General features: G+C 38.4%; 1 protein-coding gene across 9 annotated transcripts; it reads left to right on the forward strand.

Moving 5' to 3' along the window:
• Positions 1–7,388: 7,388 nt before the first annotated feature.
• ALKBH3 (alkB homolog 3, alpha-ketoglutarate dependent dioxygenase) lies at positions 7,389–46,289 on the forward strand. 9 transcript variants are annotated; one of them, XM_053720227.1, is made up of 10 exons: positions 7,389–7,469; positions 11,337–11,429; positions 13,795–13,877; positions 13,951–13,985; positions 14,090–14,137; positions 18,429–18,532; positions 20,931–21,019; positions 28,001–28,210; positions 35,910–36,008; positions 45,587–46,289. In XM_053720227.1, the coding sequence occupies exons 2-10, from the start codon at positions 11,357–11,359 to the stop codon at positions 45,677–45,679; spliced, it is 834 nt and encodes a 277-aa protein (XP_053576202.1). In that variant the 5' UTR covers positions 7,389–7,469; positions 11,337–11,356; the 3' UTR covers positions 45,680–46,289. The 9 variants fall into 9 exon arrangements, with proteins under 9 accessions (XP_053576202.1, XP_053576204.1, XP_053576198.1 ...); XM_053720229.1 differs by lacking the exon at positions 7,389–7,469 and adding an exon at positions 10,624–10,772 and having other exon boundaries at positions 13,798–13,877; XM_053720223.1 differs by lacking the exon at positions 7,389–7,469 and adding an exon at positions 10,625–10,772.
• Positions 46,290–72,089: the final 25,800 nt, after the last annotated feature.

Here is a 72,089-nt window from a genome sequence, read left to right on the forward strand (position 1 = left end):
GCCTAGAAAACGTAAATTGATTATTAAACATCTGTTGAAGTTTAATCCCGATATTGTGTTGTTACAGGAAACACATTTGAATCTGGCAGAAGCTATGAAATTAAAGTGTAAATGGGTAGGGGAATGTATTGCAGCTCCAGGAGTTAGAAGAAAATCAGGGGTAGCCATTTTGTTTCATAAAAATCTAGATTATAACATTGTGAGGAAGGAGACTGACCCAGAGGGAAGATACCTGATACTACATATTCAGATTAATAGATGTAATTTTATCATCTGTAATATATATGGTCCCAATTCCTTTTCGCCTATTTTCTGGGAAAATATTAGAAGTAAATTATTTCTGTTTTCAGCAGCTAATTTAGTTTTAGGGGGGGATTTTAATATGACATTATGCCCCATTTTAGATAGATTGTCCTCAAAAAACCTACGAGAAAATAACAAAGTAGCAAAATATTTTAAGTCTTTTTGTCACGAATTGAAATTAATTGATATATGGAGATTTAAAAATCCAGAAGTCCGTAGTTTTTCATGTGAGTCTAAAACCCACATGACATTCTCGAGGATTGATATGTTCCTAATTTCTAAACCGCTTGCCTTATGCAGATCAGAAGCAAATATCTATGATATTGTTATCTCTGATCATGCGGTAATCTCTTTCACTTTGGTGGCCATCTCCCCCCCTAAGACCCAGAATACGTCTTTTTTTTTTCCCCGATTTTTGACGGATAGTCCTAAGTTCAGCAACTGGTTAAAACAGAAGTGGAAGGATTATGTTACCTTCAATATAGGACAATTTAGTAAACCAGAGGTATTCTGGGAAGCAGCGAAAGCTGTATTAAGGGGGGAAATTAAGCTTTATTTATCCACTTGGAAGAAGAAAAAGCTGGAGCAAGAATTACAGTTAACAGCACAAGTTAGAAACGCGCTTAGAAAGTTCTATCTCGATCAGACAAGAGATAACTGGGATAGATATTGTAAATTGAAAAGGGAAAGAGATATCTTCCTCAAACAAAGGTCACAGGAAGATGAATTGAAAACAAATTATCAATTCAGAGGTCATTATGGGGCCTCAGCTAAATTTCTGGCTAAAGTAGCTATGGTGAGAAAAAGTAAGAATATTATCTCGACTATTAAAAGGGGGAATATAAAATATACTAATACAGAGGATATTAGTCAGACATTTTTCAACGTATTCCAACGGCTTTATGCAGAAACACAGGTTAATGCGGACAACGCATTAAATTTCTGGGCGAGTGTCAATCTCCCCAATATTTCGGAGGAGAGTTTATCAGAGCTTAACAGACCTATCTCAGAGGAGGAAGTTCTTGAGGCTATACAATCAGCCAATCTTAACAAATCACCAGGACCAGATGCTATCCCGATAGAATTTTATAAAATTCTGAAGGAGGAAGTAAAATTATCATTAGTGAATCTGTTTAATTATTATTTTTCTGCTGGTAATTCTATGTCTAATTATTTCTCGGCTGCTCGTATATCTCTGATTCTAAAGAAAGGTAAGGACCCGGAAGATCCAGGGTCATATAGGCCTATATCAGTACTCAATGCTGATTATAAACTGCTGACTGCTATTATTTCGATTAGGCTGGCCAAGGTATTAGATGAGATTATCCATCCAGATCAAACTGGATTTATGAGGGATAGGAATTCGCTTAAGAATATACGTCAAGTGACTACATTTCTAGATTATGCATGGAATTTAGATCCCAAGAACGAACAATTTAAAAAGATTTCTGAAGCAGCTATTCTAACAGTAGATGCTGAGAAGGCCTTTGATGCAGTGAACTGGAACTATTTATTTACGGCATTGGAACGATTTGGATTCAAGAAACAGTTCCTTGAATTCGTCAGGAATTTATACAAAAATCCGATTTCATTTCTCTGCATCAATGGCCATTCCTCCCCTTATATTTCACTTAAAAGAGGGACAAGACAAGGGTGTCCCCTCTCCCCTTTACTCTTCAATTTAGCTTTGGAGCCTTTTGCTATCTTATTGCGGGATAGGCTATTAGGGGTTCAACTTGGTTCCTTTAGTTTAAATACTCTCTTATATGCGGATGATTTGTTAATATTCTTGGACAAGGCGCAATATTCCATCCCCATATTGTTACAATTATTTAAAAAAATTTCCTCCTTCTCAGGTTATAAAATAAATTTCGATAAGAGTGAACTCCTCTGGGTAGATAAGAAAGGATCCAACTGGAAAGATCACCCCTTTAAAGTGGTTGAGTTCTTTCGATACCTAGGTATTACCTTTCATAGAAACCCAACAATTTGGTATAAGTTAAATTTCCCTCCGATATTACAAAAAATTAAAAATGATCTTGAAAATTGGGCCTCGCTTCCCATCTCATTGACTGCTAGAATTAATCTGATTAAATCTATTATCTTTCCTAGAGTTCTATATCTGTTCCAGAATCTCCCGTTATTTATGACCAATAAAGATATTGGTAATGTACAGTCTTGGGTATCTAAATTTATATGGGGTAATAAGAAGCCAAGGATTAGTCTTAGTAAACTGATGCAGAAACGTCCTAGGGCAGGCTTGGCCTTGCCAGACTTTAGGCTTTATAATTTGGCTAGCTTGGTCAAACTGGCCCTCGATTGGATCACAGGGGTAGATAAGTTCGTGACAACAGAGCTAGAATCGTTCCTCATCTCCCCCTTTTCATTGAAAGCGGTTCTTCATTGCCCGGTACCAAAGTTACCCTCAAATCTTAGTAAACTAATTTCCCTTAAAAATGTTATTATAGCTTGGCAAAAAATTTGTCGAATACTAAAAATCTCCCCATTCTTTTCTGAATATCTCCCTATAGTAGGTAACCCTGAATTTACTCCGGGCATAAATCAGAGAGTGTTTAGACTATGGGCCGAAGCTGGACTGATTTATGTTTATCAGTTATTTGATGATAATCAGTTATTACCCTCAGAATTATTATTTCAAAGGTTTAATCTACATTGTTCGAATTTATTTGCTTATTTTCAACTAAGGCACTACATATTTACACAAAAATGGAATTTGGAATTTCTAAGGGATTGGATAGACATTAAAAATATTATCCGGCAATTCTCTCTGGGTCAGTCTTCAATATCACTGATCTATGATATCCTTCTGGCTAGACAGGGTGAATTAGGTGTAGATAATCTATATAACTTCTGGAAGAAATATTTGCCAGAATTAGAGGAGAACAGGATTGAGCGAAGCTTCACAGAGTTAGAAAAATTACAAGTTTCCACATCATGGAAGGAAGCGCATCTAAAACTAGTCAATAATTATTATCTTTCCCCAGATAAAATGGCCAGATTCTATCCTTCTCAGAATTATGCTTGCCCAAGATGTTCCTTGGATAGGGCGGATATTTTTCATATGTTTTGGTCTTGTCCAAAGATTCAACAATATTGGCAAAAGATAAGATTCTGGTATAGTAAAATCTATAGAGATACGGCACCATTCACGGCTGATGAGGTAGTTTTTCTAACTAATACTGAGTTACGCCCTAAGAGGGCGATAAAGATATTTAACACAATTATTATAATTGCGAGACAGTTAATCACTAAAGGCTGGAAAGATCATACAGCTCCTAGAATCACAGGGTTCTTGAAAGAAATCCAGTTCCAAATTTCATTTGAATCCTTTCATACTAAATTCACAGCTGAACGTAAGGTCAGGGCCTTTCTTCTGGATTGGTCTCCATTAATTACTTCTTACCCATTACAGATTCAAAGACGTATTTTACAACCCTTCTTAAATTCTATAGCCTTTTTGGAATTGGTTATATTAGAAGTATTCCCGTCAACATGGATAGCGGGCCCCCGGGAGATAACACTATGAAATAGTAATTGTGAAATAATAAGTAAAGAAAGAGAAGAGGTGGGGTCAGTAGGGGAGGTGTGGAGTGGGTGGGCGGGCGAGAGAGAGAGAAGGTGTATAGAATAGAGAATTTTTTCTTCTTTTCCTCTTTTTTTTTTTTTTTTTTTTTTTTTTCCCCCTCCTCATTAGTGGTTTAAATTTTTATAAAATTTCCAGCGATATAATTGACTAGATGCTAAAAAGTCAGGTATTAGTATTCACTTGTTTCTTTTTATGTTTGCGTGATATTATTCACTATTGTCATTATTTGTATTTCTGTTTTTCTATATGTATGATGGCCTTGCATGGCATAATGAAATACAATTCGACATGTATTTACTTTTTATGTTCTTGCTGTTGCTGGAATCAATAAAGATATTTGGAAAATTTTGTTTCGTCTGAAAGATTTGTTTTGGATTTTTTTTAAATATTCGGTTCAGACGAATTTCTTCCATGCAGGCATTCGGTTCTGACAAAAATTGAATTTATTACCATTGTTTCCAATGTGAACAGCTAATATAGACAATTAATATTAACAAAATTCTTACATGAATGGGATTAGAACAATTAAAGGAACAGACACCTCCTGTATGACTGAAATCCCGCATTTAGTGCCTGAACAACTGTCCCTAACATCAGTCATTAATACTATAGCAGGTTTGGACAGAGGTTGATGGACAAATAAATGTTCATTACAAACAAAGGAGCTTATTAACCAAAAATATAACTCCTTCCCCCCCATTCCTATACGTTCTTTTGGTGCCAAATGCCATGAACAAATCTATTTACTCAAGCAATCATTTTCATCCGTTTTAGCCAATAATATATTTGTCTGTTCGCATTTTAACCCTTTGAGTGCTAATGGCGGCTCTGAGCCGTCACAGAGTTTCCCACTCTGGTGCTAATGCCGGCTCAGAGCCATCGCTAGCACTCTTCCACCTTGAGGGAGATATGGGGGCTCCCACCCGCTCCTACCCCGGAAATCGGGCCTGCATAGTGACAGGCATCGCCACAGCTTCACGTGATGCGCAGTGACATCACGCGCAATGACGTGATGACGTCACCGTGCAACTTTATTTATACTTAACAATGTTAAGTATAGAAGCAAGGGGGCATGCTGCTTAGAAGCCTGTATCTCAGGCATCTAAGCAGCTACAGACCCCCAAGACCCACTGTTGGAAATGTAATGGCCTAACCTTTACAACAGTGTAAGTCTTGGGGGTCTGAAGAAAAAGAAAAAAAAGTTAAAAAAATTTTTCAAAAAAATAAAAATAAAACATAAAAAAATCTTAGCACCCATGTGGGAAAGTGCTTAGCATCATCATCTCTGACTTGTTTTTATACACAGGTGACACCATGTATGTCACTCTAAGCCTTTGTGGAGAGGTTCAAGATGATATACTGAAGTTTTAACACACACCTCAAGAAGAGGACCTACACAATATAACTACACCTGTTTGGATATATACTTTGGATACATTTAAGTCTCAATAGACTTCTCAATACCATTTGCATTTGGAGTTATCAGTACCTTTTGGGAACATTTGTTACACCTTTTGGGATTATCTGTTACACTATTATATATATCACTATTTTTAAGGATATATTTGACTTTCACTAAGGCATATTTTTGACAACACTTCACTCATTTTATTTTTTATTTTTTCACAGTTGTGATATCACAAATTTTATATATTTTTTATATATTTTTTATATTTTTTTATATTTTGATATTTTTGATAATTTTCTGTTTTTTCTCATTTTTAAGAGGCAATTAATTTATTTTTTCACACATTTTTATGTTATTTTTTCATATTTTTCATTGGGACACTTTATAAAGTCGGTATACCATTGGATCTCATGACCATTCTTCAGTTTTAAGACTGTATTCTGGAAATCCCCCCCCCCCCCTTTTTTATGTGCACATATTGGTACCATAGATTTGTTTTTAATATCCTGTCATAGAACTGTGTTTTAAAGGACTTTTATGTATTTTATGCACACACACATTGTCAAGGATTTTTAACTATATATGTTAAATCAAATGTTATTAGTAAAATGTTATTAACAAAATAAATGGTTTTAGCATAACATATAGGAGCATCTGATCGATTATAAGTTATTATCTTTTGTATACATCATAATATTTATGCACTTAGACCTATAGGCTATTTGCAATACTATCAACCCTTATAGTCACTTATAGTTATACCAATCGTGGACACCATCTTTAGCCACAAATCCTTCTCTCTAGGATTTTGTAGCGCTGTACTCACTAAGCACTTTTAATTTATTGACATTTTGGGATCTGGTTGGGAGATTCCGCAACTAGAGCACAGCTTGTATGGTTGACATCTTGGCGCTGCAAGATATACATTTATAACATTGGAAAGTGCTTAGCACTCAATGGCCTCTATTTAACAAGGTCTGGCGGACCTGATCCAACAGTGCGGATCAGGTCCGCCAGAGCTCTCTGAATACGGAGAGCAATATGCTCTCTGTATTCAGCATTGTTCCAGCAGCTCACAAGAGCTGCTGGTGCAACGCCACCCCCTGCAGACTCGTGGCCGCCAGCAGGGGGATGTCAATCAACCCGATCGTACTCGATCGGGTTGATTTACGGCGATGTCTGTCCGCCTGCTCAGAGCAGGCGGAAAGGTTATGGAGCAGCGGTCTTTGTGACCGCTGCTTCATAACTGCTGTTTCTGGCGAGCCTGAAGACTCGCCAGAAACACGGTCCGTCAAGCTCCTTTCGGAGCTTGATAGGCCCCAAAAGGTTAAATGATTCGACAAATCAGCAAAACTTTGACAAATCTGCATTCGTAAAAAAGCCTGAATGCACATTTTTATACTTCTAAGTATGTGTAGATTTCTTTTGGGGACTCTCAATTTTCTCGTTTCATTTAACTTAGGTGGCTATTTCACCGGTAAGCCTGTGCCAACAAATAACTGAAAAAAAAGAAAAGAAAATTCAGTGGCATAAAATGACGACATTATACAAATAAATGATAATAATAAATGAACAACATAGGGACTTCCCTACAATAAGAACATCTGTACCTTTGATACCTACTCGTTAATAATACCTCTGCCTCTTGCAAGCATCCACTTCTCTCTGGGGTTGCCATCCGTCCCTTAAAATACAGAACACTTATGAGTTACACATGCTGCAGGGTGTGCAGGAAGGAATATGAATAGTGCTGTACAGGATCACAATACATGTTCCTCCCTGCAGCATGTGTAGGGTTGCCACCCGTCCCTTATGGTCACTTGTATCAGTGATATTATTAATACAATGTTATGTTCCTGAGATTGAGACAACTCTTCATTTCACTTGTCCCTGGTTCATTGGACTGGACTGACACCACTTGAACTTCGTAATTACAGAAAAATTGACTGACTTAACCACAACAAACATGGCGGAAACGCAGTCTCTCCTCTCCCCTTGCAGGTCACTCTGGTTACTGCATATCAAAATGTTGACTCTCTGTCCTTGGGTCCTCCAAAACTCTATGGTAAACTAACAAGACTGAGGGGCTGTGAGTCTGTGACAGAGGCCACTGTGTGATTGATTGCGTTAAGTTACCGGTGTGCACCTGAGGTAAGTGATAAAACCAGGTGTTCGGTTAGTGTAATGAGCCCTCACACTGACTTCACCAAGACATTAGCATGTGTCACTAACCATCAGTGTCACGCTGTATATCAGTAGTTATGTCAGAAAATGCATTTTATTACTTTTGTGTTGTGTTGCCATTTCTAGTAATATGGATTTGTTGGTACAATTATTGCTCTGGTTTGCTAATATTGATGTAATAGTATTTTAGTATGTTCAAGTACATCATTATTACTATAGATTTTAACTTGCAATGTGTTATTACTCTAGGATAATAGTAATGCAAGTGACATAGGTGTGTTGTTACTTTAGAACAGTGTTAATCATAGATATGTACTAATTGGTTAATAACGTGGCTGCAAAGTGAAGAATTGTATTATTACTCAAGTGCAGAATAGTAAATACTGTATTATTACTCTGGTATAATAGTAATAATGTCACTTGTTACTCAAATAGAAGTAACACAGGTAGCAGAGTGCTGAGCTATAATAGTAATAATGTCACCTGTTACTCACGTAGAAGAAGTGACACTGTTAGCAGAGTGCTGAGCTTTAATAGTAATAATGTCACCTGTTACTCAAATAGAACAAGTGACACAGGTAGGATTTTAAAGATGCTTCCTTTGTAAAATAATTACCATTTATTGATCGTAAACTTTGCGCCGTTCTTCCGACCGCATCTCACAATTTTTTTTTGTCTTATTTGACAAATTCGGCTTCATCCAATCATTGCAAGCCCCCTTTGGCGTCCAGCAGGTGGGCCATGCAACAATTGGGTGAATTCGGATTTACCACCAATGGCACGTCATCGGGCCTGTGGTCATCGTGCCCCCGAGGGGTGTGGTCACCGCTGCGTAGGGTTGCCACCCGTCCCTTAAAATACAGAACACTTATAAGTTACACATGCTGCAGGGTGTGCAGGGGGGTATATGAATAGTGCTGTCCAGAAACACAATACATGTTCCTCCCTAAACACCCTGCAGCATGTGTAACTCATAAGTGTCCAGGAAAACATGGCTGAGGTGGCAACCCTACCGCTGCGGCAGGCGTCCCTTATTTTTCTGAATTGAAGGTGGCAACCCTGAACATGTGTAACTCATAAGTGTCCAGGAAAACATGGCTGAGGTGGCACTGGGGCTGTAAGTGAACCTATAGAACCTCACACTGAGCCACTTACAGGCAAGAAGCTCACAGGATACCACAGGGACCTACTTACCTGCAACAAACATATGTACATCGCAGGGACCACATTTTGACAAAACTGATTTCACAGTGACCTCGAATGAAAGTGTATGTATGACATAGGAAGACAATTAGTTTCGCAAAACACGGAACAAACCTACACTACAAGTGGAACCCACATATCTCCCAGGATCAGACTAACTTAGGGTGACCAGACGTCCCCGATTTTAGGGGACAGTCCCCAGATTGAGGAGACTGTCCCCGGGAAAATTATGTCCCCTGCTCCTGTTGTACTGCAGTCAAGCGCTGGGAAGAAGTGATCGTCCTGATAATGTCACTTCATCCCAGCGTAGAGCAGGCAGCGTGCAAGTTAGAAGGGAAGAGCTTGTGTATGTGTGTATATGTATGCTTGTGTTTGTGCGTGTATGTGCATGTGTGTATATGCATGCTTGTGTTTGTGCGTGTGTGTGTATGTGTCTATATGTATGCTTGTGTGTGTGTGTATGTGCATGCATGTATATGTATGCTTGTGTGTGCATGCGTGTATTAGGGTGACCACATATCCAAACTGCCATTCAGGGACGCCCCCCCGGGACGCCCCCCCAGCGAGGCCCCGCCCCCAATAAAAAAAAGTGCTCCGGGTCCACGCTTGTTTCATCGCATTATATAGACAGTAGTAGAGGCTAGTAAAGGCTAGCTAGACTAGAGCTGTGGTGGCAACCACAATGAAATTAGTATCCGGATTCCAATCCGGAAGCGGCTCCCTCAATTTACTGGTCACTGGCATGCGGCGCCTCTGATCTGGAGTCTGGCCCCCTGGGATAGTGGGGATGTCGTCTAGGAGGGGCCTTAACACTCTCATGATCTGCACTGTGGGAAGCCGGCACCTAGCCCTACTAGAGACTTAGTGAGAGTGAGTCAATCTGCGCAGCTGTGAAGTCACTGCTGTCAGTTTCTCAGTTTCACTCCAGTCCGGGACAAATAATGAAGGTACCCGGGACCAGGGACAGACCATTGAAATGTGGGACTGTCCCGGGCAATACGGGACACGTGGTCACCCTAGCGTGTATATGTATGCTTGTGTATGTGTATATATGTATGCTTGTGTGTCTGTGTGCGCATGTGCATGTAGGCTTGTGACTGTGTATATGAATGCTAGTATGTGTGTAAATGTATGCTTGTTTGTGTATGTGTATATACGTATGCTTGTATGTATATTGCATGTGTGTATATGTATGCTTGTGTGTGTGCATGTGTGTATATGTATGATTGTTTGTGTATGTTTATATATGTATACTTGTGTATGTGTGTAAATGTTTGCTTGTGTGTATATGTATGCTTGGGTATGTGTGTATATGTATGCTTGTGTGTGTGTATAAATGTATGCTTGTGTGTGTGCATGCGTGTATATGTATGCTTGTGTGTATATGTGCATGTGTGTAAATGTGTATATGTATGCTTGTAACGTATGTGTGTATATGTATGCTTGTGTATGTGTATATATATATGCTTTTGTGTGTATGTGCATGTGTGTAAATGTATGCTTGAACTTGTGTGTGTGTGAAAATGTGAGAAATACTGTAACGTATATATATCATACAATCACTCCATAATAAACCCATACCAAATACACTGCATATATAATTTGAGGAAAATATGCTAATAAAATAGTTTTTTACCATTTCTTAATAAAAAAAAATGTCCCCGGATTTAATTTTAAAAATCTGGTCAACTTCTAACTGGGACCATATTTTTAAAGTAAATACTTTTTCTCATGTATCCCCTTCAGCTTTGTTGCACCTAGAAGTGTGAACTCACGCTAAAAAAAGTCGAACTAATAATTCTCAAATATTTTATTACAAAGTAAATTCTATATAGGAGAAAGTCTGTTAGGACTGCGCTGGAGACGGAATTCTTTTAGTGTAACACAGGAAGTGTATGTATAAAATGACAGTGAGAAGTATAGCGAAACCTAAACTAAACTTTTGGTTTCTATGACTATAATTATTATTTGCGCGTTTTAATCGATAGTGGCGGGTTATCAGTATATTATGGTTGGAAACTGAATTCAATCAACGGGAAATTAATACTGTCTAGTTGCTTTGTTACGGTAAATAGTACTTAGATAGAAAGTCATTACGCGGGAGAACAGGAAGTGAGCAAAGCATGGGCACAGGTGGGCAGGAAGTGAATGTGGAGTTGACCACGAGTGCAGTATGGGTAGTTGGTGATATGTGTGTACAGTGCTAACAGACTGGTAGTCTTATCTTGTTCATACTGTATGTAATGATTTTGGTGCTAAGTTCACGTCTCACATTCAGCTTGGTGCTTTTTGTTTCTTTATATTGAGTTGGAGTTACATTGGATGAAAATATATAGGCGAATTGGGTGAAAAACAAATCAAAATTTATGGAACAATACAACATAATAAGAGATGTGTAGAAGTCATTATTGATATAAATGTAAACAGTGACCTGGTTTATTAATTCATAATATTGGAAAACAAAATGCTCCATATTTCAAAGTGCAAATAGCATGATGGCCCTACAGACTGTGCATGAGACTTGTGCATTATGGTCCAAGTGCAATGGCAGTTAAGAAGCTCATTTGATTTAGTGTGCTTTTCTTATTCTGTACAGAAAGACTTGTAAGATTCAGCAAATGTTTTTTGTAGGGTGAGAAGTGACTGGGGCTATGGAGGACAAACGGAGGCGGGCACGTGTGCAGGGAGCTTGGGCTGGACCCACCAGACGTATTCCTCAAGCAGGTGAAGAACAGGACCTAGATATTCTTTTTTAATTCTTGTCCATAGCACTGGTTTTGTTTCCTAAACTTTTATGTTATTGTGATGCAAAACCACTGATGTATTGTTTTTATGCTGCTGGTACCCCATATTCCACTAGTATGCAATAAAAATAATGTGTACACCTTTTTTCTTTGTTGAAAGCTAAACCTAGGTAGGCTAATATGCAAATTTATAAGCCCTTGCAGGCCGCCTCTTATCTCAGTGCATTTTTAGTTTTTTTTTTTTTTTTTTACAGCTAGACAGCACTAGTTCATGTGTGTCATAAAGATAACTGTGCGTATTCCCATCTTTTTAAACAATAAATATTTTCAATTAGACTGTCCCTTTAATGATGAAAACGTCTCAGCTTGTTCATGTTATCTTTATGGGAGCATAATGTTTAATCCTGAATGATTTTAGTGATGTGTATTGTGCAGTATTAGTATATCTTTTTTTTATTTTGCACTACTTTTTTCTGCATTTTTTTTTGGAGTCCAATAGAAATGATAAAAATATGACATGCTCTAATTCTAAATCTGTTTGTTTGTTGCAAGTATGATGTCTCAGTACCATGGTTTATAATCACGGTTTTATATTTAGTATTTTTGGACAGCTGCACATATTTTGTTTAAAAAAAAAAGTATTAACTTAAAGGGACATTGCAGCACAAAATTTACATGTTCTAATTTTTATTTTAACACTACTGACCATGAATGTCTATGTGTTTAACCCCTACAAAGGTTAAAGTTTGCTTGGGAACAGCAGTTCACTGCAGCTCATGAGTTATACTTTAACTATGTGTTAAACTCCTATGGACGTGCACAGTTGGTAGTGATAAAATGACATGCTCTGATGAATTACGTGTGATAAATCACATGCACAGATCAAAACTTAAGGCCTTGCAGCTTCTTTAAGAGCCACATGCATACATCAAAGCCCCAGGCCCTGCAACTCATCTATAAACCACGTTCATAAATAATCGAGTCCCTTATTGCAGCTATGTGCATACATCGGAACACAACCCCCTGTGTCTCTTCTATAACCTACATGAAAAATCAAAACTCAAGGCCCTGCAGCTTCTCTATAAGCCATATGCAGAAATCAGAATGCAAGGCCCTGCAGCTTCTCTATAAGCTATATGCAGAAATCAGAACCCAAGGCCCTGCAGCTTCTCTATAAGCCATATGCAGAAATCAGAACCCAAGGCCCTGCTGCTTCTCTATAAGCTGCATGCAGAAATCAGAACCCAAGGCCCTGTAGCTTCTATATATGCCGCATGCAGAAATCAGAACCCAAGGCCCTGCAGCTTCTATATGCCACATGCAGAAATCAGAACCCAAGGCCCTGTAGCTTCTATATATGCCACATGCAGAAATCAGAACCCAAGGCCCTGTAGCTTCTATATATGCCACATGCAGAAATCAGAACCCAAGGCCCTGTAGCTTCTATATATGCCACATGCAGAAATCAGAACCCAAGGCCCTGTAGCTTCTATATATGCCACATGCAGAAATCAGAACCCAAGGCCCTGTAGCTTCTATATATGCCACATGCAGAAATCAGAACCCAAGGCCCTGTAGCTTCTATATATGCCACATGCAGAAATCAGAACCCAAGGCCCTGTAGCTTCTATATATGCCACATGCAGAAATCAGAACCCAAGGCCCTGTAGCTTCTATATATGCCACATGCAGAAATCAGAACCCAAGGCCCTGTAGCTTCTATATATGCCACATGCAGAAATCAGAACCCAAGGTCCTGGATAAAGTTTTCCCTACTCACCAGTTATGTACATCACTGTGCCTTTATACAAGGGCAGCTAAACATTTTCATATAGAGGGCTGGTTAGTGATGGTGAGAGTGACAGAGGGCCGCATCACTTTATACTTATGCTAAATATAATGACTCAAAAACAATTTAATTATTTTTACAGTTTGAATTAACTATTACATAGCAAAAATAATTGCTATTAATTTATATACCTGAACTATGTATACTACTTAAGTATTGTTTTCTTATAAGTAGTTAATGCATGCTCCAGCGAGAAATGAAACATCTGCGCGGGAGCACCCTACAGTAAAGTGAGCACAATATTGTAAAAAATAAATAAAAAAGTTTTTCTGTCCCCTAAATATATTTATTCTGGTAATTCTTGAATATTGGTTCTGCTGTGAAGCACTTCATACTCAGTAGGTCAGTAATAGGTAACTTGTCACAGACGTTTTACGTGTCCTTTTTGTATCACTCGTTACATTGGGCTGGGAACTCTATTGCACAAATTTGAATAAAGAAGTTGGGTTATCACCTAAGGCGGCTGTGTTTAACAACAGCTTATACTTCCTTCCAGCAGCCCCCCCAGCTAGGCCATATCAGTGGTGTAAGGAGCAGCCTTCCCAAGAGAAACAATTTGTTTACAAAGAACCAACAGAGGTATAGTTATCATTTACATTGCTTAGCACGGCCTCCTTTTCTTGCCACACGGCCTTACTGTGACTTCTTTCAGGTGGCTCGTCGGGTGCCAGAACCCCGGTTGATTGAGTAAGTAAAGCACACTGTCTTGAATATAGTATAAGCTAACTAATAGCAGATATTAATGAGTTCTTATTCTGTGGTTTCTCACTTTTATTCCCTTGTTCTGGCAGTGTGGCTGGTGTCCATGAGCTCAGTGTATCTCCTGCGGGAGTTTCCAGGTAAGAAAGAGATCCATGTTCTTCAAGGCTGGATTTCAAAGCAAACAAGGTCTACCTGCATTAATTCTTGACTTCATTAATGCTTTCTAAGTCTGTGAAGCTTTACTATGTATGTATGTATTGGGTACTTGTAAAGCGCGGCTAATCACCCGTAAGGGTCTCAAAGCGCTGCTCATTTTATCAACCTCAGAAGGATGAAAGGCTGAGTGGACCTCGCCGGGGATCGAGCCTGCAACCCTTGTGTTGCTACAGAGCTCAGCCACAGTGCACTTAGCATGCTGAGCTATCTGTCCGGCATGAAGCTTAATTGCAAGGGTCCCTATAACATTCAATAAACAAAACTGCAGATTGGCTTTGATATACATGGTTCTATCTGCATGTCTGGATGACCAGGAGCTCATTCCCATATAGTACTTCACATGCAGATAAAGTGAGATGCTTCCTTTAAAACCACTTTTTCAGTTCTAGTCCTTAGGGCACTGATAGGCCAGATTACTTTGAATAAGCGCAGTTTAATAACAATGGTTACTGATCAGCTGATTATTTCACCTGTGTTCTGCTTCAGATATCCTGGAACTCTGGTTTGTAAGTGTGCCCTAAAAACTTAACCCCTTCGCTACTGGGAATCCCCAAGGCAGAACATAGAGTGATCTGAGATGTCATCGCAGAAAATGCAGCATGTCTGCAGAAAGAACAGGAACTGTTAGCACTTTAATTTTTCAGTGCTGCTCCACATTAGGATGTTCTTTTTAAAACAGAGCTGTTCTCTGGCTGCATTGTATAAGTTTTCCTTAACACAGTGCATCCAGAGCAAAGTGCTGTTTGAAGACAACAGTCAAATATGCAGTAGTGCTGCAAAGGAGCAGTGCATTGATTGTTGTCTGGCTCTGAGATTTTTGCAAGCTCGTTCCCTAGCTTTTCACAGTCTGCAAAGCTGTTTTCCTCTGAATGTAAGATGTTCGTATGAGCAATGCACCTTTTTATTACTACTTTCTATGTTAGACTAAGAGAAAAAGAAAATAAATTAATTCAAGAGACATTTTACAATTACTTTTTTGTCTGCAGCTAATTTGTAATTCAATTTTCAACTACTGCACTAGATTATACAACTTTAAATATTGCTTTATTCTCCAGTTAACCAACACATTGCAATTGATCTGGTGCTTTAGTGTAACTGACAAATTTACAATTTTATTTTATTTAAAAATGACCTGCAGAAAAATGTTCACTAAAAAAATCTCATCGCAGAAAGTGAAAAAAAGTTCTGTCTCTGGGGGCAGGAGGTTGGCACAGTAGATATTTACTTACATGTACGTCACAGGCAGGGGGTTGGCATACTAGGTATATACTAGCATGTATGCCACAGGCAGGAGGTTGGCACAGTAGATATTTACTTACATGTATGCCACAGGCAGGAGGTTGGCACAGTAGATATTTACTAACATGTACGCCACAGGCAGGAGGTTGGCACATTAGGTATTTACTAAAATGTACGCAACAGGCAGGAGGTTGGCACAGTAGGTATTTACTAACATGTACGTCACAGGCAGGAGGTTGGCACACTAGGTATATACTAACATGTATGCCACAGGCAGGAGGTTGGCACAGTAGGTATTTACTAACATGTACGCCACAGGCAGGAGGTTAGCACAGTACGTATTTACTAACATGTACGTCACAGGCAGAAGGTTGGCATAGTAGATATTTACTAACATGTACGCCAGAGGCAGGAGGTTGGCACAGTAGGTATTTCTAACATGTACACCACATGCAGGATGTGGGCAAAGTAGGTATTTACTAACATGTACGTCACAGGCAGGAGGTTGGCACACTAGGTATATACTAACATGTATGCCACAGGCAGGAGGTTGGCACAGTAGGTATTTACTTACATTTATGCCACAGGCAGGAGGTTGGCACAGTAGATATTTACTTAAATGTATGCCACAGGCAGGAGGATGGCATAGTAGGTATTTACCAAAATGTACGCCACAGGCAGGAGGTTGGCACAGTAGGTATTTATTAACATGTACGCCACAGGCAGGAGGATGGCACAGTAGGTATTTACTAAAATGTACGCCACAGGCAGGAGGTTGGCACAATAGGTATTTACTAACATGTATGCCACAGGCAGGAGGTTGGCACAGTAGGTATTTACTAACATGTACGCCACAGGCAGGAGGTTAGCACAGTACGTATTTACTAACATGTATGCCACAGGCAGGAGGTTGGCACAGTAGGTATTTACTAACATGTACGCCACAGGCAGGAGGTTGGCACAGTAGGTATTTACTAGCATGTACGCCACAGGCAGGAGGTTGGCACAGTAGGTATTTACTAACATGTACGTCACAGGCAGAAGGTTAGCACAGTAGATATTTACTAACATGTACGCCACAGGCAGGAGGTTTGCACAGTAGGTATTTACTAACATGTACACCACAGACAGGATTTGGGCAACGTAGGTATTTACTAACATGTACGTCACAGACAGGAAGTTGGCACAGTAGATATTTACTAACATGTACGTCACAGGCAGGAGGTTAGCACAGTAGATATTTACTTACATGTATGCCACAGGCAGGAGGTTAGCACAATACGTATTTACTAACATGTATGTCACAGGCAGGAGGTTGGCACAGTAGATATTTACTAACATGTACGCCACATGCAGGAGGTTGGCACATTAGGTATTTACTAACATGTATGTCACAGACAGGAGGTTGGCACTGTAGGTATTTACTAAAATGTACGCCACAGGCAGGAGGTTGGCACAGTAGGTATTTACTAAAATGTACGCCACAGGCAGGAGGTTGGCACAGTAGATATTTACTAACATGTACGCCACAGGCAGGAGGTCGGCACAGTAGGTATTTGTTTTCCTCTGAATGTAAGATGTTCGTATGAGCAATGCACCTTTTTATTACTACTTTCTATGTTAGACTAAGAGAAAAAGAAAATAAATTAATTCAAGAGACATTTTACAATTACTTTTTTGTCTGCAGCTAATTTGTAATTCAATTTTCAACTACTGCACTAGATTATACAACTTTAAATATTGCTTTATTCTCCAGTTAACCAACACATTGCAATTGATCTGGTGCTTTAGTGTAACTGACAAATTTACAATTTTATTTTATTTAAAAATGACCTGCAGAAAAATGTTCACTAAAAAAATCTCATCGCAGAAAGTGAAAAAAAGTTCTGTCTCTGGGCTGGGAATTTCAGGGGAAAACAACAAAAATACCGGATCATTTTTAGCATATTTACAATCACTCCATTTAAACAGAAATAGAGCCTTGCTTTTTATTTATCTATCAAAAATATATATATATATATATATATATATATATATATATATATATATATATATATATTTTTTTTTTTTTTTTTTTTTTTTTAAGTAGACAACCCAAGGTATTGATCTATGCCAATTTTGGTTTACTTCATGCAACCTGCCAAATGCGATCATATAAAAAAAAAATAAAAAAAATTCACAAACTTTGGGTTTCTTGCTGAAATAAATTATTTACATACAGCTTGTGCAATCATGACACTAATGGATGTAAAAGCTTCACTGGGATCCCCTTTGTTCAGAAATAGCAGACATACATGGCTTTGCCATTGCTTTTGGTAATTAGAAAGTCGCCAATTGCAGCTGCGCACCACAGTTCTGAAATTCTTTATGACTCACTGACAAACAAAAAAAACATACACAACTATAATTTGATCTTGCTTTTCGATTTGCATTTACCTCTAATTTTTATTAGAACTAAGTTCTGCCTGTTTACACTTTGTTGTCCCTGTGAGATGCTGCTTTCTAGGGATCCACATTGCTTTCTATAGGAAGTAGTTTATATGAATCTTCAACATTACAAGTTCTGTGTGATATAAGACCCGCTAGTTAGTGAATCTAATCATAGATGCTATTGCAGTATTGTTAAGCCAGACATAAATTTTGGGGGTTTCCAGTGATTTTAGATGCAGAATGTTCCAAAGGTCAGGAACCAAAAGTACATTTTTAGGAGCTCTGGCTCTTGTCAAACACTCCTGTACTGTCTGTTGCTCTTTCTCCTTGAAGTTGTGCAAACTTTAGTTTCTTTTGCATGTATTATATATATATTGCTCAGAAATAGATATATAGGTATCATCTGTGGCCATACCATGTGATCATTGCCTGGACTATGTGTAGCTCATTGTTTAGATAAACTTTGGCTGTTTATGTCTCTACTTTTCTATGTTTGTGAAATTACTGCCAAATCTGAGTAATGAATATTCTGGTCTCTTCCAGGGTACATCTCTTCCCTTTGTTTATAGACTCCAGCGAAGCTGACTGGATGTTTGAGCAGTTGCTCCAGGAGGTCTCATGGGGCCAGAAGACAAACATGGGGCCTGGTAATGTCATTCTATAAAACTCTGCCTAATGTTCTAGACTTGATCCCCCACATTAGTATGTTTGTTCTAACATCATATTTCTTCGCTACCAATATATTGTATAAACCCCTGATCGCTTTCATCTCCTTCTTTTCCTGCCCTGACCAATCTTTTTGTCACTACAACTCCAGTCTTACATCAGTCTTTGACAACCTGGCACATCCTTCCATAGCTCACAAATCATGCATCCAGCTTTAGCATACTCCTCTGACATGCTACCTAAGCAGATGTTCTTGCACTGCTGAGCGATACTGGAGAAAGTTTTGCTGTCCAGTTGACATTCATCTTGAAATCCTGTTCTGCCCTTAACATATCTAAGCAGAATTACTTACCACTTTTAATACTCTTCTCTGTATACCCTCACCTCCTATTACCACTTCTCTTTCAGCTCAAGATGTTGCCAGCCACTTCAACAACAAAATAGATTCCATCAGAAATGAAATAATCTCTCAACACAGTCCCCTCAACCGTTTGCAAACATCCAAATCCCACATAGCCACAAAGTCTGCTCTTTTGTCCCTGTCACTGAGGATGAAGTTTCTCCTCTTATATTATCCTCCCACCTCACTACCTGTCTCCTTGATCCCATCTCCTCACAAGTACTGACCTCCCTCCCTCTCTCTTACTACAAGCCTCATACATAGCTTTTATCTCTCTCAGCATTGGTATTTTTTCCCTCATCTTTTAAACATGCTATAGTCACAACTATCCTTAGTAAAACCTTTTCTCGATCCAAGCCCCCTCCAACTCCTATTTCCCTACTCCCCCTTGCCTAAAAACGTCTGGAAAGGATAGTATATACACTTCTATCACATTTCCTCACATTAAACTCCATATTTGATTCATTGCAATCTAGATTTTGCCCCAACACTCGAAAGAGACTGCAATCATTAAGGTCACTAATGTCCAGCTTACAGGGAAAAAAAATTAAGGCCATTTCTCTCTGTTAATCCTTCTTGATTTGTCTGCAGCCTTGATACTGTTGACCACCCTCTCTTGCACCAAACCTTCCAATACTGCGACATTTGTGACACAGCCCTTTTTGGTTTCCTCCTACCTGTCTAACCACACCTTTTAGTGTAGCCTTCTCTGGCACATCCTCTGCCCCTTTACAATTTTCTGTTGTGGTACCACAAGGCTCTGTCCCCTATTCTTCTCAATGTATACTTCCTTAATAAAGCCTCACGGTTTTCAGTACCTTTTGGATGTTGAAGACACCCAAATCTACCTCTCTGCACTAGACATATCCTCTTATTTGCTAACTGTCGTCACTAACTGCCTTTCTAATATTTCATCCTCGATGTCCTCTCAGAACCTGATTTTCTTATATTTTCCCCACTTTTTCCAAAATATCAACCCCCCCCCCCCAGCTTTCTATAACTGTCAATAATGGCGTCATTACCCCAACTGTGCATGCTCAATGTCTTGGGGTCACATTTGACTCGGGTATTTCACTCCACACTTCCAGTCTTTAGGCATTTTTTGCTGTTTCCACCTTAAACACATCTCCAAAATTTGCCACTTCCACACACAAGATTTTAATCAATTCTCTCATTATTTCCTACCTTGACTATTGCAACTCCATCCTCTCTGGTTTCCCTAGCTGCCGTTTATCTCCTTTACAATCCATAATGATTGCCTCTGCCAGGCTGATCTTCCTTATACTTCACTCCTCATCTGCTGCACTTCTATGCCAATCCCTTCACTGGCTCTTTTTAGCCTCCAAAATTTAACATAAAGTCTTGACCCTAACATTTAAGGCCCTTAATAACGGTGACCTTATGCTCTCCCTCCCTCCCGTCCCCTTTACTCTGCTCTTGACCTCCTTTCATCCTCTTGTTACCTCCTCACATTCTTATTTACAGTGGAACTCTCTGCCATCACTCCATAAGACTCTTCACCTAGTTTTCAAAGTTTCAATTGCTCCTTAAAATCTCTTCTTTTCAGGGATGCATACAATGTACGCTAACCTTTTTATTACCTCCGTTCCTCGCCTCTTTTGTTATTCCCTTAAATCCTTTTAGCATGCAAGCCTATGAGCCCAGCTGTTTTGTAGATCACCTTCATGTAAGTTGATTTACAACAGTGCCACTTTTAGACGGACCCTACACCCGTTTGCTCGTATAAATGCTATCTTTGCATATTATGCCTATGTTATAGCACTGCAGAATTTTTGACGCTCTACAAATAACCCATAATAATAACAATAACAAAGAAGTTCCAATAATTGTAATATTCAAATTCACAACCCCCAGCAGCCACCAGAGGTCTCTGTTGGATCAATTTTGTTTGAGTGGTGTCTAATGAAGGAGAATGTCTGCTAATTAATTGTTCTTAATGTCTTTTTTTTTCTTGTCAGATGGACCTTACCAAGAACCACGCCTCACCTCTTGGTATGGGGAAGTTGCCTATACTTACTCTCGCTCTACAATACAGCCCAACCCTCACGTGAGCATTTTACTGGTGCACTTGTTAACCCTGAATACATACAGCCAGTTACTAATAACACTACACTGTTGTCTTGTTGACATTAACTATATATGACTATTATAGGGTAAGGTGCTGTGTGTGAAAAGACCTAGGAATACAGTGTAGACTAAATTATAGCATATATAAAATATGGGGGTTAGCTCATACTATTACTCAGGCTGATAGTAAATATGTAACAATGTGCTGATAGTCTCACACACACACACACACACACACACATATATATATATATATATATATATATATATATATATATATATATATATATATATATATATATATATATAAAAAGATAAGAGCAGTTAAGAATTTTGTTAACTGCTCCTTATCTTTTTAATTTTTGATATAAATTATAGCATACATATCTCAGCAGTCGTGTTGCCTGTGAGACATGAACTGTATTAATTGAAAAAAGTCAATGATCCATAACCTTTATTAAAATCAATTAAAAATGTAACCATCTTAGAAAAGTTGGAGTGATACCAAAAGTATTATTGGGGTCTGCAAGAAATAGAGTAGCATGTGCCCTTATTCCTGATGTATTTCAGTAACATAATACAATTATTTTGTTATATTTCTACAAATAGTAAAAAAGTGCAAAGCGCCTCAGCAGAATGTATAACAAATTAGTAATGGTAAATACTGCTACCCAGGTGAGTGCTGCCCCTTAGCCCATATTATGGTATATTAATCAAATAGGGAGACACTGTTCACACCACCTTTACTGTACCTTGCACCAAGTTTTGTGACCAGACTATCCAATATCAGCTCACCACAAGACACTAAGTTACCATGTATTTTGTTTCACACACAGCCCTCTATATACCCAGCACGTACCACAAAATACTCATAACCGCAACCCAATCTTATTCGTTGTCAGTTCTACTTACAGGAAGAAGCCAGCAGTAAGACTAGTGATGTCTGTCTAACTAAAGCTTCTGAAATTCTCAAATTGTCCAAATAGTATGTTTAAAAAAAAACAAAAAACTTTGAGCCTACAGATTGGTGTCCTTTCTATTTTTAAATACTTCTGACTTTGGCACCCAAGGATGATTAATTCTTCTGTAGGTTAATTAATTCTGTAGCAGCGTGGCTGCTGACATAGCAGGTGGATCACTTGAAAAGTAGAGAGAATGTATCCAGGAATGTGTCTCTGCTGATGTGTCCTGTGACACTTAGAACCAGAACACAGTAACCATTTGCACTATCACACCCAAAGCTTTCCGTATCGCCCATGCATCACTCAAGTGCAAAAATGGAAAATGGTGATAAAGTACACAGCCAAGGAAGTGAGTTGTGTTACACTGGAGCTTGTCTGTAGTGGACAGAAAGTGTTGTGGAGGAACACTTTTTTTAGTCCTGCACCACTCTTCTTCCAAGCAGCGGGGTGGGGCATTTTTTTGGGTGCTAGGGCTCATTCCTATGCACCAGTGGCACCCTGACGTTTATTAAGCTATTTTCCACAGGTTGAATGTATAACATTGCTATGCACACTACTGCAATATAGTTCTCAAGAAACATGCACACTCCTGAGATTTTCTTCTACATCAAGTAAAATCTAATTAAATCACCAGCTAATAGTTTTCATGGATGTTCATGTTCAGAGAGGGATTGCCTGGTATTTCGGGCTGGACTGTACTGTTAAGTCAGGATCAGACTGATATACTACAGGAGAGTTTTTCTCTGTAAAAGGCACATGTTAAGCAAAAAGAGGCTGCTTCTTGGGTGGTAACTAGCCATAGAACAAGCTATTGTGCTATTGTTCATTCCCAGGTTGAGCGCTTCTTTCTTTTAATTTATGTGCTGGTTCAGTAGATGATGCATGGGAGCTGAACTTCACCCAGAAAGACTTTGTGATAGATTTCTAACACTTTGTTCTGAATTCTCTGGTGCCACATAATCAGAAAACGGAAATAATTATTTACAGACAAAGGAAGAGGGAAGGGCTTTAGAGACTCAGGTCTAAACTGTTAATTATTATCTCATTGTCATGCATTGAAAGATGTAGTCACTTATTACAGTGATGAGTTATAACTGCAACTCATTGTTTCCAAAGAAATAAAGGTCTTCTTTCACTTAAAGTGATGGTAAATTTCAGACTTTAAGAATGTTGCAAAGGTAAAATATATTAGTGTGCAAGCAAAACTACATGATTATTTATTTAAAAAAGTGTATACATATTTTATAATAAAATATTTATGATCCTACTTGGTATCTTTTGTTCCTCTGTCCCCCTTCATTTCCTTTTTTGACTGGGCTGTGACGTAGAGAGCAGTTCCACCCACTATACATAGGCTTCCTAAGGGCTTGATGCCAAGAGTGTCATATGACACACACACTGATTGGATGTTCACTGGAATTGTCAAAAAAAAAAAAAAAAAAAAAAAGAGTTCATCCAAGTGGGCCGGCTTAACTTTGTAATAGAAGCATTACTACAGGCACAGATTTAACCCTTTTCATGGATAGATTAAAAAAAAAAGGTACAGATATTGGGCAAGATTACGAGTGGAGCACAAACGTTTGTTCCCGAGCAAAAAGGAATTTATTGTGAGGGTTTGCGCTCGTCGGGCTTATCGCTGGTATTAAAAGTTGAAAGTAAAGACGATCGATTGTCCGCAATCGAGATTTATGCTAGAATGATTACTGCAACTTCAGAGCTCTGGTTAAAGGGACTGCCTACACCAGAATTGTTATTGTCTTAAGATAGATAATCCCTTTTATTACCCATTCCCCACTTTTGCATAACCAACACGGTTATATTTATATACTTTTTACCTCTGTAATTACCTTGTATCTAAGCATCTTCTGACAGCCCCCTGATCACATCACTTTTTATTTATTATCTATTGACTTGCATTTTAGCCAATTAGTGCTGTGCTGACTCTTAAATAACTCAACGGGTGTGAGCACAATGTTATCTATATTGCCCACATGAACTAGCAGTCTCCGGTTTTGAAAAGCTAATAAAAAATGTGATAAGAGACTGTAGTGGCTTAGAAACAGGCAGAAATTTAGGTTTAAATGTTATAAAGTATATTAATCTAACAATGTTGGTTGTGCAAAGCTGGGGAATGGATAGTAAAGGCATTATCTATCTCTTTAAACTATAACAATTTTAGTGTTGATTGTCCCTTCAGAAGGTAGCTGCTCAGTTCTTTCAAGCCTTGGTTCATATCCAACAACAAAAAAATCTGATAATTTGCACTTTCAGGAGCTTTACCTTTGTTCTTAGTTGCTTTTACTACAGAACCATTTGAACCGTTAGGACATACATCATTTTACAATACTGGTAATGATCTCCACTGGAATGGATGCTAAAACTCAAGCTCTTTAAAGAAACATTATCTGGTGTTTGATAAAAATAAGGTGGTTTAGCAGAACGTTTTTGGATTTTTTTTTCATAATGTTGTTTCGGAGTTCCTAAATCTTTAGGTTATAGTTCTACTGACCTCTGTTCAGACAAAAGACCAATGGAGGTAAAATGTTATACACACTGGATATTGTTTACTATCTGCACATCTTGTAGATCCCACCAAAGGCTGGAAGAAGTTATCTGTCCTACCTCAAGGACATACAGTAGGAATAGTTCTGCTCCTACTATTTATAAATTAATTGTGCTATTATAGTCAAGGCATATCAATCCAAAAATGTTCTTTTTCCAGTAAAATTCAAGGCTCATTCCACAAAAACGCTTCTTTTAAACACCTCTGTCAATAAGCCGTTTTTAAATTGACACTTTCATTTCATACTCATTTAATTAGAGTGCAGTAGCAAGGTTTTGAAGAATTTTTTTTCATGTATGTCTCTCTCATAAATAAACTTTTTTGCAGCATGTTTTTTTTTGCTTTTTTTATTCCCCATTCTTGATTTCAGTGCTTTGTATACCAAGGTAATAAGCAATTTAAACCAAAATACAGATATTTCATATCTTGGGGTAGATTTAAAGGGACATGAAACCCAAATTTTTTCTTTCATGATTTAGAAAGAGCATACAATTATAAACAACTTTCTAATTTACTTCTATTATCTATTTTGCTTCATTCGCTTGATATTCTTTGCTGAAAAGCATATCTAAATATGCTTAGTAGCTGATGATTGGTAGCTGCACATAGATGCCTCCTGTGATTGGTTCACTGTGTGCATTGCTATTTCTTCATTAAAGTATATCTAAAGAATAAAGCAAATTAGGTAATAGAAGTAAATTGGAATGTTGTTTAAAATTATATTCTCTACCTTAATCATGAAAGAAAATGTTTGGGTGTAGTGTCCCTTTAATAAGCAGCAGATGCTGCTTAGACCCGCAAATACTGCTGCTCCTTTACTTGTCTGCCACCTTTTAGGTGGCGGACTGCAATCATCCCGATCCGATCGGGATGATTGACACCCCCTGCTAGTGGCTGATTGGCTGCGAATGTGCAGGGGGCGGCATTGCACAAGCATTTCACAAGAAATGCTTGTGCAATGTTAAATGCCGACAGCGTATGCTGTCGGCATTTAGCGATGCAGGGCGGACATGATTCACTGCAGCGTAATCATGTCCGCCCTGCATTTGGTAAATTTACCCCCAATGCTCAACTGTAAACTACACTCAACAAGCTCCCTCCCTTGGTGGTGTTCTGTCCATCTTCTGGGTCCAGGGGGAGTGGCTTCTTCGTTGATATATGTTGTCTAGAGCAGTGTTTCTCAACCGCGGTCTTCAAGTTCCCCCAACAGGCCATGTTTTCATTATAGCCGAACTAGAGCACAGGGGAAATAATCAGCTGATGGGTGAGAGTGGGTTAGTAACCATGGTTACTGATCAGCTGATTATTCCACCTGTGCACTGGTTCAGCTATAATGAAAATATGGCCTGCTGGGGGAACTTGAGGACCGCGGTTTAGAAACACTTATAGCGATATAGAATATCTTTATTTTGGTTTTAATTCATGATTTTTCTTGCTGGACCCATATAAATCTTTTTAGTATCACTCCAGTAATTTTTAGATGGTTCCCATTTGTAAGTGATTGTATTAAAGGGACAGTCTAGTCCAAAATAAACTTTCATGATTCAGATAGGGCATGTAATTTTAAACAATTTTCCAATTTACTTCTATCACCAATTTTGCTTTGTTCTCTTGGTATTCTTAGTTGAAAGCTAAATCTAGGAGGTTCATATGCTAATTTCTAAGCCCTTGAAGGCCGCCTCTTAGCTCAGGGCATTTTGACAATTTTTCACCACTAGAGGGTGTTAGTTCATGTGTTTCATATAGATAACATTGAGCTCACGCACGTGGAGTACCTAGGAGCCCGCACTGATTGGCTAAAATGCTAATCTGTCAGAACTGAAATAAGGGGGCAGTTTGCAGAGGCTTAGATTGAAGATAATCACAGAGGTAAAATGTGTATTAATATAACATTGTTGGTTATGCAAAACTAGGGAATGGGTAATAAAGGGATTATCTATCTTTTACAACAATAAATATTCTGGTGTAGACAGTCCCTTTAAAGGTTGGGTTTTATCAGGAGCCATCACTTATTAATGAATACAATCCATATCATAGGGGCAAAAATTATCTCTGTCTAGATCAGACATCCTGAAACTTGGCCTTCCAGTGGTTTTGGAACTACATTTGACTAAGCATCATGGGAAATGTAGTTCCAAAACTTCTGGAGGGCCAAGTTTGAGGATTTCTGGTCTAGATATGCACACAATAGTTGGTTGTAAGCTACTCTTAGGCACTTATTAACTCCGTGTGGATGTCTGCACTGGTATTTTATAACCCTGGGCATGTATTTACAATGGCACCTGTATGTTACTGCATGGCCCTTATTAACCCCATGTTTGTGTCTGCAATGGCAGCTGTTAACCTTATGTCATTTTTTGTGTTAACTCTGTGTTTGGTTGCCTGCTGTGGAGCCTGTTAAAGGGACGATACACACCTTGTAATTACAAGACCTTTATGTTGTGCTGCTGAAGAATAACACATCGGCCAAGTCTTAATGTTTTTTTAAAACAAATTAACAACCTTTTTACTGCATTTTCTTTCAAAAGCAAAACTCCACCCACTGTTTGCCTTATTTGGAGGAGCCAATCTGGGCATTAATCTACGGACAACAAGTCTAGCCACTGTCATAAAGTTAGTATACAGTGCATTGTTAACTGAGAAAACCAATTAGGGACATATATGTAGTAGAGTTAGCCTTAAGAAGCCAGCAGGGTGCTTTTCAAGTTCTGAGAATAAAAAATTGCCCAGATTTCAGAGATAAATTACATGAAAAGGGAGCAAAATAAATAATTAAATTATAATGCAATTATTTCACTATGCATGACTAAATATTTTATATGTGTTTACTGTCCCTTTTAACTCTCCATATACATCTGCAGTGACATCTTTTAACTCTGTTGTCTGCAATGGCACCTTATAACTGACTTTAGAATTTTTTTGTATATGAAATAGCTGATCCTTTTCCTTGAAACTACAGCCCATAAAAATAGGTTGAGCTTGCAGGTTAGATTTCCTTATTTTATTATGTTCTGTACACGCAAATACTTTTTTTTTATATTATCTCTGTCTATGCCAAAGCCCAATACTTAAAAAGAACAATTGAAAATAAACATTTTATTGCTTATCTCTGCTGCCTCCCACTGGGAGCGTAATTTCTTCTGCTGGCTATGTTAACACAGCTTTTCTATAGCTACCACTTAAGTATAGAAACTTTCAGTATAGGTGGGGATACCTCAGACACAATCATGTATTTAAAATGCAGATATAAAGGTAAAGGACGAATGTGTAAACAATTTAATACACTCCAGCAGGTAAGAAAAATGAAGGCTAAACTGTTCCTTTAACTGCGTATGTGTGTCTGCAGTGAAGCCTATTAACCGTGTATGTGCGTCTGCAGTGGTAATGCTACATGTGTACTCACTAACACCTGATAATTTGCTATTTGTGTCTGCAGTGGCATCCCTTGCTCACAATGCTGAAGGACCGCATTGAAGAAGTGACTGGTTACACATTTAATGCACTGTTTTGCAACCTGTACAGACATGATAAGGACAGTATAGATTGGCATAGTGATGATGAACCAGCCCTTGGTAGGAATCCCGTTATTGCATCTCTCAGCCTTGGGGATACTCGCATCTTTCAGATGAGAAGAAAGCCGTCTCCGGTGAGTGGACTGTTAGGATAAATCAGGACTATCCAATGCACAAATGAATTGCATATTTTTTATGAAATTTTTATTAAAGGGATACTAAACCCAAATTTTTTCATTCATGATTCGGGTAGAGCATGCAATTTTAAGCAGCTTTCTAATTTACTTCTATTATCAATTTTTCTTCGTTCTCTTGCTATCTTTATTTGAAAAAGCAGAAATAAAAGCTTTGGAGTGGCCCATTTTTGGTTGAGAACCTGGGTTGCGCTTGCTGATGGATGGCTAAATGCAGGCACCAATCATCAAGCCCTATCCAGGGTACTGAACAAAAAATGGGCCGACTCCTAAGCTTTGCATTCCTGCCTTTTCAAATAAAGATAGCAAGAAAACAAAGAAATATTGATAATAGGAGTACATTAGAAAGTTGCTTAAAATTGCATGCTCTATCCGAATCATGGAAGAAAAAATGTTGGGTTTACTATCCCTTTAAGGTAGTAATCAAACAGGACATATCAAGCATTGACATGACAAATATATCAAAAGGTGACTATACAAACACAAAAGTAGGATATAGTTTCTTAGTACAACCATAGTAAAAAATGGTTTTAATTTGTCGCAAAAATGAGCAGTACAAGTCATATATTGATACCTTTAGTTTTTTGTATATAGATAAGTTAAACCTCTTTATCAGGTTATGCTACCTAGTAGGGTGATACTTTATTCTTAGCTAACTGAGGCCATAATAGTCTATCATGATTGAGAGGTAAAGTTTCTTACCATGTATCAGTGTCTACATTTATGGTTATATCATCTGTGGAGAGGATATGATAGATGTAAATAAAGGATGGCGTGCACTTTGACTTCGTTCTCACGTGATTGCTTGTTCAAGAGTTAGTTGAGGGGAGGGGTAGGAGGGTTGCGGAGGGGGAAGAGAAAAAAAAAATTATACATATTGTGAGGAAGGAGAAAATAGCCTCACATTACTATTAAACTGAAAATAGTTCTGACCATTGCATCCAGATTTCATGGTATAGGTCAGTTTTATCTTGAAGTCGGGATACATATGCTTCCATTTTCCTTATGTCATTCACTATATCCAGGGCCATATGTAGTGTAGGGGACCGTGTCTGCTTCCATAGCTTGGCTATGGCCAGTTTGGCAGCTGTCAGGAAATATGTAAGAAACATCTTTCTTGCCAGTGACATTTTTGGGAGTGACTGGTTCAGGAGACCAACCTCCGGCACACGTGGCAGATTATAGTTCATTTTTCCCAGAAGAGTAAGGCAATTTTTCCAGAAAAGCCACAGTTTTGGGCATTCCCACCATACGTGGGTCCATGTGCCCAATTGGCCACAATCTCTCAGCAAAGGGTGATATGTTAAAATATAGCTTACGGAGATGAGTTGGGACTAAGTGCCATCTCATGACAATCTTATAATGTAGTTCCCAAAGTGTGGCACAGTAAAAGGTTCTCCTGGCAAACACAATCTCTCTGGTCCAAGAATTGGTGTCCACTGCCATACCCAAGTCTCTCTCTAATGCCAATTGCAGGTAAGTTTTAGAATAGAGCTGGGCATTGGTAAGGAGGGAGTAAGCAAAAGATAGAATTGCAGAATTTAACATACATTTATTTAATGATAATTTGAGCAATACACATTTAAACATTTTAATATTGTGTATTTTAAGCTTATTGTAGGCTAGAATTTTAGCTGGTGGTCAGTAAAATTAGTGGGGTGGTGCACCCATTAAAAAGGTACTGCAGGATAGAAATGCAACTACTCCATAAATCTTCAGGGTGACTCCCTTCTCCTATATATAATAATTTCCTTTCATATTCGGTTCTGTTTCTGCATATTTGGTTCAAGTTGGTCCATGTTGCAGCTCTGTTTGAACCCAAATGTTTTTTCCCACATTTGTGTACTTAAAGTAAAAAAAATAAATTTACATAATTCAGATAAAGCATGCAGATTCAAAAACTTCAGATTACTTCAATTATTAAATGTGCACATTCTTTATATATATATATATATATATATATATATATATATATATATATATATATATATATATATATATATATATATATATATACACACACTTTCTGAGGCACCAGCTCCTACCGAGCATGTGCAAGATTTCACAGTGCGTGTGTGTATATATATATATATATATATATATATATATATATATATATATATATATATATATATATATATATATATTTACTTGTGATTGGCAGATAACTGTCACATCATAAAAGGGGTTAGGGACATTTGTCAGAAAAACCTCACAGTAATGACAATAAGCTTTAGAAACTCTGTTATTGCATTGTCTTTCTTTCTAATGACATGGTGAGTCCATGGATCATGTTAATTACTGTTGGGAATATCACTCCTGACCAGCAGGAGGAGGCAAAGAGCACCACAGCAAAATCTGTTAAATACCACTCCCCCTACCCACAATCCCCAGTCATTCTCTTTGCTTGTATCAGTTGCAAGGAGGGGTAAAGTTAGGTGTCTGATTCTTTAATCAAGCGTTTGTTATTTTTTAAGCAGAGCAAGTTTGCTCTGGTTTTCTTTGGGGTTTAGCCGTAGTGCATGTCAGTCTCTTCAGTAGAGCAAGTGGTGGCTTTTAAGCATTTGGGAACTTGTGAGGTATAATCTCCACTGCGCCTCCCAAGTAGTTTCATGCTGCCCTTGGTTGAAAGTTTTAGTAAGTTTACTCAACCTTTTTCTTTTTTCCACAGGTCCATGTGAGGTAGGAAGCCCCTCTTATACCAAGTAAACTGTCCTGCTGCCGGACAGATTTTTGAGGCAAGTGCCTATTTCTTTCCCTGTTTTGATATAGGAGAATTTGGCACTTTGACGGTTAATTCTCACTAAATTACAATCAGCCTTTTAGGTTAATGGTTTATTGTATGGCAGTTTTGCAGGCACTGGGGATGTTTGGAGGCTTAGTTTATTATGTTTTCACTTTGGTGTACATGTTTTTTGTTTGTGTATTAATGGCTACAGGGAGGTTTGTTAGTCCACACCCACATTAGGCGGGCTTATCTGAGATAGCAAGGATGTGTTTTGGCGCCCTTTTAGCTGTTTCCTGTTGTTCCTGGATGTTGCAGCTCTGTTGCATAGCTCCTCAGAGGTGGTTCAGCGTTCTCTCTGGTGTGGCTGTGTGGGGGTCCGGATCATTTTATGACTTTGTTTCCGGCTGCAAGGAGGTCAGGTAGGCATCTCAGCAGAGCTTGCTGAGGTGTAGAGGTTGCCTGTTGTCTTTTTGTGGGGCTACTGCTCTGTTTGTATTTAAGTTTCTGTCTGAATTTCAGGGACTATAATGTTTGTGTCCCTTTTTGCATTCATTTTGTGTTTGTTTGATTGTTGCTGCAAGATTTATTGTGCAGTTTATTTAAGGATTTTTCAGTTTAAAATAAAAAAAAAATTAAGTTGTTTAAAATTTAAAGGGACAGTAACGCTTTTTTTTTTGTTTCATTCAAATTTTGTTTTGAACTTAGAATTTTTTTGATTAAGGATTTTTCCTTTGGAATAAGATGGACCAAGAGGCTCTGCAAGCTGTTGCTTGTTCTCTATGTTTAAATACTAATGTTGAGCCTCCTATCTCTTTTTGTTCCTCTTGTATTGAGAGAATATTACATTACAAGGATAGACTTTTTGAATCTGAGCCTTCGTTGTCAAGGGTGGATGTTGTTCAGGAGTCTCCTGTTCAGGCTAATCCGCAGCTTTCTCCTCAAACGTCCCAATCTTCTGCAGTGCCCTGTGTTTCGTCTCAGGTTGGTAATTCCTTGCAGGATATGGATTCCCATATATCCTCGGCAGTATCTGAGGCTTTGTCTGCTTTTCCTATGTTGCAGGGGAAACGCAAAAGGAAGTATAAGGTTTCTGATTCTGTTGCACTTGTGTCTAGTGTTTCTTCTCATAAGTCTGAGGAGGAAGATACTTCAGTAGCGTCTGAGGGTGAGATCTCGGATTTTGATAGTGTAAATCCTTCTTCTGAACCTGAGGTTATTTCCTTTTAGTTTTAAGCTAGAGCACCTCCGTTTGTTACTCAAGGAGGTTTTGGCTACCTTGGATGACGGAGGCGTCAATCATGGTTATTCCTAAGAAATCTAGTAAGCTTAATAAGTTTTTTGATGTCCCTTCCTCGGTGGAAGTTTTCCTATACCAAATCGTGTTTCAAATATTATTGCACGAGAATGGGAGAAGCCTGGGATTCCTTTTTCCCCTTCTCCAATTTTTAGGAAGATGTTTCCTATTGCTGATTCTATTAAAGGGACACTGAACCAATTTTTTTTCTTTTGTGATTCAGATAGAGCATGCAATTTTAAGCAACTTTCTAATTAACTCCTATTATCAAATTTTCTTTATTCTCTTGGTATGTTTATTTGAAAAGCAAGAATGTAAGTTTAGATGCCGGCCCATTTTGGTAAACAACCTGGGTTGTCTTTGCTGATTGGACAGCACCAATAAAAAAGTGCTGTCCATGGTACTGAATCAAAAATGTGCTGGCTCCTTAGCTTAGATGCCTTATTTTTCAAATAAAGATAGCAAGAGAACGAAGAAAAATTTATAATAGAAGTAAATTAGAAAGTTGCTTATAATTACATGCTCTATCTGGATCATTAAAGAAAAAAATTGGGTTCAGTGTCCCTTTAAGGAATCTTGGCAGATGGTTCCTAAGGTGGAGGGAGCAGTTTCCACTCTGACCAAGAGGACCACTATTCCTATTGAGGATAGCTGTTCCTTTAAAGATCCTATGCATAAGAAATTGGAAGCTTTGCTTAAAAAGTTTTATGTTCACCAAGGGTATCAATGGCAATCGGCTGCATGTGTTGCTACGGTTACTAGTGCGGCGGCATATTGGCTTCATGCATTGTCTGATTCTATTCAGCAAGATACTCTTGAAGAAATTCAAGATAGAATCAAGGCTTTGAAGTTGGCTAATTCCTTTATTGCAGATGCTTCTCTACAGGTCATCAAGTTGGGAGCTAACATTTCTGGTTTTGCCATTTTAGCTCACAGAGATTATTCAGTGGGTGGAGATTAACAACTGTTGTCTGTCTGCTATCCACATTCCAGGGGTGGACAATTGAGAAGCGGATTTTCTGAGCAGGCAGAATTTTCATCCAGGGGAGTGGGAACTTCATGGTTTGCAGATCTGGTGGAGATGTCTTCTCTTCCACCTTGGCGTCTTCCATTAAGGAAGGACCTTCTTCTGCAGGGCCCCTTCCTGCTATCCACATTCCACCCCTGGAATGTGGATAGCAGACAGACAACAGTTATTAATCTCCACCCACTGAATAATCTTGGCTACCTCTGTCATGGCCAAGGAACTCTGAGGTCCTCCCTAATGATTGATGTAAGCCACTGACGTTATGTTTTCCAACTGAAACCTGATAAACTGGGTAGAAGCTAGCTGAGGCCAGGCTAGAAGAGCATTAAAAATAGCTCTCAGTTCCAAAACATTTATTTGAAGAACCGACTCCTCCCGAGTCCATAAACCCTGAGCCTTTAATGAACCCCAGACAGCACCCCAGCCCAGCAGACTGGCATCCGTGGTCACAATCACCCAGGCAGGTCTGCGAAAGCAAGTTCCCTGAGAGAGAAGATCCTTAGACAACCATCAAGTAAGAGAATCTCTGGACATCTGATCTAGAACAATCTTTGGAGATAGTTCCACATAATCCCTGTTCCACTGCCTGAGCAAGCATAACCTGCTTGGAGATTGAATGCTTGATTCTTTCTATGCATGTCTTTTCTGAGTCAGTCATTGAGACTATGATTCAGGCTTGTAAGCCTGTGACTAGGAAGATTTATTATAAGATTTGGCGTAAATATTTGTATTGGTGTGAATCCAAAGGTTACTCGTGGAGTAGAGTTAGGATTCCTAGGATTTTGTCTTTTCTCCAGGAGGGTTTGGAGAAGGGTTTATCTGCTAGTACCCTGAAGGGTCAAATTTCTGCTTTATCTATTTTATTACACAAGCGCCTGGCGGATGTGCCAGATGTTCATTCTTTTTGTCAGGCTTTGGTTAGAATTTGGCCTGTGTTTAAGTCTGCTACTCCACTTTGGAGTCTTAATTTGGTTCTTAGAGTCCTTCAACAGGCTCCGTTTGAACCTATGCATTCTTTGGATAATTAAGATATCTTGGAAGGTTTTGTTTCTGGTGGCTATTTCTTCAGCTTGAAGAGTTTCTGAGCTTTCCGCCTTACAGTATGAGTTGCCTTTTTCTTATTTTTCACTCTGATAAGGTAGTTCTGTGTACTGCCTTGGGTTTTCTTCCCAAGGTTGTTTCTGATAAGAATATTAATCAAGAGATTGTTGTTCCTTCGTTGTGTCCTAATCCTTCTTCTCATTGCACAACCTGGATGTAATTTGTGCATTGAAATATTATTTGCAGGCGACTACGACTTTTCACCAGTCTTCTTCTTTATTTGTTCTTTTTTCTGGGAAGCGTAAGGGTCAGAAAGCTATGACTACTTCTCTTTCTTGTTGGTTGAGGAGTGTTATTCGCTTGGCTTTTGAGACTGCTGGTCGGCAGCCTTCTGAGAGAATCACGGCTCATTCCACAAGGGCTGTTTCATCTTCTTGGGCTTTCAAAAATGGAGCTTCTGTAGATCAGCTTTGCAAGGCTGCGACTTGGTCATCTTTGCATACTTTTTCTAAATTTTACAAATTTTATAATTTTGCTTCAGCAGAGGCTTCTTTTGGCAGAAAGGTTCTTCAAGCAGTGGTGCCTTCTATTTAGGTTAACTGTCTTTTCCCTCCCTTATCATCCGTGTCCTCTAGCTTGGGTATTTGTTCCCAACAGTAATTAAGATGATCCGTGGACTCACCGTGTCATTAGAAAGAAAAAAAAATTTCTTACCTGATAAATTTATTTATTTATTGACACTGTGAGTCCACGGCCCGCCCTGTTTTTAGACAGTTTGCTTTTCTATAAACTTCAGGCACCTCTGCACCTTTATATTACTTCCTTTTTCCTTTCCCTTTGGTCGAATGACTGGGGATTGTGGGTAGGGGGAGTGGTATTTAACAACTTTTGCTGTGGTGCTCTTTGCCTCCTCCTGCTGGTCAGGAGTGATATTCCCAACAGTAATTAAGATGATCTGTGGACTCACTGTGTCAAGAAATAAAAGCATTTATCAGGTAAGAATAAATTATGTTTTTTTGCACTTCTACAGTGTTTTAATTGTCCTGTAAGCTTCTTTCCACCATAGTTGATCTACAAAGTGAGTTTGAATATACTGATCTGTCTTTAAGTATAAACCTTGTAAGTAGGTGGGTGCATTGTTTGAGTTTGATTGTGAATATATCATGTCTAAAAGAAAAAAAAAATGAATAAGAATATTGATTTGATTGATCAATCATTAAAACAGTTCTAGTATGAAGTTTCCTATTTCCATACAAGAGATTTCATTGCATTTTATAAAATTGTGAAGTCCCCTCCCTACCTGTCCAAAAAATCTTAAATTCCTGTTGTGTTTGAGGACTGGAGTTTGATACCCTAGAAATAGCTTGTGAGCTTCATGAACTGTAGGACACTATTAATGGTGCCCCTTGCATAACTAGCACTGTATATGCATAAGGCAAGTAAAAACCTGTACATACAAGTCTAGTTAAATAGTATATGTTGTCACTTATACTTCTTCAGTATAATCCTACACCCTGATCATGTACCCTGGTCTACCACTGTCTTACAGGAGGATGGTGGAGACTACACATATGTGGAACGTGTACATGTTCCATTGGCCCACGGTACGCTGCTGCTTATGGAAGGAGCAACACAGGAAGACTGGCAGGTGAGACAAAGTACATTATTAGCTTCAACTTGGCAACAAAACCATCTGAACATCATGTGACTTATGTCCCTGTCCCTGTATTTATATTAGCTTCACTGCCCCTTATTAGAATGCACTATGTGAATCCTTGCAGGTAAACAGCACTTACAGTTTGACTCTAATATATTTGCTTATTTCTCACAGCAGGCACATAGCAGGGAGGGACATAATACTCATATGCTAAGTCACTTGAAAGAGATGCAGCAAAACTGCAAAAAGCTGGCAAGAAAATATCACCTGAGCATCTCTATGTAAAAAGGGAAGATATTTTACCTCAACATTTCTTCAGCTCACCAGAGTAAGTGCTGTGTAAACAGTTATACTTCAGCTGCTGTAAAGCTGCAAGTTGAAAAAAACAATCACCATCAGCAGTGCTGATGTAATGCTTTGCCTTTGCTGTGATCTCATAAGATTTCATAGAACTTACTTAAACTGAATAGGAAAATAACATGACTGTGCCTGCATGTGACAGATGCACACTCCCTAGCTTGTCCTGGGACAAGAATCCTGATTGGCTGATTAAAGTCTCTTTACAGTGGGTTGTGAATACTTTGGACATTATGAGGTAAAATACCTTCCTTTTTTACTTAGAGATGTTCAGGTGATATTTTCTAGTCAGCTTTTTACATCTATGGTGCATCACTTTCAAATGCTTCAACATTTGGGTATCACCATTTATTCATAGTTTGTATTCTGTGTAGCATCATCTACTATAGTTCCTCCATAACAGCTTTAAGGATAAGCAGAAGCTCCTGCAGGTCTCCTCACATTAATAGTTCTTCATATGTGCTGCTGCCAGTCAGATTGTTTAGCCTGGCCGCAGCCCTGGGGTTGCCTCGGCACCACACCATTCTTAACATCTATCATCCCCAACACCGTCCTCCTTCTAGACACCACATTACCTCAAAACTAGTGTCAACTTTACCCTCCAAAAATATTCAAACACACTCTCCTTAAATTGTTAAAGGGAAACTAAAGTCAAAATTAAACTTATATGATTCAGATACAGAACACAATTTTTAAAGAACTTTCAATTTCACATCCATTATCTAAAAATGCAGAGTATTTTTATTTATTTTATGTAAGTGGCAAGAGTCCATGAGCTAGTGATGTATGGGATATACATTCCTACCAGGAGGGGGCAAAGTTTCCCAAACCTCAAAATGCCTATAAATACACCTCCCACCACACACATACCTTAGTTTTTACAAACTTTGCCTCCTATGGAGGTGGTGAAGTAAGATGTGCTTGATTTCTTCTATGATAGGTGCTTCTTAGCATTTTGAAGCCCAATTCCTTTCAGAGTACAGTGTTTGTCAGAGGGATGTGAGGGGAGTATTGCCTATTGATTTCATGGTTTCCCCTATGGGAAATCTATTCAAAGGCTCTCTGTAATCGGTCGCAGGGATTCATCCCCTGCCTCCCTTTTCAGATCGACTTTCTACTCCTATACCATTACCTCTGCTGATATTTTTCAGTACTGATTTGGCTGTCTGCTATATGTAGATGGGTGTCTTCTGGTCAGTATGTATAATTTTTTAAGACACTCCCAGCCCCCAAGGCAGAACATACAGTGATGTGAGATGTCATTGCAGAAAATGCAGCATGTCTGCAGAAAGAACAGGATACATGCAGGAGCTGTTAGCGATTTTAACTTTTCAGCGCTGCTCCACATTAGGCTGTTCTCTTCAAACAGAGCTGTGCTCTGGCTGCACTGTCTGTGTTTTCCTGATCAAAGTTCATCCAGAGCAAAGTGCTGTTTTAAGTGAACAGTGAAATTATTATTATTATCAGGTATTTGTAGAGCGCCAACAGATTCCGCAGCGCTGAAATATGCATTAGCGCTGCAAAAGAGTAGTGCATTGATTGACTGGCTCTCAGATTGTTTCAAACCCATCCCCTAGCCTTTAACTGTCTGCAAAGCTGAATGTAAGACGTTTGTATGAGCAATGCACCCTTTTTATTACTACTTCTATGTTAGACTATGTCTGCAGCTAATTTGCAATTATATTTTCAACTACTGCACTATATTATAAAACTTTAAAAATGGCTTTATTCTCCATTTAACTAATATGTTGCAATTAAACTGATGCTTTAGTGTAACTGCCTAATATAAAATTAAATTTGATTTAAAAATGACCTGCAGAAAATTTTTCACTAAAGAAATCTCATTGCAGAAAGTGAAAAAAAGTTCTGCCTCTGGGCTCCCAGCTATGTTTGGCACTTTATATTATATTGTAAAGTTTTAAATATATCTGTTTCCTTATATTTGCCATGAGTCAGGTTCTTGTATATTTCCCTTTTGCAGTCTATCAGTTTTAGTATAGAAATTATGTTTTTGGGAAGTTTATTTAAATTATTTTTTTCTTACCTGGGGTTTCAGTTCCTTCAATTTGACTTAGTTTTCCCAAATTTTCGTGACCAAACTAGGCTCGCAAGGACGCAAAATGCAGTTTTTTATTGCGTCATTCTTGGTGCAAATTTTTTTGGCGCGAACTTGCACCTATGGTGACGCAAGTCTCGTAATTTGCTGCGTCTTTGTTGACGTTAGTTTTTTTGTGCGCGAGGTCGCTCTTGTTATGACGCGAGTTTCGTCATTTCCTGGTGTTAGCTTTGGCGCCAAAAGTTTTCACTTCCTTTTGCGTCATACTTAGCGCCAACATTTTTTTTATATTACCCCTCTTCCTTTAATGCTTCTTGCTCTTTATATTATAGAGAGCTATAATGCTTTCCTTTTTGCATATTTTTTTAGCATAAGTATTTTTCCCATTCCTGAAACTGCTATATAAGGAAATTGGATATTTTGTTTTTGCATTTTGCAAGATGTTCTCGGACTGATCCTGCCTCTGATGTTACTGTAGGAATCATGTTGCCTGAACACAGTTCTACCAAAGCTAAGTGTCTTGGTTGTAAACAAGCTGATGTTATTTCTTCATCTCAATTATGTGGCATTTATCATAAGCCAATATCTACTGATGCTGTGATACCTAAATATCCAGCTTAAGGGGGTGCTAGAGTTAAAAATAACACAAAATATGTGAGCTTATCAATGCACTATTCAGTACAGTATTCACAATAATATTATGAGAACATATGTAACATTAGTATATGACAGATAAACAAAAAGATCTGATATTAGTGCCTTAACTGAGTCCTTCAATTAGAAACAGAATCCAGATGTAGATGGACATCAATGAAAGTTAGATCCCTATGAAGCAGATGCAAGTGTGCAGGATACGGGCAGCTCTTCTCATGGAAAACGTCAAATATACAAAATCTGTTAAATGAATCACAAAAAAAGGGAGGCGCTCTCTTTTTTTTGTGATTCATTTCACAGGTTTTGTGTGTTGTCATAAGCTGTTGCATGCTGATAATGTTTCTATTAGTACAAATACATTGTCTGTTGTTCCTTCAACGTCTAATGTACATGATATTCCTGCAGATGTAAATAATTATATTGCTGCTGCTATAGAAAAGGCTATGTCTGCTATTCCACCTTCAAATAAACGTAAAAGGTATTTTAAAGCCTCTCATAATTTTGATGAAACTTGTTTTGACCGACAACATACTGAAGTATCCTCTGCTGATGAGGATCTCTCTGGTTCAGAGGATCCTGAATCAGACACTGAAATTGACAAATCTTCCTATCAGTTTAAGATTGAATATATTCGTTCTTTGTTGAAGGAAGTTTTTGTTACTTTGGGTATTGAAGAGTCTAGTTCTCTTGTTAACAAAGCCAGTAAACGTTTAAATACTGTTTTTAAACCTCCTGCGGTTACTCCTGAGGTTTTTCCTATTCCAGATGCTATCTCTGATATGATTACTAAAGAATGGTCTAAACCTGGTTCTTTTAATCCTTCTAGGTTTAAGAAGTCGTATCCTTTACCCGTTGCTAATTTAGAGTTTTGGGAAAAAGTCCCTAAAGTTGATGGGGCTTTTTCCACTCTTGCCAAACGTACTACTATCCCTATGGAAGATAGTACTTCTTTTAAGGATCCTTTAGACAGGAAGATTTAATCTTATCTCAGGAAAGCTTATTTACATTCTGGCTATATTCTTAGGCCTGCCATTTCTATGGCTGATGTGGTGGCTGCTTCAACTTTTTGGTTGGACCGTTTAGCTCGTCAGATTCTGATTTGTCTAGCATTGTTCTTTTGCTACAGCATTCTAATAATTTCATTTGTGATGCTATATTTGACGTTATTAAGAGCAATTTTAAATCTATATCTTTAGCTATTTTAGCCAGAAGAGCTTTATGGCTTAAATCTTGGAATGCTGACATGGTGTCTAAATCTAGATTACTATTTATTTGGTTCTCAATTGGATTCTATTATTTCCACTATCACTAGGGGGAAGGGAGTTTTTCTATCCCAAGATTAAAAGTCTAAGGGTAAATTTAAGGTTCCTAATCGTTTTCGTTCCTTTCGTCAGAATAGAGAACAAAAAAACACTCCTTCCTCTAAGGCCTCTGGTTCTAATTGGAGACCATCTTCAAATTGGAGTAAAACCAAGCCTTATAAAAAATCAAATCCAGCCCCCAAGTCTGCATGAAGGTACGGCCCTCAATCCAGTTCAGCTAGTGAGGGGCAGATTGAAATTATTTCAGGACATTTGGACAGATTCTGTTCGGAATCAGTGGATTCAGAATATTGTGTCTCAAGGGTATCGAATAGGTTTCAGAACAAGACCTCCAGTGGGAAGATTCTTTCTTTCTCATGTTCCAACAAATCCTGTGAAGGCTCAGGCTTTTCTGAAATGTGTTTCAGACCTAGAGCTTTCAAGGGTGATTGTACCAGTTCCTCTCCAGGAACAGGGTTTGGGTTTCTATTCAAATCTATTCATTGTCCCAAAGAAAGAGAATTCTTTCAGACCAGTTCTGGATCTGAAGTTTTTAAATCGTTTTGTCAGAGTCCCAACTTTCAAGATGGTGACTATAAGGACTATTCTGCCTTTTGTTCAGCAAGGGCATTTTATGTCCACAATAGACTTACAGGATGCTTATCTTCACATTCCAATTCATCCAGACCACTATCGGTTTCTGAGATTCTCTTTTCTAGACAAGCATTACCAATTTGTCGCTCTTCCATTTGGCCTAGCAACGGCTCCAAGGATCTTCTCGAAGGTTCTCTGTGCCCTTCTATCTGTAATCAGAGAGCAGGGTATTGTGGTGTTTCCTTATTTGGATGATATTTTGGTACTAGCTCAGTTTTTTCATTTAGCAGAATCTCACGCAAAACAACTAGTGTGGTTTCTTCAAAGGCATGGTTGGAGGATCAATTTACAAAAGAGTTTCTTGATTCCTCATACAAGAGTCATCTTTTTAGGTTTCCAGATAGATTCAGTGTCCATGATTCTGTCTTTAACAGACAAGAGACGAATGAAATTGGTTTTAGCTTGTCTAAACCATCGGTCTCGATCATTCCCTTCAGTGGTTATGTGCATGGAAGTTTTAGGTCTTATGACTGCAGCATTGGAAGCGATCCCCTTTGCTCGTTTTCATATGAGACCTCTGCAGCTTTGCATGCTGAATCAATGGTGCAGGGATTATACTCCGATATCACAGCTGATATACTTAAATCCCAACATTCAACTCTCTCTGCCTTGATAGTTGGACCATCACTGTATTGTTCGAGGGACCTCCTTGGTTCGTCCTTCCTGGACTGTGATCACAACAGATGCAAGTCTTACAGGTTGGGGAGCTGTCTGGGGGTCTCTGACAGCACAAGGGGTTTGGAAACCTCAAGAGGCGAGGTTACCAATCAATATTTTAGAACTCTGTGCTATTTTCAGAGCCCTTCAGGCTAGGCCTCTATTAAAGAGAGAACTTTTCATTTGTTTTTAGACAGACAATATCACAACAGTGACTTATGTCAATCATCAGGGAGGAACTCGAAGCTCTTTAGCAATGAAAGAAGTATCTTGGATACTTTCTTGGGCGGAGTCCAACTGTTGTCTAATTTCTTGCGATTCATATCCCAGGTGTAGATAATTGGGAAGCGGATTATCTCAGTCATCAGACTTTGCATCCAGGGGAGTGGTCTCTCCATCCACATGTGTTTCTTATGATTGTGCAGATTTGGGGTCTTCCAGAAATAGATCTGATGGCCTCCCGTTTGAAGAAGAAACTTCCCAGATACCTTTCCAGGTCCAAGGATCCTCAGGCGGAGATGGTGGATGCTTTAGCAGTTCCTTGGTTTTACCAACCTGCTTACATTTTCCACCTCTAGTTCTTCTTCCAAGGGTGATCTCCAAGATCATAATGGAACAATCTCATGTGCTTCTGTTAGCACCAGCATGGCCTCACAGATTTTGGTATGCAGATCTTGTCCAGATGTCCAGTTGCTAACCTTGGCCACTTCCTATAAGGCCAGACCTTCTGTCTCAAGGGCCATTTTTCCAGCAGGATCTCAGATCTCTAAATTTGAAGGTATGGAAATTGAACACTTAGTTCTTAGTCATATAGGTTTCTCTGACTCCGTGATTAGCACTATGTTACAGGCTCGTAAGTCTGTTTCAAGGAAGATTTATTATCGGGTTTGGAAAACATATGATTCATAGTGTTCCTCTCATAAATTCTCTTGGCATTCTTTTAGAATTCCTAGAATTTTACAGTTTCTTCAGGATGATTTGGATAAGGGTTTGTCTGCAAATACTTTGAAGGGACAAATCTGTGCTCTTTCTGTCTTATTTCATTGAAAGATTTCTAAACTTCCTGATATTCACTGTTTTGTTCAGGCTTTGGTTCGTATCAAACCTGTTATTAAGTCTATTTCTCCTCCTTGGAGTCTCTATTTGGATTTAAGGATTTTGCAGGCTCCTCCTTTTGTGCCGATGCATTCTTTGGAAACTACTTTCTTGGAAAGTGTTATTTCTTTTGTCTATCTCTTCTGCTAGAAGAGTTTCTGAGTTGTCGGCTCTCTCTTGTGAGTCTCCTTATCTGATTTTCTATCAAGATAAATCTGTTTTACGAACTTCGTTTAAATTTTTGCCCAAAGTTGTGAATTCTAACAACATTAATAGGGAAATTGTTGTTCCTTCTTTGTGTCCTAATCCTAAGAATTCTCTTGAAAGATCTTTACATTCTTTGGATGTGGTAAGAGCTTTGAAATACTATGTTGAGGCTACTAAGGATTTTAGAAAGACTTCTAGTCTATTTGTTATTTTCTCTGGTTCCAGGAAAGGTCAGAAAGCCTCTGCCATTTCTTTGGCATCTTGGTTAAAACTTTTGATTCACAAAGCTTATTTGGAGGTGGGGCAGTCTTCACCTCAGAGAATTACAGCTCATTCTACTAGATCAGTTGCCTCTTCTTGGGCTATCAAGAATGAATCTTCAGTTGATCAGATTTGCAAAGCAGCAACTTGGTCTTCTTTGCACACATTTACTAAATTTTACCATTTTTATGTATTTGCTTCTTCTGAAGCAGTCTTTGGTAGAAAGGTTCTTCAGGCAGCTGTCTCAGTTTCATTCTACTGCCTATGATTTGAGTTTTTTTAAATTTTTAAGAAAACTGAATTATTATTTGGATTTAATTTCTCAGCGGAAATAGCTGTTTTTATTTTATCCCTCCCTCTCTAGTGATTCTGTGGAGTTCCACATCTTGGGTATTATATCCCATACGTCACTAGCTCATGGACTCTTGCCACTTACATGCAAGAAAACATAATTTATGTAAGAACTTACCTGATAAATGTATTTCTTTCATAGTGGCAAGAGTCCATGAGACCCACCCTATTTTTTAGTGGTTATGATTTTTTTGTATAAAAGCACATTATTTTTCCAGTTTCTCTTTTTGTATGCTTTTTTACACCTGACCTCACTACTTGGCTATACGTTAAACTAAGGTATGTGTGTGGTGGGAGGTGTATTTATAGGCATTTTGAGGTTTGGGAAACTTTGCCCCCTCCTGGTAGGAATGTATATCCCATACGTCACTAGCTCATGGACTCTTGCCACTATGAAAGAAATTCATTTATAAGGTAAGTTCTTACATAAATTATGTTATTTACACTTTCTGAGGCACCAGCTCCTACTGAGCATGTGCAAGATTCACAGAATAGATGTATATGCATTACATTATTATCCAAACAGACTTTCCACTATGATTTGAGTATAATTTTCTAATTTCTCCTCTATTCCCCCTTATCTGACAAGTAACTCCTACCAACTCTGCTCTGCAAATCTGTGCTCCATGTGACCCAAACAACCTGTTTGATCAGAACTACTATTTACCAAAGAAACCTCAATGCATCTCCAAGCTACACTCTCCAATAATCCCTTTGTCCCCATTACATGCTTCAAATGTGTCCCCATAATAACACTGCTTTTAAAGGGACAGTCAACACCAAAATTGTTATTGTTTAAAAAGATAGATAATGCCGTTATTACCTATTTTCTAGCTTTGCACAACCAACATTGTTATATTAATATACTTTATAACATATAAACCTATAGATTTCTGCCTGTTTCTAAGCCACTACAGACAGCCTCTTATCACATGCTTTTTTACTTGCTTTTCACAACATGAGACTGCTAGTTCATGTGGGCCATATAGATAACATTGTGCTCATGCCCGTGAAGGTGTGCACAACATTGCACTAATTGGCTAAAATGCAGGGGGCTGTCAGAAGATGCTTAGATTCAAGGTAATCACAGAGGTACAAAGTATATTAATATAATAGTGTTGATTATGCAAAACTGCGGAATGGGTAATAAAACTATTATCTATCTTTTTAAATGATAAAAATTCTGGAGTTGACTGTCCCTTTTAATTACAATTTCCAATTATTACCCAAAAAAACGCTCATTTGTATAATAAATACAGTTAACATCCCCTTAACCCTCTATTCCATTTCCCAAATTACAGAAACAAAATACTACCCATAACAAGTGTTTCCTCTAAGGCCAGCTTTGTGAACGGCAAAGCAGTGAAACAGTTAATAAGGGAACCACACCTTGCAGTCTGCATTGTGTAGTGTTTGCTAATTGCTCTAATTAACTGTTTCACTGCTGGGTTGCTTACAAAACTGGCTTTAGAGGGAACACTGCCCATAACCTTTAACTTAGGTTATTTGTGTGATGTTCTGCAAATGAAATATACGGCAAAGGATAGTTCATAAAGGTGGTGGTTGAGTTTTGCTGCTTAAGAAACAGAATTAAGGGTTTGGGAAGATGTGCAAAATGTATTTAGTGTAAGAGGTTATTTAGATGAAATTCAGAAAAAATATTTTCTACTCCCCATCTACAACTTTCACACTTATAAAAGTCATGTTGTATGATGTGTTAATTAAGAAATTCCCCTTTAAAAATAAAAATAATTTTCCTTTCACAGACACTCAAACTAGGTTATACATGGCTGTTACATTGGTGGGTTATAGTTGGGTAGTTAAACCAAAATCCGTCCTCACAGCCATGCACCCGTACCAGCTTTGAGAACAGACAAGACACATTTACGTCATAGTTTAGAGTCATCCCTTTATTCTACGCAGATTCATTGCGAGTTGGCCTAATGTGTGTTTCAACTGTGTCACCTTCTTTGCAGCACCGTGTGCCCAAAGAATATCATGACCGAAAACCCAGAATAAACCTTACCTTCCGCACTATGTTTCCCGAGACAGAGGGTCAGCATCAATGAGTGGCTTCTGGGCTACCTCGTATGGAATGGAGAGCAACTGTGTTAAGACTAAAGGCCCCTCAACTAAAAAATAAAACACATAGAGTTCATATACTAAAAGGGGTTTATCATGTGATTATACCTCACTGCTTAACTACCTATAAAAACACAAAAACACTTGTATATTAGTGTGTTACACATAAGTGTTCCTGCTAAATAGGCTTCAGGACCCCTAAATTATTGAAAGCTAGTGGTCTGGATCCATAGTAATAGTGTTTACTTGGATCCTGAAACAGTATGGGTCTATCAATGTTATCATTATGTTGTATTTTTTTTCTTGCCAAGGAATGGGCCTTTTTGAACTTTATTTAAGCAGCAACCAAATTCTAGAAGCAAATTTAACTTAAAGTGACTGATTGTCTTTTGATTCCTCCTGGGTAATTATTCCCATAACCACCACATAGGACAATGCAATTCAGTTTGTTGTATCCACATGCTTAACCTGGTTTAAAGGGGCACTGAATTCCGTGGTTGCTATTGTTCCTTAAGATTAATTTATTATTATCTTTCGTACATATTTTGTCTTTAAAAATATAATGAAATAAAATTTAGTTTGAGCTTCTTTACTAAAGATGTTACCCACATTCCTTTGCCGTGAAAGAATCTTGTGTTTGTTTTTGTGTATCTATGAAAACTAAAGTATTTCTGATCCATTAACATTCTGTTCTCAGATGAAGATATTTTCAAATACTGCCCTAATGGTGCATCTTTAAAGGGTATATAATGAAAGAGAAGCAGAGTAGCTTTTGTTTGTTCCTGGTTGACAGCTTCTCTTTCTGTATATATTTTAATAATGGCCTTGGAGAAGTCTCCCTAGGGGTGATTGGCAAACCAGACATGAACTCCTTGCACAACTTAAAAAATCCGGCAGTCCTCTAGATGTTTTGTAAAAAAGACAACTTTAATGGGGACAAATGAATTAAAAATATATATAAAAGGCAAAAAACATGATCTCAGCTGGTGAAACGTCTAACGCGTTTCAGCATTTACTGCCTTAATCATAGACAACTCCTTTCCCAATCTGCTTAGAGGAATGCAGCTGCACCTCGCTAACAAGGCCCAAAGAAGGCAGAAATAATTCTCTGGGGTTGCCATGTTCCTTGTTCAGAAAAGGACTGCTTTATATTTCAGGGCTGGACTGACTTTTCTAGGTGTGATCAGACTGATATACTTCAGGAAAGTTATTTTCTGTGAAAAGCACAATGGGTTAAAAGAGGCTCCTAGGTGGTGACTCGCCATAGAACAAGCTACTGAGCTGTTGTCCGTTACTAGTTGAGCAGTTCTCTTTCTGTTTATATTTTAATTATGACCCTGGGGCAGTCTCCCTAGGAGTGATGGTGGAAACCAGATGTGGACTCCTTGCCCAATGTACTTAGAGGAATGTGGCTGCATCTCACTGACATGGCCCACAGAAGGCTGAAACGATCATCTGGGGTTTCCAAGTTCCTTCTTCAGAGACGGACTGCCCGGTATTTCGGGACTGGACTGACCTTTCTTGACAGGATCAGACTGATATACTTCAGGAAAGTTATTTTCTGTGAAAAGCACAATTGAGCTAAACGAGGCTGCTTCTAGGTATTCATTCCTGGTTGAGCGCTTCTCTTTCTGTATGTATCTTTAAATGGACAATAAACACTAAATTAATTCCTCATAAAATGTATTTATTTCACCTGGTTTTTCTGTAATTTATATCTAAACGTAGAGTTCCACTCCCTTCAAAGAGCCTCGAGCATATAGTACTTGCTTGACATGTGCAGGAATTAATTTATATCTGTCTGTAATTGCTGACACCAAAGTAGATAAGATAAACAATACACGAAAATGTGTCACTTGACTGTAAAACAATTCATATTTAATTAATTAACTAAATTACAGTTTAAAAAGAGTTTAAAGCCTTTAATTTTGCCCTCAAATATTTTGTGATGCAGTGATTAATCTCATACATATATAAAATGAATGTCTCTTTAAGACAGAGGTTGTAGTTACAGAGATAATATAATATAAATATATACAGTTCAGAAGAGCTAATATTAAGCTAATATTAGCTAATCCATTTTTCAAATGTTTCTTGCACAAATGATCTTATATCAATTAATTGTACATTATGGGGTCAATTTATTAATTTGCGGCATTTATCATTGCACCAGCAGTTTTTGTGAACTGCTGGTGCAATGCCGCCCCCTGCAGATTTGCGGCCAATCGGCTGCTAGCAGGGGGTGTCAGTCAACCCCTATGCATTTAAGTTGTGCTTTGGATAGCTTAAGTAAAATGGATAAATAACAGAAAACCTTTTATTAATAATGCAAAGTATTGCACTGCCCCCAGCTGACTACTGTTTAATTTCACTCGACTGGAAAATTGTCTGCGGAAAGCAATGATTCAGATACAGCATATAATTAAAATAAAAAAACTTCCAATTTATTTAAATGGTCAAACTTATGGGTTTTTTTTTGTTGATACTTATTTCTTTCACATAGGTAGTGAGAGTCCACAATACATTACTCCTGGGAATTAATCTTCCCTGCCACTAGGAGGAGGCAAAGATTCCCAAACCCCAAGAGCTCTATAAAACCCCACCCACCTCACTGGCACCTCAGTCTTGTCTTTGCCTCCCCTGGAAGAAGGTGAAGAATGAAGATGTGCATAGGATTCTTCAATGAGAAGGGTGCTATGACTGAGTTCAGGTCTTTTTCCCCTCAGAGTACAATGCCTTATCAGAGGGATGTGTTTGGAGTATGGGTTGTGTCTAATTTTTCACCTCATGGGAAATAAGTCACAAGCCTTCCACGGCTGTCGCAGGGACATGTCCTTTGCCTCCTCCTGCTGGTACTTAAGTATACTCCTATTTCATATCCTCTGCTGATATGTTTCAGCGCTGGTATGGCTTTCTACAAGTAACATTTGAATTTTATTAACACTCTATATGCTTTTTTGGGTATTTTATATGATATGATATATATATATATATATATATATATATATATATATATATATATATATATATATATATAAAATAAAGCACTCACTGGTCTTCAGTCAACAAAATAACATATTTTTTGTGATGTGACGTTTCAGGGTAAACAAGCCCCTTTGACAAACAAACAGTGAGTGAAAATGAGACTTTTATAATAGCCCTGATAGGCCTTCCTACAGCAGTCTGCCAATTAGCGTGTGCAAAAATCTGTACATCAGTGAACAGACAGCTAATTAGCTGAATAACATATGTGAATAAAACATAGTGTCTGTGTATCAGATTCAATGGTTTGTAAAACATGTCTAAGGGGCACCAAAATCGAAAAAAAGGGGAAAGCACTATCGGATGAACTTTGTAAAAGAAAAAATAATAATCCAGCCGAGAATGGCTACACCTAATTGGTGAATAGGATCACACCCCTTCATGACGTAGTCCAATGTAAAGACAACTGAAAAATCGATAACCACGATAATCTGATCAAAGGCAGAAACCTAAGTATAAATGTCATCTGACGTGGGCCCAACTAGTTAAACAGATATTCTCTTGATGAGCACATACATAAAAGGCAAGCCGATACATCAAGTCTACAAGGGGCGTGATCTATAGTCGTAGTAACATCAAACAGCCATGGCCTCTAAGTCTAAACAAGCAGAAAAAAAATCAAAACAGCTGAAACTCAAATCAGTCCACATCCCTCACTGATAGAAGAGATACCAGCAGATGTAACCCACCCCATAGTAGCTCAAGTGTGTGCTTTATTTCTGCCCAAGATGGATCAACTGCAAACTGGGGTGGATGCTTTAGCATCTGAGGTCAAACAATTTGCACAGAGGCTGGGACAAGCGGAACAACGCATATCGGATGTGGAGGACAGGGCCAACGAAAATCAGGCCACAGTTCAGCGTTTGGACAGGCAGGTGAAATATCTCACAGACAAAGTGGAGGACTTGGAAAATAGGTCCCGCCGCAATAATCTGCGGCTGGTGGGACTGCCTGAGTCGGTATTAAATAAAGATCTTTTGGATTTTGTGCAAAAGCAGCTACCAACAATGTTAAAGATCCCTGTTGAAGCTTTACCATTTGTGGTGGAGCGTGTGCACCGTATAGGAGCGGACCATTCCACAGCTGACCGTACAGGCCCTAGACAAGTGATATTCAAGCTGCTCAACTATCAGGCACGCAGACATAAAGAATTTGTACCATATTGCAACAGATTGTATGGAGAAGGACGCAAAGTTGCTCTGCTATACCCTGCAAGAATCAGGCTTCAGACGCCTAACGGTCCAAGATTCTTTGCATCTCCTAAGGAACTACAGCTTTTCCTGTCCAGAGAAGATAGGCTCAAAGGGACTCAAGATGACTGAGCGAAACGGTGTGATTCAAGAGGGTTAGCAACAGACTGAATCCGGAAAATTCCCAACTTGGGAAGTATGGTCACAAAGATTACAATGCAATCAAACACGTGTCTAAAATCAGGACATTGTCCTATATGGACTAGTTTAAAATTTGTCATGGTGCCTGTTGCACTTACGTTAATGTTATTGTTAGTATTGTTTGAATCCTGGTCAAGACTCACTTTAATGCCATACAGAAAAGATGAGACACATGCCACTCTTGGACAGATCTTGGGTGAGGGCCTAGGAATGTTGTGGGACATTAAAAGAGGTATCTTGAACTTGAGTTATCGGAAGAAATACATGATGGTAATGTATGCTAGCTGTTATATTCACACAATAAACTTGGCAGAGTGTGAATCAAATTGGTGTAAATACACAGATGAGTGTGGCAATAGTTCACCTATGACTTTCTGCTTCAATGAAGCCGCACCACAAATCAGTCCTAAGACGTCTAATGTGCCTCAATACAGTCCTGTATGGGTACAAATAATATGGGGTAAGCACTTGTAAACGTGCTCTCTTACCCACCACCTCCGACTTTTCTGGCTCCTGAGAGATAGGTAGAGACCTCAATATTCAATCGTTGAGAGCAACGGCCCCCAGTCTCTTCCGCCTCCGTCGGCGTCTAAGGCCCAAAGCGCTCCACAGGTGGCCCGGTGCTTCCGGGTTTTGACGTCACAATCAATAGGAAGATGCAGATTGGCTCATTGGCAGAGCGTGTAGTGAACAGCTGTTCGTCGGCATAGGATCTCTGGAACCAGCATACAATAATCATCAAACGAAATGTGATCCACGCCAGATAGGTTAAGCTAAAACTTGAACTTTATTCACTTCTTTAAAACAAAAGGAAGACTTGCAGGATACAGAGTGAGCGCAGCACTGGGCTTACGCGTTTCAGCAAACAAGCCGTAGTCATAGCCTATAGTGCTGTGTTCATCTCTGCTATTTAAGAACATGAGGGGTAGCTCATTGGCTTAAATCAATTGCTAATTAAAAACACTTTTGCGCCACTCTGTTGGATGTTAACTGTTAAACGCCTGAGAATAAGGGAACACAAGAACAAAAAGGGGGGCAGAACAAATAACCATACAAACAATTTGCATCCATCGCAGGGTACAACATTATAATAAATACCATAGCATTTGTCTAATATGGTGGTGATATGTGAATTTCTCCTAATACATTTAAGCACCGAAGAAATAAACATATCAGAGTACCCTTTTTAATATTTTACACGGACAAGTGCATTTGTAAAGTTCATATAAATATGTATATATCAAGAAACCCCCCAAAAATTAGATGAATTGTGTTATTCTACCTAATTATTTGTACATATTGAATGTAACAAAGTGACCCCTGAAGAATGTAGTTTTGAATATCTATTATGTCTAAATGAAGGAAACCTCTCCACCAAAGATCCATATGGAATGTGCCTTAATTCTTAGCTTTATTTGTTTATTTAATTATTTAACATTGTCCCTTAGGACCTATTGCACTAAACCTATCCATCTCACTCCTCGTCATTGTAACATACAATCTCCTAAGTTAGTGTACAAAATTTTCACAATGTGGATAATGTGTCTGGTGGATTGCCAAATGGGCACACCATTTCATCTGAATTGGTTTTATTCCCAATAATTTATCATGTCAAATTTGGAATTTAGTCCCTTGGGGACTCTGGTTTCCATTTTAAATATCCAAAATATTTCTCTCTTTGCTAGAAGCTGGTCAAGATTACCTCCCCGTTTCGGTAGGACTACTTTTTCTATTGCACACCACCTGAAGGTTTTTAAATTACTGGTATGTGTTTTTGCAAAGTGCTGCACCAACGGGGTGGATGCCTTGCCCAGACTGATAGAAGAGAGATTTTCTCTGATCCTGGAATTCATGTCTCTCGATGTGAGGCCTATGTATTGTTTCTTACACTGTATACATGTGATCAAATATATGACATAACTAGTTCTGCAATTCATGCAAGAACGTATGTCATACTTAGCCCCATTCGCCATTGACTCAAAGTCCTTGGTTACTTGCACAAATTCACATGGACGACAGTGATGGCTCCCACATTTGTTTGTATTGAGAGGTTTTTTCAAAACAGTTGGTGCCAATAATGAACCAAGAGTTTTGCTCTTTGTATAGGAACATCTGATTCCTGTATCCACTGTCCTATTTAGCTGATCATCTGCTGCAAGCAGTGAGAAATTCTTCACTATCTTGCAGATCTCGTGATATTGGAAACTGTACACTGTGACAAAGTTCACCTTGTCTGGTTTGTCTTTCCTGTTACTAGTTCTTTTGTCAAACTTGAGTAACTGGGCCCTTGGAATAGAATCAACCACTGCTTCTGCCCTAGCTATGTCTTTGCTAGGATACATCCTGTCCCTCAATCTTTGTTTGAGGTTAAGGGCTTCACTGCGATAGTCTGAGGTTTTAGAGCAATTTCGTTTAAGTCTAATTAATTGCCCCTTGGCTATCGCAAACCTAATCTGCTTGGGATGGCAACTATTGCCATGTAAGATGGTATTCCCTGTTATAGGTTTGCGATAGACACAGGTGGCAACTCCCTCGCCTGTTATACCTTTAAGTAACAGATCCAGGAAATGTATTTCAACCGGATTGGTTTCACAGGTAAAACTTAGGCCCAAGTCATTCCTATTAAGGAACTTCATAAACTGTTCAATGCTCTCTACTCCACCTTTCCAGACCAAGAGCAGGTCATCAATATACCTGTAATATAGTTTGATGTTGTCTCTGTGGGGATTGCCATCTCCAAAGATGCAGCCTAGCTCCCACCAGCCTAGATATAAATTGGCGTAGGATGGAGCAAACTTGGCTCCCATTGCCGTTCCGCATCTCTGGAGATAGCAACCCCCCTCAAACTGGAAAAAATTGTGAGTGAGAAGAAATCTCACTACCCTCAAGATAAATGTCTGAAAATCCAAACTGAAATTGGAATAGTTCAGCAAAAAGAAATGGATGGCCTCTAAACCCTTGTCATGTGGGATGGAGGAATACAAGGCGACAACGTCAACCGTTAGCCAAACATAGCTACTGTCCCATTTGAATCTCTGAACTATATCAATAACATGCTTGGTATCTTTAAGATGGGTTGCCAACTGTACCACTAAAGGTTGCAATATGGAATCGATCCACTGCGACAAATGTTCCAACAGTGAACCGATTCCACTTACAATGGGCTTTCCCTGTACATTGACTAAGGATTTGTGTACTTTCGGCAGATGGAGGAAAAGGGGGTCCGTGGGTGTTGTACATAAAGATAAGCCACCGTGTGGTTATCCAGAAACCCCTGTTCCCTACCATCATCCAAAATTTGTTTGAGTTCCAATTGATAAACTCTGGTAGGGTCCCTATCTAGTTTCAGGTAATCATGGGGATTGTGTAACTGTCGTGATGCCTCTGCTACATAATCTACCCGATTCATGACCACAACCGCACCGCCTTTATCCGCGGTACGTATCACCAGATTGAGATTATTCTGAAGGTCTCGCAGGGCCTTCCTCTGTTTGTACGTTAAATTGTGTTTGGTCTTGGTACATGAACCGGCCAGATCAGTGAGATCTGTTTCCATTCTCTGTTGGAATGTCTCCAAAATACTCCCTCGGTTGTGAATGGGGTAAAAGGTGGATTTGTTTCTAAGAGTTGCCACTCTGTTGATTCTACCTGAGGGATCGTTCGACTCATTTTCTAGAGACTGTAATGCGACTAGATCACACACCTCATGAAAGTCGTGCAAAGTATTGTTCTCAGCTATGTGTGACGTTGTTTCCTCTTCCCTGTTTGTTATATTATCATTTGTACCAAAATGCTTTTTAAGGGTCAAATTTCTAATTAGGCGATTGACGTCAAGTAAAGTCTGGAACAGATTAAAGTCACTTGTGATCGAAAATCCCAAACCAAGCGACAGGACCTGAATCTGTTCCAGAGATAACGTCTCAGAAGAGAGATTCAAAACATTGTTTCTCATTTGTATCTGGTTTGCGGACGATTGCCCCTGAGTTGATATCTCCCCCCTCCCTCCCCTTGCGTCTGCTGTTTCCCCCCTAATTGATCTTGGGTCTCTGGAAAAACCTGAGGAAAAACCTGTTCGAAATCTGGGTATGAGGACCTCTGTGTATCTGTGGTTTCATATCTTTGTTGTGACTGTTGGTTAGTGTCTTGTCTATTTGTTCGTAATGAACCTTGTACCTGTGTGGGCTTATGATAGGCCCCTTGTTGTATTATAATCTTATCTTTTGGTCTAACCACCGGACCACCCCCAAGTATCACAGGGGGACCTGTATGTGTTATGGGGGAGACTAGCATATTAGCTACGGGAGCGGGGTTACTACCTCCCTGGGCAGCCGGCAAAAATCACTTTCTTCATCTGAGGAATACACTGTGTCGCTCCCAGAGAATGACACATTCTTATTTTGTTTATCTGTTATATTCAATCATGTGTGATTGCCTAGAAGCTGTACACCTTTATGTTCTAAGCTGTTTTGAAATATTGTTTACATATGATCGCCTAGGTAGGCCCAGAGCTCCCTTAAGGAATTGGGGTAAAACTGAGGCAAGTCATAAGGGACACAGGCAATTACTATTACTGCCATCTCAGGGAGATGCTGTTTGGGTAATGCCATTGCCTACAATATGAATTCAAGGGGAATTAGTATGTAAATGGGGTCGGCTTGGACTAGAGAATAGTATCAATGATGGAACCCGGCTGTAAATTTAAGTTGGTTGCGTGGAATATGGGGGGGATCACGTCTCCTGCAAAAAGATCTATGATCCTTACGTGCCTCAACACAATGCGGCCAGACGTGGCCCTCCTGCAGGAAACGCATCTCACGGAGCTAGAACATGCTAAATTGCAGAGAAGCTGGGTAGAAGGTAGATACATTCTGCTAGAAGTGGTCTTCCGAGGCAATAGATACCACCTGTGTAGGTGTATATGGTCCCAATAATGGGGAAAAAAACAGCTTTAGAGATCCCGCCAGACCGCAAGGTGAGGTGATAAAGAAAAACAAGAACGAACGCACAGACCAGTCTATAATTGCCAACTTTAAGCAGTCCTTCAACTTACTAGATACCTGGAGAGTTAGTAACCCAGACAATAGGGATTTTACCTGTTTATCCAAGTCATTCCATACATTGTCAAGGATAGATTACTTTCTCACATCCCCTATGATCAATGCAGATGTAATAGATGTAGGTATATCTACGGTAATGATCTCAGATCACGCTCCTATATGGTTCACATTGGGAGGGGCCCCGGATAGTTCACACAAGTCTTCCTGGAAATTCCCCAAGTTTCTAGCCCACTGTCAGGACTTCAAAACACACTTACAGGCTGCGTGGAATGAATATGCAACACATAATGTAGACGCGCGTTGTAGGGAAGATCTATACTGGCATGCTTCTAAAGCGGTAATGAGGGGGGAGATAACATTGTACACTGCTACTCACTGTAGCAATAAAAAGAAAACAGCGATTAACGAATAAGGTGACCACTACGTATTGTACCTACCTGAATAGCCCCACATATGAAACACGAACTGCTTTTTATGAAAACAAACAAGAGAGGGATATTTATTTACAGTCGCTGGAGGAAACTTATAATACACACAAACAAGGGATATTTTATAGGATGGGGAACAAGCCAGGTAAATTACTATCCAATATAATAAAAACGTGCACGGGATACTTATTTACAGTCGCTGGAGGAAACTTATAATACACACAGACAGGGGATATTTTATAGGATGGGGAACAAGCCAGGTAAATTACTATCCAATATAATAAAAACATGCACGCCCAGGTCTTGTATACAAGCTATGCGTAAGGGAGAGGTTAGAGCGACGAGCACACCTAAGCTTATGGAAATACTAAGGGACTATTGCCAACTATTATATAGAAAACAGGAAGCAAACACACAAATACAAGAACAATTCTGGGAGTACATAAAATTACCACAGGTCTCGAAGGAGAACATAGAGCAAATGAACGCACCAATAGCACTACAGGAGGTGAGACAGGCGATCAAGAATTCGCTGGGAGGAAAAGCGGCTGGCCTAGATGGGCTACCCGCAGAATATTACAAATTGTTAATTGATTAAATATCTCCAGTAATTAGAGATTTATACAACCAATACCTATGCACAGGATAGTAAAGAGTATATCAGACAGTGCTTAACTTTGTGTCCTGTAGCTCCTAAAGTGATTCTGGTCCCTAGTTACCAGAAAGAGAGATGCAAGAGAAAAGAAGATACTAGAGGAGCGCCTCAAGAGGGCAAGGACTCAGCTATCCTTTTGAGTTAGAATGTGTGTAATAGTGTGGAGGGTCTAATATGTGTGTAACCAAATGCGCTTACAATTAATATATCTTATATTGTTAGTATAGATATAACATTTAATGGGTTACACCAACTGCATAAACAATAAAACAATATACGATCATAACAATAATAACATTCATGGATCCATGTTTTTAAAACACTTTAAATTAACTCCACTTTATATGGCTTAAAAAATCCTAAAAATAATTAAAAACAATTAAAGACAATATATAGGCGAGCGATGTAAGATACGTCAAAGGTGCACCTGTATAGATATATTAATGTCAATGTTCCCAATTTATGCAATAGTCCATCAAATGTAGATTGTTAAAAGTCCAATTTATAATCAATCCAAATAGTGATGTGAAAAAATGAAGAAATGTAGAAAGTTATAAAAATGCGGTGTCCAAAAAATTCCAACAGATAAGTGTGAAGAGATAAAAAGTGAAAAAAGTGTAGAAAATTGCAAAAATTACAAAAATATAAAAATCAAAGTAATAAAATAACCCAACGGATAGTTAATATCTATAGATAACAATGTATATCTCAATAGATGTGCATAAAATCTCTTGTGTAAATAATTAGTCAACTCTATGTGAGTAGGTTGATCCCAACTGGGAAGATAGTGATGCAAAAATAAATAAATAAAATGAAATCCCAATGATGTAAAAGGAAATTTGATGGGTTCCTGTGTATTTATAGGAGATCCTCAAAACCTATGGATAAAGAACAATATCGACATAGAACAGTATTGTTTTGGATAAAACTAAATTGATTGAAACAAAACTCACCATGTAGTGTCAACGCGTTTCGGCCCAATGTAGGGCCTTTTTCAAGACTAAAGCATGGTAGGTGAGAGTGTCCCTTATAAAGATGTGCTTAGCCAATAACATTATTTCATATTTGGCGCCAAAAAAGACTGTGTTTTAGAACCGGATATCGTATAACGGATGTTCTTTACCGGATGTGATTATATTTTAGTATTAGAGATTAATATATTAATTTGTTATAGGCTCATCTTTATGTTTAGAAGTGATCACATTCTAATAGTAATATTGTACCTAGTTCTTCTTATAGGGGCAATGTACTAATAGTTTACCGGTATTAGCGATGACTAGGAAGTGGTGCTATTCTCACTTCCGTGTTTACATTTTACCGGAAACGGATATGACGTGTGCTTCCGGTTTTTAACATCCGGGTTAGACCTGTCAGTGGTCGCTAGTGTAAATAGAGGTTCAAATACGATCTATGGGGCTATCATCATGTAATCAGCCTTACTGAAAACGGCATACAAATGTATTAGTATAAAAATGGCCTATTATGCTCAAAAGGTATCCTATATAAGATCAAATAGTTAATAAGATTACAACATACTAGATTAAAAATTCATAAATATTAACTAACGACATATTTCCTGGAGAGATTATAGAAATAAATCGGTTATAAAGAGTTGAATTGCTAGTGAATAATATGTTACTGCCCTAAATTGAGTGGGCATATATTAATGTGTATTGTGGTTAGTATGGTTCAAAGTAAATTGATAGATGGGTAATCTTGGTTGGCCTATGGGAATAGTTATCCTAATTTAAAACATTTTGAGTATAAAAATATACAGAATAAAAATATAAAAAATATAATAGATATATATTCCATCTATATGAATCCCACATCTTACTAAAAAGGAAATTAGAGGTCGATTCATTTACTAGATATATCGGAGTATTCAAATTAGTATATACATATATCTCTCTCATTGACTGAAAACAACACTTTATCGGATTGTGAATGTATGTGGTACCAAATGGCTCGCGTTATGAAGCTGGTTAATAGTAATAAAGATTGGGAAACACCCTACGATATGACCAGAACTGTACCTAGTATCTGACTAATAATGGCTAGTGAAAAAATGCACATGCTGTTACTGAATCATGTGTTCTAAGGCGGTATTTTGTTCTAGTTCATATATATCTGTAACCTAATGGAAATGAATTTATATAGATCTACACCCATAATATATGAGTAGTACTATCATAAATCCTATTTTGGACACCATTAGGTTACAGATATATATGAACTAGAACAAAATACCGCCTTAGAACACATGATTCAGTCACAGCATGTGCATTTTTTCACTAGCCATTATTAGTCAGATACTAGGTACAGTTCTGGTCATATCGTAGGGTGTTTCCCAATCTTTATTACTATTAACCAGCTTCATAACTCGAGCCATTTGGTACCACATTCATTCACAATCCGATAAAGTGTTGTTCTCAGTCAATGAGAGAGATATATGTATATACTAATTTGAATACTCCGATATATCTAGTAAATGAATCGACCTCTAATTTCCTTTTTAGTAAGATGTGGGATTCATATAGATGGAATATATATCTATTATATTTTTTATATTTTTATTCTGTATATTTTTATACTCAAAATGTTTTAAATTAGGATAACTATTCCCATAGGCCAACCAAGATTACCCATCTATCAATTTACTTTGAACCATACTAACCACAATACACATTAATATATGCCCACTCAATTTAGGGCAGTAACATATTATTCACTAGCAATTCAACTCTTTATAACCAATTTATTTCTATAATCTCTCCAGGAAATATGTCGTTAGTTACTATTTATGAATTTTTAATCTAGTATGTTGTAATCTTATTAACTATTTGATCTTATATAGGATACCTTTTGAACATAATAGGCCATTTTTATACTAATACATTTGTATGCCGTTTTCAGTAAGGCTGATTACATGATGATAGCCCCATAGATCGTATTTGAACCTCTATTTACACTAGCGACCACTGACAGGTCTAACCCAGATGTTAAAAACCGGAAGCACACGTCATATCCGTTTCCGGTAAAATTTAAACACGGAAGTGAGAATAGCACCACTTCCTAGTCATCGCTAATACCGGTAAACTATTAGTACATTGCCCCTATAAGAAGAACTAGGTACAATATTACTATTAGAATGCGATCACTTCTAAACATAAAGATGAGCCTATAACGAATTAATATATTAATCTCTAATACTAAAATATAATCGCATCCGGTAAAGATCATCCGGTATACGATATCCGGTTCTAAAACACGGTCTTTTTTGGCGCCAAATATGAAATAATGTTATTGGCTAAGCACATCTTTATAAGGGACACTCTCACCTACAATGCTTTAGTCTTGAAAAAGGCCCTACATTGGGCCGAAACGCGTTGACACTACATGGTGAGTTTTGTTTCAATCAATTTAGTTTTATCCAAAACAATACTGTTCTATGTCGATATTGTTCTTTATCCATAGGTTTTGAGGATCTCCTATAAATACACCGGAACCCATCAAATTTCCTTTTACATCATGGGGATTTCATTTTATTTATTTATTTTTGCATCACTATCTTCCCAATTGGGATCAACCTACTCACATAGAGTTGACTAATTATTTACACAAGAGATTTTATGCACATCTATTGAGATATACATTGTTATCTATAGATATTAACTACCCGTTGGGGAATTTTTTTACTTTGATTTTTATATTTTTGTAATGTTTGCAATTTTCTACACTTTTTTTCACTTTTTATCTCTTCACACTTATCTGTTGGAATTTTTTGGACACCGGATTTTTTATAACTTTCTACATTTCTTCATTTTTTCACATCACTATTTGGATTGATTATAAATTGGACTTTTAACAATCTACATTTGATGGACTATTGCATAAATTGGGAACATTGACATTAATATATCTATACAGGTGCACCTTTGACGTATCTTACATCGCTCGCCTATATATTGTCTTTAATTGTTTTTAATTATTTTTAGGATTTTTTAAGCCATATAACGTGGAGTTAATTTAAAGTGTTTTAAAATCATGGATCCATGAATGTTATTATTGTTATGATCGTATATTGTTTTATTGTTTATGCAGTTGGTGTAACCCAATACCTATGCACAGACAGCACCCCTAGTTCTCTTTTCACTGATGCACATATATGTTTGATACCCAAGCCCGAAAAAGATCAGGAGATGCTAAGCTCATACAGGCCCATATCGCTGTTAAATAGCAATTACAAAATGTTGACAAAGATCATGGCAGACAGATTAGCAAAAATACTTCCCCATGTAATACACCCAGATCAGACCGGGTTCATTAAAAACAGGACTTTGACCACGAACATCAGAAAGGTGCTAGCGGTGGTTAACCACTACTGGGCGGGAGATAAAGGGGGAGGAAAGGAGGAACTGTCGGACGCCTGTCTCCTGTCACTAGACGCGGAGAAAGCGTTCAACAGGGTGGATTGGACATACCTGTTTGACACAATGGGAAGAATTGGCCTTTGTGAATCTGATACATAAATTGTATACTAGTCCAAAGGCCTCACTGATAGTGAATGGACGCCTGTCTGCCCCCTTCTTGCTTGAGAGAGGTACTAGACAGGGCTGCCCGTTATCGCCCCTATTATTTGATCTGGCTATAGAGCCACTGGCCATTCGTCTCAGGGACTTATTAGAGGGTATTGAGATACATTCTGTGAAGGTTAAAATCTCGCTATATGCGTACGACATGTTGCTGTTTGTACAAGACCCAAATAGAACTATTCCCACAATAATGACAGAGATAGGGAGGTTTTGCAGCTTTTCAGGGTTTAAAGTAAATGTGGAAAAGTCAGAGTTAATGTGGTTACGTAGGAAAAAGGAGGATTCTACGCTTGATTCACAATTCAAGACCGTGACACACTCATTCAGATACTTAAGTATTCAGATAGCGACAGACCCCTCTCAATGGTATACACTTAACGTCACTCCTATAGTAAAAAACACGGAAGAGACCTTGAGGAAGTGGAATAGCCTGCCACTATCCCTGACGGGCAGGGTGAGCATAATAAAAATGGTAGTCTTCCCTCGCTTGCTGTTTGTGATGCAGGTGCTCCCCCTGCTGTTAACCCGCAAAGACATTACCACAATACACTCAACGTATTCGAGATTCTTGTAACAGGGTAAAAAGAAACACATCAGACTTTATAAGCTTTTTAATACCACAAGCCATGGAGGTTTAAGAGTGCCAAATATAAAATGGTATAATTGGGCGGCACACTTTAAAGTAGCGTTGGACTGGGTGTCAGGGATTGGTAAATTTACATATAAAGATCTAGAAGAAGAGATTGTTGCCCCGTTGACATTAGCATCTCTCCCTTTCTTTAAACTAGCACAGCTTCCAGACCAGGTTAAGAACAACTTACTTTTCAAGGGGCCAATTCTTGCTTGGGGAAAATGTCAATGGAATGGGGTAAAAAACGGTTCAGACACTAAGCTGAAACCGATTAGGGGAAATCTGGAATTTATTCCAGGACTCACAGGGGGGCCATACAAGCAATGGGAGTTGAGAGGTCTTAGACTGGTGGGACAATTATTGGACAAGGTAAATAAATGTGTTCTAACTTTTGATCAGATAAAAGAAAAATATCAGACACCGAAGAGGCAATACTTTGCATATTTACAAACCAGACACTACGTCAACTCCTTGATCAGAATAGATAACTATATATGCGACACAACACATTGGGACACATTGCAATCATTGGCTAAACAGGGATACAGTTCAATAACATTTCAATATAATCTCCTGGTAGCGGCAAAGTCAGATTTAGCATTGGACAGAGTTGTGCAGCAGTGGAGAGAGGGAGACCAGCTCACAATAGAAAACGATAAAGTGGTTTCGAGCTTTGAAAGAGCTAGGGCCACCACAATATCAGCAGACATGATTGAAACACACTATAAACTGTTACATAGGGCATACATCACCCCAAGGCAATGGGCTAAATGGGCAACCTTAGAGACAAACATATGCAGGAAATGTTCACATCCAGATCCAACTTATGAGCACCTGTTTTGGTGCTGCCCTAAATTGGTAAGATTTTGGAAACAGATTGAGTACTGGGGAGCGAAGTAGGCCTAAATCACGCCAGACTAGTAAACAATGTGTTTTTATTAGCCAGAAAATTAATTTTGAAGCACTGGTTAAGTGACAAAGCCCCAACATTGCAGCTCTTTAAAGCATCATTAACCAAGCAGTTGTTTGTTGAACAGGCGGATGTAAAGGGTGATATGTCAGTCCGGGTCAGACAATTTTTTAAGAAATGGGAAAAGTACATAGTCGCACTAACCATTGGTCTGCAAAGACAGTTACACCATTTGCGTCAACCACATATATCTTAGAAGAACAACTTAATGGGAAATGGTGTATGTTTTAAGAAAATAGCAATCACTAGTACTTATAGTTCAGTTCTAAAAGAGAGGGAGTTAAGACCAGGTGGGTTGGTTCAGTACAGTTTGGTTAAGTAATAAAAGTTAAAACGAATGCAGTTCTTGGATTTTGATGTGTTTGTAACTCTTAAGTGTAGAGTCAGACAGATGAAGGCATTTGGAACAATTTGGAACAAACACGCAAAAGTCACTCCCATACTCAAAAAACCCTCCCTCGACCCTAATTCTCCCGAAAGCTACCGCCCCATATCACTGCTTCCACTAACATCAAAACTCCTTGAAAAACTAGTTTACAATCGCCTAACCCACTTCCTGTCCACCAACTCCTTGCTTGACCCACTGCAATCCGGTTTCCACCCAAAACATTCAACTGAAACTGCCCTTACCAAGGTTACAAACGATCTTCTCTCTGCAAAAGATATTGGCCACTACTCTATACTCATCTTACTCAACCTCTCAGCTGCCTTCGACACACTTGACCACCCCCTCCTCCTACAGACCCACATACCCTTAGCTCTTTTGGCCTCTGTGACACTGCTCTTTCCTGGATTCACTCCTATCTTTCCCACAGGTCTTTTTCTGTTTCATTCTATGCCTCTGTCTGTTGGAGTACCTCAAGGATCTGTTCTGGGTCCTCTACTCTTCTCCATCTATACTTCTTCGCTGGGTAAACTTATCAACAGTTATGGCTTCAAATATCACCTCTATGCTGATGACACCCAGATCTACCTCTCCACCCCTGCTCTCTCTCCCTCTGTCCAAGACTGAGCTCCTTCTTATCCCCCCCTCAAGTTCTACGCCGACTTCTGACTTCTCTATCCCTGTTGACGGCATCACCATTTCCCCATCGCCCCATGTCCGCTGCCTCGGAGTCACACTTGACTCAAATCTATCCTTCGTCCCTCATATCCAATCGCTTTCTACATCCTGCCGCAACCATCTACGTAATATTTCCAAAATTCACCGTTTCTTTCATGTAATTAGCAAGAGTCCATGAGCTAGTGACGTATGGGATATACATTCCTACCAGGAGGGGCAAAGTTTCCCAAACCTTAAAATACCTATAAATACACCCCTCACCACACCCACAAATCAGTTTTACAAACTTTGCCTCCCGTGGAGGTGGTGAAGTAAGTTTGTGCTAGATTCTTCGTTGAAATGCGCTCCGAAGCAGGCTGGAGCCCGGTTTTCCTCTCAGAGTGCAGTGAATGTCAGAGGGATGTGAAGAGAGTATTGCCTATTTGAATTCAATTATCTCCTTCTACGGGGTCTATTTCATAGGTTCTCTGTTATCGGTCGTAGAGATTCATCTCTTACCTCCCTTTTCAGATCAACGATATACTCTTATATATACCATTACCTCTACTGATTCTCGTTTCAGTACTGGTTTGGCTTTCTACTATATGTAGATGAGTGTCCTGGGGTAAGTAAGTCTTATTTTCTGTGACACTCTAAGCTATGGTTGGGCACTTTTATATAAAGTTCTAAATATATGTGTTTAAACATTTATTTGCCTTGATTCAGGATGTTCAATATTCCTTATTTCAGACAGTCAGTTTCATTATTTGGGATAATGCATTTGAATATTAATTTTTTCTTACCTTTAAAATTTGACTTTTTTTCCTGTGGGCTGTTAGGCTTGCGGGGGCTGAAAATGCTTCATTTTATTGCGTCATTCTTGGAGCGGACTTTTTTGGCGCAAAAAAATTCTTAGTCATTTCCGGCGTCATACTTGTCACCGGAAGTTGTTTGTATGTGTGTCATTTTTTTGACGTTTTTTTTGCACCAAAGATGTCGGCGTTACCGGATGTGGCGTCATTTTTGTCGCCAAAGCATTTAGGCGCCAAATAGTGTGGGCGTCTTTTTTGGCGCTAAAAAATATGGGCATCATTTTTGTCTCCACATTATTTAAGTCTCATTGTTTATTGCTTCTGGTTGCTAGAAGCTTGTTCATTGGCATTTTTTTCCCATTCCTGAAACTGTCATTTAAGGAATTTGATCAATTTTGCTTTATATGTTGTTTTTTCTATTACATATTGCAAGATGTCTCAGATTGACCCTGGATCAAAAGCTACTTCTGGAAAAACGCTTAACTGAGTTCAGTTCTACCAAAGCTAAGTTCATTTATTTTAAATGTTATAAATGTTTATCTTTAGCTATTGTTTGTAATAAGTTATTATGATATACTTTTACATGCAGAATCCATTAGTATTTATGCTTTATTTCCATTCTTACATCTTATGTACAAGAAATATTTAGAAGATTTATAAGAAATATTTTTCTGATTCTATTTTAAAGGCTTTGTCTGACTTCGTGCCTTCTAATAAAATTTTTAGGTCTTTTTCACTTCTTTTTTAATTATTGAAGTTTCAAATGACCAACAACATACTGTTTTATCCTTCTCTGATGATGTTTTTTCTCTTTCAGAATTTTCTTCATCAGATATTGACACTAACAAATCTACTTTTTTATTATTTTTTTATTTTATTTCTGCTTATTTTTTCTTCTGTGTTTTCAGAAGTTTTCTTTCCAATTCCTCATACTAGGGAATGGAATAGGCTGAGAATTTTCTTTTATTCCTTCTTCAAAGGTTTTAAACTATATTATTTTGCCAGCAGTTAAATTCAATTTGGAGGGTTCTCCAATTTATTGGGGCTATCTCTACTCCTACTAATTATGCTATTGTTTCTATAGCAAAATAGTATTTATTTTCCTTTAGATGGTTGTATCTTATTTATGGAAAATTATTTAGTTTCAGGTACTTTTCTTGGTTCTGTGATTAAGATCAAGTATCAGATTATGATTTATTTTAGTATTCTTAAGGGACAACATTTACTAGACTAGGTGCTGTTGCATTTGTCTTGTTGTTTTGCATTTATTGATTATGCAAGTCCACTGTATTGACTGTTCCTTTAACTGGACTATCATGCTAATAATTTCATTTGTGTCTTCATTTTATTGAATATTTTCGCAAATGAGGGTTAATCTATGTCTTTAGCTATTTTAGCTAGAAGAATTTTGTGATTTTTTAAAAAATAAATAAAAAAAATCCATATTTCTTTTGTTCTAAGATAATCAATTATTTGTTTTATAATTGGATTCAATTCTTAACTTTTACTCTGGGCTTCAAGATTGAGTTCTAAGACTAAAACTTTAAGCTTATACTAGTTTGGTTGTTCTTATTAAGGAACAAATTCCTGAATTCTTTCCCAAGTAACATGTTTATAATTGGAAATTTTTCAGTTCAAATTCAGCTCCCTAATATTGCGATGTACGTGCCGTATTCCAGCTTGGCTGGCAAGGGGCAGGTTACGACTTCTTTAAAATTTATTTGGTTCTATTCAGTCCAAATTTCTTTGATTTTATTCCAGTAAGGCTAACACTCTCTTTAAGTGTGTTTGGATCCTATTTATTTTGGGTACTGTTGAAGCATGGCTGGGCACCCATGGGGTTCAAGCGCTGCTCAGACCTGGAATCTTCTGGGGTATTTCTTCCAGTTCCATTTTTAGGAAATGGGTTTTGGAGTTTTATTCAAACTATTCTGCCTTTTTTTGGTCAGTGATAGCATTATTTGTTTTCATTAGATACAATAAATGCATATTTTCATTTTTCTGTTTTCATTCAGATTATTTTCTGAGGATGCAGAATCTCATATGATTCACTTGCTCTTCAGGACATAGTTAGAGGATCTTTTTTTCAAAAGCTCTTGATTCCTCACACAAGGGTCACCTTTTTTAGGTTTCCAGATAGTTTGTGTCACTGTCTTTGTCTCTATCAGACAAGGGACAATTTTATTGTGTTCCGTTTGTCGGTACCTTTAGTCTCTATTATTTCCTTCAGTTGCTATATATGCATAGAAGTTTTAGGTCTTATGGCCACAGCATTGGATTTAATTCCCTTTGCTCATTTTCAATAGAAAGAACCTTTCCAGTCTTTTATGCTGAATTATGGTGCAGGGATTCTAGGATTTCACATTTTAAATCTTCGAATCCTAATATTTATCTCTTGATTTGATGGTTAAGATCACCATCATTTAGTTCTACAGGTCTCTTCGTTTCTTTCAACCTGGACCATGATCTCTACAGATGTGAGTCTTTTTGGTTGGGAGGCTGTCTGAGGATCTCTGTCAGCACAAGGGGTTTGGAAATCTCAGGAGGCGAGATTACCATTTGATATTTTATAACTCCGTGTTTTCTCAGAATTTTTCAGTTAGTTTCTTTTTGAAGAAGAGACGTTTAATGTTTTTCAAACAATATCACTACTATGGTGTATGTCAATCATCAGAGTAGGACTATCAGTCCTTAGGTTGTGACAGAAGTGTCTCGGATATTAGCTTGGGCTAAATCCAGCTCCTATCTAAATTCTGTGGTTTTTTTCCCAGGTATAGATATTTGGGAAGCGGATTATCTCTGTTAATACAGCTTTTCCTCCGGGAGAATGGTCTCTCTTACCCAGATATGTTTTTCATCTCATCTGAATAAAGAACTTCCCAGGGGCCTATTAAGGTCCGGGAATTTTCAGGTGGAAGTAGTGTATGCATTGACATTTCTTTGGAATTATCTTTTTGGCTATTTCTTTCTGCCTCTAGTTCTTCTTCCAAAATTCTTATGGAGTATTTGTTTGTTATGCTGGTAGTTCCAGCATGGCCTCTCAGGTTTTGGTATACGAATCTCATTCGGATGGCCAGTTGCCAACGTTGGACACCTCCGTTTAAACCAGACCTTTTCTTTCTCAAGGCCATTTTTTTCCATCAGGATCTCAATCATTAAATTTGAAGGGATAAAGATTGAACGCTTGGTTTTTAGTCATAGAGGTTTTTCTGACTCATTGATTAATACTATGTTTCAGGCTCATAAAACTGTCTCTAGAAAGATTTATATTGAGTCTGGAAGACCTACTTTTCTTGGCATTCTTTTAAAATTCAGAGAATTTTATTATTTTTTCAGGTTGGTTTGGATAAGGTTTTGTCTTCAGTTCTTTGTTAAGGACAAATCTCTACTCTTTCTGTTCTTTTTTACAGAAAAGATTGCTAATCATCCTGATATTCATTGTGTTGTGCAGGCTTTGGTCCATATCACGCCTGTCATTAATTCAATCTCTCCTCTTTGGAGTCTCAATTTGGTGCTGAGGGCTTTACAGGCTCCTCCGTTTGAAACTATGCATTTTCTGAACATTAAATTACTTTCTTGGAAAAGTATTGTTCATTTTGGTTATTTCTTCTACTAGAAGAGTTTTTGAGTTATCTGCTCTTTTTGTGAATATCCTTTTCTGATTTTTCATCAGGATAAGGCAGTGTTACTTCCTGATATTCATCATTTTTGTTCAGGTTTTGATTCGTATCAAACCTGTCATTAAGCCAATTTCTCCTCCTTGGAGTCTTAATTGGGTTCTGAAGGTTTTTCAGGCTCTTCTATTTGAGCATATGCTTGCTCTGGACATTCATTACTTTCATGGAAAGTATTGTTCTTTTTGGACATCTCTTCAGCTAGAACAGTTTTTGAATTATCTGTTCTTTCTTGTGAATCTCCTTGTTCTGATTTTTCATCAGGATAAGGTGTTTTTTTTGCTGTCCTCATTTCAATTTTCACCTAAGTTGTGAATTCTAACAACATTAGTGGAGAAATTATTGTCTTTTCCTTATGTCCTAATCCTAAGAATTCTTTGGTAAGATTCTTACATTCTTTAGGATGTGGTAAGAGTTTTGAAATATTATGTTGAAGCTACTCAGATTTTATATGTTATCTTTTTTCGGTTTTAGGAAGGTCAGAAGGCTTCTGCCATTTCTTTGCCATCTTGGTTAAGCTTTTGATTCATTATGCTTATTTGGAATCGGATTATTCCCCGTCTCAGAGGATTACGGCTCTTTTTACTAGGTCAGTTTCTACTTCCTAGGCTTTTTAAGAATGAAGCTTCTGTTGATCAAATTTGCAAAGCAATGACTTGGTCTTCTTTGCATACTTTTACTAATTCTACCATTTTGATGTTTTCTCTTCTTTAGAAGCAGTTTTTGGTAGAATAGTACTTTAGGCAGCTGTTTCAGTTTGATTCTTCTGCTTATAATTTCAGTTTTTTTCATTATTAAAATTGAAACTTTTGATTTGGGTAGTGGATTAATTTTTCAGCGGAATTGGCTGTCTTTATTTTATCCCTCCCTCTCTAGTGACTCTTGCGTGGAAGTTCCACATCTTGGGTATTTATATCCCATACGTCACTAGCTCATGGACTCTTGCTAATTACATGAAAGAAAACATAATTTATGTAAGAACTTACCTGATAAATTCATTTCTTTCATATTAGCAAGAGTCCATGAGGCCCACCCTTTTTTGTGGTGGTTATGATTTTTTTGTATAAAGCACAATTATTCCAATTCCTTATTTTTTTGATGCTTTCGTTCTTTTCTTATCACCCCACTTCTTGGCTATTCGTTAAACTGATTTTAGGGTGTGGTGAGGGGTGTATTTATAGGCATTTTAAGGTTTGGGAAACTTTGCCCCTCCTGGTAGGAATGTATATCCCATACGTCACTAGCTCATGGACTCTTGCTAATATGAAGGAAATTAATTTATCAGGTAAGTTCTTACATAAATTATGTTTTTCTGAGTGCTGACACCACAAAGCAAATAATCCACTCCCTTGTTATCTCCCGACTTGACTACTGCAATAACCTACTCGCTGGCCTTCCTCTTTCCCGCCTCTCCCCCCTTCAATCCATCCTAAATGCCTCCGCCAGGCTGATCCACCTTTCCCGTCGATCTGCATCTGCTGCACCTCTCTACGAGTCCCTTCATTGGCTCCCCATTCACAGCAGAATTAAATTCAAAATTCTCACCCTTACATACAAAGCTCTCACCAACGCCGCTCCCCTCTACCTTTCCTCTCTAATACACAAGTATACTCCAGCCCGTCCACTAAGATCCAACAATGACCTGCTCCTTGCATCCGCAACTATCACCTCTTCTCATGCTAGACTGCAGGACTTCTGTCGTGCAGCACCTACCCTCTGGAACACTCTACCTCGTGCTGTCAGGCTTTTCCCTAATCTGTCTTCCTTTAAATGTTCCCTGAAGACTTTTCTGTGCAGTGAAGCCTACCACCCAACTCAATAATAAATTAACTTCACTTACCTAACATTTCCCTCATCTAACTCTGTATTAACATCTTTCCAAATCTTGCAGTCCTCACCACCTGTTTCTCAACCTCCTACCCTTCTAGATTGTAAGTTCCCACGGGAATAGGGCCCTCAATCCCTCCTGTATGTGTTTGTAAATTTTGTGCTGTCTTTTACAAGTCTTGTATTGTTTTATTTAAATGAATTGTATCCATGGACAGCGCTGCGGAATATGTTGGCGCTTCATAAATAAAGTATAATAATAATAATAATTTGATTTTGTTTTATTTAGTTATCATGAGCTTTGAAATACAACTGTATGTAATTCTTACTGTCAAAGTATGTAACACGCTGTACTCTGCATGATAATATTGAATGTACATTTTATTGTAATGTTCCAAGATACTCCAAACAATAAAAAAACAGTTTTGAAAAAAAAACCCCATCAAAACAAAGAGTCTGGAGCCCAATCACGAAGGGGGCCAATTTGTTTATGGCTGAGTATGAGACACACAGGGTGCAAGTATTCTCCAACAAACAGATCAATCTATATTGTCGTTATATAGACGATCTCTTTTTGATATGGAAAGGTGATGAATCATCACTCAATCAATGGGTTGACGATCTTAACAACATCGACAGCACGATTCAATTTCAGTATAATGCCAACTCCGATATGATTGATTTCCTTGATGTCAGTGTGTTTAAGGATGGCAATAGATTGGGTACCACACTTTACAGGAAAAAGACAGATAGCTGTCATCCCCCATCTCTAATTCTTAACATCCCTAAATCGCAATTCCAGAGGGTGATCAGAAACAACACTGATCAGCAAAGATGTTTCCAACAACTCAACAAGATGACCAATAGGTTCAGACAAAGAGGATACAAGCTTTCTCAACTTAACAAGTGCAAACAAAGTGTACTTACGACGGATGTACCTACGAGCTCTGATGATCAACAACGCTTTACTTTTGTCACAAACTGTAATCACAAGAGCCACCCGTGATGAATGGAAACTCATTCAGAGTGACCCCTCCTTACCATTTACCCACTGGGGCACACCCATAGTTGCCTTCAAAAGAGGAAGAAATCTGAGGGACCTGCTTGTGAAAATAGATATATTGCCTGAAGACACGTCCCGTATGTGGTTGAAAAAGAAAAAAGGTTGTTTCCGCTGTATGAGTTGCGTGTCAAGTATCTGAGTGATACACTCTCAGATACCTGTATAGCTCTAACATTCAATTTACAAAAAGTAGACCCAAGTTTTATTGAAAACTCTGATCTTGGGGTGAAGTGGCACCCCAACCTACATACATGTACTGTAGATATTATTTGATCAAATGCTAATTTGTAGAATCCAAGCCCAATTTTCCTCATATTATAAATGACAAGTTATATAACTTAAGACCCCTGATGTGGAAGGGTGCTGCACAACAGGCAGGGTCATGGTTTAGTCAAGGAGAAAATAATTACTCCCTCTCCCTCCCTCTCTTTATCTTCCTCTCCCTCTCTTCCTCTCCCTCTCTTCCTTTCCCTCTCTTCTTCTCCCCCTCTTCCTCTCCTTCCCTCCCTCTCTCTCTTCCTCTCCATCTCTTCCTCCCCATCTCTTCCTCCCCCTCTCTTCCTCTCCCTCTCTCCCTCCTTTCCTCTCCCTCCCTTCCCCTCTTCCTCTCCCTCCTTTTCTCTCTTCCCCTCCCTCCCTTGCTCTTCCTCTCCTTCCCTTTCTCTCCCTCTCTTCCTCTCCCTTCCTTCCCCACTCCCTCTATTCCCCCCTCCCTCCATCCATATTCTCTCTCTTTCAATTTGTTAAAGGGACATTGTACACTAGATTTTTCTTTGTATAAATGTTTTGTAGATGGTACATTTATATAGCCTATCTGGTAGTGTTTTTGTAAAAATGTATAGTTTTGCTTACTTTTTAATAACATTGTGCTGATTTCCATCTTAATGGGAGGAGAGTCCACGGCTTCATTCATTACTTGTGGGAATTAAGAACCTGGCCACCAGGAGGAGGCAAAGACACCCCAGCCAAAGGCTTAAATACCTCCCCCGCTTCTCTCATCCCCTAGTCATTCTTTGCCTTTCATCACAGGAGGTTGGCACAGAAGTGTCGGAAGATTCGAAGTAGTCTCTTATGGAGGGTAGTACTCTTTTGAATGGGACTAGAGTTTTAAGCAGTCCTGTCAGCCTTTCAGTGAGAGCATGGATGAAAGTTAAAGTCCGGAGATGCAGTGAGAGTCTTTCTGCGAAACCATCCCGACTCAGATTAACAA

Source organism: Bombina bombina, chromosome 7 (genome assembly GCF_027579735.1).
Source record: "Bombina bombina isolate aBomBom1 chromosome 7, aBomBom1.pri, whole genome shotgun sequence".
NCBI lineage: Eukaryota > Metazoa > Chordata > Amphibia > Anura > Bombinatoridae > Bombina > Bombina bombina.

Excerpts from the sequence above, each read along its gene's own strand:
- ALKBH3 (XM_053720227.1), top strand. The coding sequence starts at position 11,357 with ATGGAGGACAAACGGAGGCGGGCACGTGTGCAGGGAGCTTGGGCTGGA. Across the intron at positions 13,878-13,950 it reads TTTACAAAGAACCAACAGAG|GTGGCTCGTCGGGTGCCAGA; the intron begins GTATAGTTATCA and ends GACTTCTTTCAG. Across the intron at positions 28,211-35,909 it reads TGAGAAGAAAGCCGTCTCCG|GAGGATGGTGGAGACTACAC; the intron begins GTGAGTGGACTG and ends ACTGTCTTACAG.